Source organism: Astyanax mexicanus, chromosome 18 (assembly GCF_023375975.1).
Source record: "Astyanax mexicanus isolate ESR-SI-001 chromosome 18, AstMex3_surface, whole genome shotgun sequence".
Taxonomy (NCBI): Eukaryota; Metazoa; Chordata; class Actinopteri; order Characiformes; family Acestrorhamphidae; genus Astyanax; species Astyanax mexicanus.
The window spans coordinates 15,074,377-15,146,465 of NC_064425.1; positions in this window are offsets into that span (position 1 = coordinate 15,074,377).

Below are 72,089 nucleotides of genomic sequence, written 5' to 3' on the forward strand. Positions count from 1 at the left end.
ATACTTATTAATTCATTTCATTTTATTCATTAATAGAAAGGGCAAGAGCACAAGCCTAAGCTGAACACTGATGATCTCTGGTCCCTCAGTCAGCACTGCAATAATAACTCATTCAGCAATAGCTAATAGAAACACATGATGGAAATAATTACTTATTATTACCTTTAATAATTACCTTTACCAATCACCAGTGTTGGGCACGTTACTTTGAAAAAGTAATTAGTTATAGTTACTTGTTACTTCTCCAAAAAAGAGAGTTACTAACGGAGTTACTCCACTATAAAAGTAACTAGTTACCAGTAAAAGTAACTATCGCATTACTTTTGTTATTCGCCTGTAAAAAAAAAAAAATCAATTATGTATATACTATTATTATTAGAAAAATAACAAACAAAAATAAACCCAAAATGTTGACAAAAATATAATCTAATGAATTAAAAAAAACGAAATTCTCCACACAACCAAAGAAAATTACTAAAACTTACTCCCAACACTGCCGATCACTACTTTCGGATGAAGACTTGGACAAACATATTTAAATTAAATAATTAGTTATTTGGAAACGCTTACAAAATAATTATATGCTTAAGTTATTTTACTGGAGTCTGGAAGTAAAGTGGCCAACACAGAATTGAAAAAAAAAATAATAATTAATTGGGATAAAACAAGATAACACATGGATTTTAGTGATCTGTGGTTTTATGACATGCCAGTTTATGAAAACTAAGCTACAAAAAAGCCTATTTTGAAAATGTAAATAAGTTAATGATCATGACATAAAAAACAACAAAGCTCCACCTATTCAGCCGACCACAGTTTAGCAACTCCTGCTTACACTACGGTTCTCAGTATTGTTTCAGACGCAATCCAGGCCAACCAATCAGAGCAGAGCTCATTTATCTAATGTTCTCAAAGACAAAGTAACAGAAACCACCTGTGTAATTCTACGGAGTAAAGAGAGGCTGGAAAATGGTAATTTGAAAGTGAATTATTACCATTTTGGGAACATGAAGCCACAAAAAAATTGTAAATGGACCTCAAGGGGGAATATAAATACCGGAAAATGTAGGAACGGCTCTTTAAACTTTACATTTATCACTGTTCTAAAAAGAACATATCTGGACAAAAGTATTGGGATACATGCCTATTCATTATTGCTTTTGAAATCAAGAGAAACAGTATAGGAGTTTATCCTGCTTTTGTTGGAGTAGCTGCTTCTACAGTCTAGGGAAAGCATTTCACTGCACTTTTACATAATAGCTGTGAGAAATTGATTAGATTTAGCAACACAACAGCAAGCAAGACCCCTCAGCTTTACCTGTCCCAGCTCATCCCAAAAGTACTGGATGGAGCACCACTGCTCCATAGCTTAATGCTATTTATGTTATAATTCATGCTTATTATAGCTTTTATTATGTTACGCATGGTACTAGTTTGTTGAGGTTTATCTGGATCAGAAAGTTATTTTATGTTTGCAATGCTTCTTTGCAGATACTGGACAAGCTGTGTGTGTGTGCATGCATTTGCACATCAATATCAGCAATAGGTGTGGCCCTACAGTAGCTGAATGCAATCATTAGAAGGGGTGTCCACAAACATGTGCACATATAGTGTATATAAGTGTGTGCTTATTTGTTTAGTTTTTTTTTTGTCTTTGCACAGTTACAGTTCATATATTTATGTATGTTTATGATCTCGGGCAGTAAATGAGATTATAGGAAACAGTGTATTTTAAATAATAGTTTATTAAATAAATTTACTGTAAAATTGCAGTAGTTTTGCAGTGTATTTATACACAGTACTAGTTAAACATTTGGACACACATTCTAACCTTCTTATTTATTTTTCTACAGTATAAATGAATACTGAAGTCCTCCAGACTATTAGGAATAAAAAACATAAATAAATAAACCCATTAAGGTGACTCTTATCTGAGGTGCTGTTTACTTGTGGTTTCTGAGGCTGGTAACTCTGATGAACTTGATGATCCTGTGCTTGGTCTTCTGTTTTTGCAATGGTCCTGATGAGAGCCAGTTTCATCATGTTTTAACAGCTTTCAGCTGTTAACTGAAAGCCATGAGAAAAGACTGAGAAAATGCCAAGATGTGCAAAGCAAGAGGTGCTACTTTGAAGAATCTAAAATATAAAAAAAAATATTCTGTTTTTTTTAACACTTTATTGTTTACTTCATCATCGTTTGTATGACTTTAGTATTAATCTACAAAGCAGACCATATTTAAATAATGAAATAAAACACTTCATTTAAGGAATGTCCAAACGTTTGACTGCTACTGTATATCTAACTTCTGGGAGTGTATCAGGTAATCAGATTCCTTTTTATTTTATTTTATTTTCCACATTATTAGTATATATTTTCTATCTATCTTATCCCTTATAGATATATCCCTGCATCCATTACAATGGACATCATGTATTTTATTTATATTAAAATGTTTTGTTGCACTTAACACTATCTGAGAGCTGTTGTCCATCAGAATAGACCATGAACCAGCCAATGAGCAAGTTTATAAACAAAGAAACAGTAGGTTGGCCCCGCCCACTTCACTGGAACAACAGTACTAGAGCCATTGAGGCAAAGTAACAGCTAATTTGTACTATTTTAATGTGATTTAGAACACCTTTTAATCATGGTTTTTTTACTGTTTAGGAATGGTTCATGAAATAAAAAGGTCAATAATAAAAGTAAAATATTACACACAGGAAATGCAATGGAAATAATAAAAAAAAATAGATTTATTTGCTTATTTATATTTTATAGTGGAATATTAGAGTCTACTTTTATGTGCATTACAGACAGAAATCATTTTCTCACTTTTTTTTGCTCTCACTTCCCTTCCAGTCCCACACTCCCCGTGTGCATCTGCTCTGTACATTAGTGTGAATGAGGTGATCCACACTGTTGCACTTGAAAAGTATCGTGGTGTCTTCCGTCACTGTTTATAGTATGATGTGCTGCTGCTGTGATTGGGTAAATTCAATGGAATTAAGGCCACAGCGTTCCTCCTGTCTTTCATCAGAATTTACCAGCACTGCAGGATGAACTGTGACCTGTGTGGGTGAGTGTGTGTGTGTGTGTGTGGGAGAGAGAGTTAGAATGTGTGTGTGTGTGTGTGTGTGGTGTTGCTTGTTTGTGAGGGAGATCACATGTAGATAGGCTTATTACTTGTGGCAGAGGAAGGAGAGGAGGGTGGGGGGAAACAGTCAGTGAGTGGGCAGTCAGCTGTGTGTATATTCTTCAGGGAACTGAAAGTGGCCGTATACCCATCCTCCTCCCCTCTCTCTCTCTCTCTCTCTCTCTCTTTCTCTCTCTCTCTCTCTCTGGCAGTTCAGGGCAGTTTTCTCCCACACTCGTGGACGCTGGCCTGTGTGGCTGTGTGTTTATATTGGAGCTTGGACTTCCTAGTGGCAGCCTGCACCTATCTAAACATCCCCCCGGCCGCTGCTGTGTGTTGCCGGCCTCACACGGCCTCCCTCCCTCTTCCCTTCTCTCTTTCTCTCTCTAGTTCTCTCTCTCTCTCTCCCTCTCTCTCTAGTTCTCTCTCTCTCAATCTGTCTGTCCCTCTCTCTCCTCTCGCTTCGCTGTGTGCTGGAATGTGTTGGATTCAAAGTTTAAAGAGTGAAAAGGGTAAAAAAAATAAAAATACAGAAGAAAATTCTTTCACATGGAGATATTCCACTCACCACTCGTCCATTTCATGTTCCGTTCCTCCGTTTCTGAATGGAGAGTTCCTTTGATTCTGACTGCAGCTCAGGCAGACTGTTCTCACACACACACACACACATAGAGAGAGAGAGAGAGAGACATACAGACTCAGAACTTCTCTTTCCCTCTTTCTTTCTCTATTTCTCTCTACAGCTTGCTATTGGTTCCTGTTAGGAACCACTGCATTCATTTTGTAACGCTCAGTATCATGTAAGCGCGTTTTCACACCTGGAATACAGGAGCAGTCCGCACCAAGGTTCACGTCTGTGTTACATCGTATATTTGTATATTTATATATGTATTTAGTCTGGTTAGGTTTGGTTTCACACTGCAGTTTAGTGAGCAGATTTTTGTAAAAAAAAAAAAAAAAAAACTTTACTTCATATTAATTAGTGTATAGACTTTGCTTTGCACAAACTTGTTTTGACCGGTGAGGAAATGAAGTCTGTTCAGATGAATTCCTGGAGTATTGCTATCTCGGCAGCTGAAGACACAGGTGCGCCACTGTCTGATTTAACTCAACAGACAACAGGCTGTTAGCATCACAGCTGTCTGGCTCCAATGCTGCTGCACCTACAGGGGTTGGACAATGAAACTGAAACACCTTTTTTAGTGTGGGAGGTTTCATGGCAAAATTGAAGCAGCCTGGTGGACAATCTTCATTAATTGCACATTGCACCAGTAAGAGCAGAGTGTGAAGGGTCTATTAGCAGGGTAAGAGCACAGTTTTGCTCAAAATATTGCAATGCACACAACATTATGGATGACATACCAGAATTCAAAAGAGGACAAATTGTTGTTGCATGTCTTTGTGATGTATGAAGAACCACGTTATCCAGGGTAATGTCAGCATACCACCAAGAAGGATGAACCACATCCAACAGGATTAACTGTGGATACAAGAGGAAGGTGTCTGAAAGGGATCTTTAGGTGCTAACCCGGATTGTATCCAAAAAACATAAAACCATGGCTGCCCAAAATGTTTTTGCTGTCCTCTCCTATATAATCTTAAATGTGTCCTCTGTAACACAGCATAATATCCTGCTGAAAAATTCCTTTGCACTGACCACACAGCTGCCACAGGGCGGAGTACCTGATTGATAATAATGCTTCAGATATCCTGTGGCATTCAAACAGTTCTCCACACCTTTCATGGGGCTCAGAGTGTGCCATCAAAATACAGCCCATGCCATCATATCAGCACCAGCCTGAAGATGTGATGAACAGCATGAGGGATGTAAAGGGTCATGTGGTTTTCTCACTTAGCTTGAAACAGTGAGAACGTGCATTCATTACTCCACGCAGAGCTAGCTAATGCTTCAGCACTGAACATTCTCATCCATTAATCTTCTGCTTCCTCTGCTTCCTTGTTTTGGGTCGTGTTGGGTTTGGTTATGTGGTTGTTGTTATTTGTCCCACTTCTGTACCACACCTATGTGATTTACTGACAGACTGAGAGAAGTGGAACAACTGAGCTATAAATGATTGTATATCAACCATTCCTCCCTATTAGGAGAAATCTGTTCTTTTCTTTAGTAAGTTGTAAGTTATTTTATTTTAAGTGTCTCTGAAAGAAGAAATGTAAGTCTAAATAAAGCATTACAAAGTCATCCAAATTTAAAAATGGAAACAAAAAAAATCAAATTCAAATTCAAAAAGGGGAGATAATTGTTTCAATTCATTCATTGGCCACCTGATTTTCACAAAGATTCTGATACAGAAGTGTAACACATCATAGATATGACATAGACCTCTATAATATATATATATATATATTTTTTTTTTTTTTTTTTTTTTGATGTATATACTACATGGACAAAAGTATTGGGACACATGTTGATTCATTGTTTCTTTCTAAATTAAAGGTAAGAAAAAAGAGTGTTTCCTATTTTGCTGGAGTAACTACTTTTCAGAGAAGCTTTGGAGCAGTGCTATGAGGATTTGAGTGCATTTAGAAACAAGAGCATGAGTAAGGTCAGAATCCTAAAAGTACAGCATGGAACAACACCATTCCAGAAAAGACAGTTCCACTGTCTCATTACATTCCACTTCCATCTACCATCTACTTCCATTATCTATCTATCTTATCTATCAAAGTTTCTATGTAATTCATTTTTACACAGGCTCCACATATGGATATGGCCAAATCAGATAATGATAAAGAGAAGAAGCCCCCCCTGTTGATTTGGGCCCCTTGGCGCTGTATGTGAAACCTACAGTTTCTAACCTGGGTTTTAAGATGGACAGTGATTTTAAATTGGATCGCCAGATTGGTGCAGTAGTCAAGTCCAGCTTCTTCCACCTTAGGCAGCTGGCAAAAGTGAAGTCAGTTCTCACACATGAGCACTTTGAAACAGTAATCCATGCCTTCATTACATCCCGGCTGGATTACTGTAATGCACTATATTTTGGGGTCAATCAGTCCTCCCTTAAACGCCTTCAGTTAGTGCAAAATGCTGCTGCCCGACTTTTAACAGGTTCACGCAAGAGAGAGCACATTACTTCCATTCTGGCCTCCCTCCACTGGCTGCCTGTGCATTTTAGGGTTCATTTTAAGATTCTTTTATTTGTTTTTAAATCTTTAAATGGACTCGCTCCGCCTTACCTCACTGAGCTGCTCTGCCCCCACGCCCCCGCTCGGTACCTTAGGTCAGCTGATCAGCTGCTCCTGGAGGTGCCGAGGTCAAAACGCAAGCTTAGAGGGGATAGAGCTTTTTCAATTGCGGCTCCTAAACTGTGGAATGGCCTACCACTATATGTCAGACAAGCCCCGTCACTGTCCACGTTTAAAACCAGGCTAAAGACTCATTTTTATTCCTTGGCTTTTAACCCAACTTAAGACTTTGTTCTTGTTTTATTTATTAATTACTTAATTTTTAAAATTTTTATTTATTTTTATTTATTTTATTTCTGTTTTTATTTTGTTTTGTTTTTACTTTTACTTTAATTAGTTCTTAGATTTATCTGAAACTTTTTATTGATACCTATATTTTAATTTGTCATTGTTTCTAGTATTTTGTTTCTTATCTTATAATGTGCTATGTACAGCACTTTGTAGCAGCTGTAGTTGTTTTTAAAGTGCTCTATAAATAAAGTTGAGTTGAGTTGAGTTGAGTTGAGAAGAGACACAGTCGCTAATATTTTCCTGTCCTCTTTACAGTAAGCTTAGATTCCCAAATTTCTCAAGCACTAAGCCTGGAGCATTAGTGGCTAACCGCTAGCGGCTACACTGAGAAACCCTGGGTGTTTCGGTTAAGCTAGGGCAATTTTAGCCAGCGGTTTGTATCACATAGCTTGTTTTAACACGGAAAGTGTGCAGGCTACAGTATGATATTCATCCCCCTTAAATGATGAAAGAGCTACCCCTTAGCACACAGTTGGCAGGTAATGCTAATGCTGCTCCAGCAGTGCTAGCCGTGGGTTGCAACAGGCTACAGGCTGATAATATTCACCTCTAAACGGGAAAATAGCAGTTAGCGATTAATGCTAATGTTGCTCCAGCACCAGTGCTGGAAAACTAAGCTGAAACTACTGTATATTGCTATACTTCAGCAGAGTGACTTTACTGCTTCTTACAACCTGCCTGGTAAAATTCATACACAAGATGCACTGACTATTTTTTGGGAATATTAAAGGATTTTAAGTGCACTTTATAGTGTGAATAATATGGAACTTCATTCATGCATTTGTAATGTGTACAATCTTTGTTTTGTTGCACTCATACTTTTACTGGATTATTAGCTGATCAGCTTCAACCATATAGATTTCTTTTTACCTTTTTCATTGGTGATCTTGTCTTTGATGAAGTTTATTTTGATTTAGACCAGCTAAGTCTTTCTTTATACAGTACAGCATTAGTAATATAAGAATACGTGTTTTATCTTCCTTCTTGCTTTATTTGGGTCTCGTTCTAATCCATTCGTACAGTTCTCCTTTAACTTGTGCCCACTTCTCCATCTTCAATAAAAACGATTTATCAGATGAAATAATGTACAACCCCTAGCTTTCACCTGGATTCATCTATTTAAAGAAGGAGCTTGAGTCTACTGTTTTGTACACTCAGAAGATGCAAGTCCAGATTCAGCTTTCTGCATGTGGCATCTGGTGTTGCGGGCAGCTTGTAAAAAAAACCCACAGTCACTGGTTCCTTAAAATTATACAAATTGTTCTGTTCAGTCTTTGGCAACATACAGATGCCAGCTACGGAATTTAGGTACTAAACTGGCTTACTTTGAAGTCAGAGGCATTAAAAAGGGGTATCTCTGTAAAACATTGTCAAGAGACTGAGTTAAACAAAAGGCAGTTCAGAGAGTAGTTCTCACAGCAAATGTTGACACGCTTCACCCGTGGGCTATATGTTTGCACTTAACTGCACACTGTTATTAATGTTTCTTGGCCTACACTACCTGCAAAACCACCAGCTAGCAATTATCCTGTTAAATAAAAGCAAATAGAAAAACATTTACAGGCCTGGAGTTTTGCTGTGTTCTGGCGAAGCCTGAATTAACTGTCAAAAAGAGAACAAAAAGTAGATTTTGTTTTCCTTCTTTACGAAAGACCAGCGAAAAAATCAGCACATGCAGCTTTCTGCTCTACTAATAGCATCAGATCAGCACGACCACAGCAGGGTCTCTGATTGGGGGAAACACAATTAACCACCCAAGATGAATTTATCCACCAAAGTACAAAATATCACTATTTTGTATGTTTTACAATCACTAAAAGCTATGTGCAGGGATGTATCATAGTTTTATAAAGTACCTGGTGATACTGGTGGCTCAGTGGTTAGAGCACCAGGTTATTGATGACAGTTATTGATGGTTGTACATTTGATACCCAGTGTCAGGAATGACCCAGGCAGGGAGACGAGGAGACGGACGCAAGTGCAGGTAAGGGGAAAATTAATAAATAAATAAAGGATATAAATAACAAAGAAATAACTAGATACTGAATAATAAATTAAACCAAAACAAACGAGAGGAACTACCCAGATAGCCAGCGACTTTGGCCCGGACTCGTTTCTAAGTCGGCACTGCTGGTTTAGAGTCGCAAGCAGAAAAATACTTCTGGCCCACAGCTGGCCCAGTGTCACTTTCTGAGTGTTCTACATCAATGTCACTGAGCAGTCGTTTTGGTGCTGGTGAAGGACTGACGCACCTGACCTGTTGATTATCTGAACACAGGTGTGTACTGGCTCAAATTCGGCAGACGACCCTGTACCAGCACTGTTATAGTACACACACACACGCACACGCACACACAGCCTGTTATAGGACTGCTTCACACACACACACACACACGCACACACACACACACACACACACACACACACACACACACACACACACACACACACACACACACACACAGCCTGTTATAGTACTGCTTCACACACACACACGCACGCACGCGCACACACACACCCAGAGAGTCTAATTTTATTGGCCACATTTTTCTACAGGGACTGGATAAGCTGTGTGTGTGATCACGTTTAGAGTGATCTAGGTGATATTTACCTTGGTGCCCCTGCGCATCAGCCCAGTTCAACCCGTGCGGTTTCTCGTAGCACTTGGCGCGCGGATTCCTCAAACATTACAACTTTCCTCAACTGTCAGCTATCCTGAAACCTTTGAAGTTTGTAGGTAGGTAGCAAACCTACGTACCTAAGTATTAAGTACCTTTTTTGAAATATAATTTATTTAGATTCCATGTACTTAATAAATATTTTGACCGTCAAATATGAGTTATAACCCTATCTGTGTTGCCTCTTCAGTTAGCTAAGCTAGCTAACTTAGCAGCATATCAAGGTGATATTATCTGAGGCTAAATTATCTCAGAATGTAGCATTAAACACATTTCATGTTAATGTAAATGATAATGCAGCTATAACAGTCACTAACAGACAACCAAAAAGTATGGTTTTACTTGAAATTAAAATTGTTAACTAGTGTACAAGGCCAGAACAGAAGTACTGTTTCGGTAACGTTATTTAGGTTAGCTAAGCTAATAAATAGTTAGCTTGCTAGGATAGAAACCAGCTAGTTTGCTAGCGTTAGCTTAAATGCTTTTACAAACATACATACCGTAAAAGCATTTAGGCTTGCTAGTTAACCAATTTGGTAGTTAGCTAGCGAATTGGTCTTTACTAGCTAACCTAAATGGTTCCACAGAACTTTTGTTTAGATGTTGTACATTAGCTAGCTAGTCAGCTAGGTTAACTTAGTGGTTGTGTGTCTCTACAAGTCACTGTGTAATGTTTGTTTTAGCTAGCTTTTTAGTTAAATAAAATGGTGCTGTGTCTGTCAGTTAATACAAAAAAATCTTTATTCAGTAATAAAGATCAGTAATATGTTCCTGCACACTCTGCTACTTTGTTAAAAATGTAAGTACTTTATTAACTTAGCTAGCACAGTTTTATATAAACACACTCACTACTACCAAATAAGCTTTAGTCAACATTTCTCTTATTTGTAAAATCACACTAGAAGTTTGTGTGTGCAGTAAGTTATATTAGTATACTAGAGACAAAAGTGTTTTACTTAAAAAATGTAAAATCAAACTACATACAGTTATCTATAACTAGACACAACAGGAGAATTTAACAGCATTAAGTAAAATAGTGGAGCTTTTCAGAGCAATTAACTTATTCATGTTTTATATTATATTTATATATATCCTAAATTTCCTTCGGGATAAATAAAGTATCTATCTATCTATCTGTCTGTCTGTCTGTCTGTCTGTCTGTTGGCAGAAAATGAAATAGGAAAATCATAGATGCCTTTTATTATTGTCAGTAAATTAATATATGTTTTAATGTTGCTGCCCCTACTTTCGCTTCTGCTAGTGCCCAATTTTCCAAGTACTTATTTTAAGAATGTGATGCTGAATTTAAAATGGTCAACATTATGGGCAAAAAAAAATGGTCACAATGGGCAAACATAACAACATTATATTTGCAAATATGACTGCAACAAACATATTTAACATTAAACTATTACTGTACTTTGATTCTATTAGTTGATAGTTGTATCTATAGAAACAAGCGTACAATTAAATATGTGTAGAGAAGGTCTAACTTGCTTTTAGAGCCTACTCAGGAAATATAAATAAGCAAAACTATACTGGTGTGTAATGCTCTCAGGCTAATGTTAGGTGTTGCATTGGACGCTAATGCCAACATGTTCTCCAAACGGGAGTAAGATATAAATTTACTGAGGAGGAGACATCAATGAATTATTAAATTATCTTTATTTTAATTGTCTTATATTATTTTAATATCTATAATCAACACATTTTCCGTATAATTAATGTAGATGTATCTATTTATTTAAGTAGTACAGTATGGTGGACCAAAAATGACATATGTATAAATAAATAAATGCATACATGAATGTAGAAATAAATAAATACACGCATGAATAATTGTATAGTTAAATAAATAAAATAATACATACATTTCTTATTTATTTTTTATATATTTTTTAATTATTCATTTATATGTGCATTTATTTATTTTTTCATTTATTTATTTTAACATTTGTTTATTCATTCATTTATTTCAACATTTATTTATTGATTTATTTCCACATTTATTTATTGATTTATTTCCACATTTATTAATTTATTTATTTCTGTATTTCTGCATTTGTATGATAGTTAGGTATAGGCGTTCCTGTCCTCGCTCTAAAGCAGGATTAGTTTTTGAGCTGCAAAAGTGTTGGCTCTACTGCTCCTGTCTTGGCCTGCAGCGGCAACATTTTGAAGCTGTTGACCCTCATTTATTTTCAGCAGTTGTTACTGCAGTAGGGGTTATAGCCGTGATGTTGCTGTGCCGTCCCTTTGTTTCCTTCTCACTGATACCGGAAGTACAGGACGGTGGGGTGTGCGCCGGGACACACAGCAGCACAGCGGGGTGTGCGCCGGTACACCAGTGTGTACTGGTGTATACACCACTGTCCTGTTATGTACTGGTGTGTAAAACACTGTTCTGTAGGGTGTACTGGTGTATACACCACTGTACTGGTGTGTAAAACACTTCTTTACTGGAACCCCCATGTCTGTTTTCTTGTGAATTACTGTATAAAGACAGCCGCTGTACTTCTGTGTCCCGCAACCAATCCTGCTTTAATTGCTCTAATTACCATAGACATGCAGAAATGTGGAAATAAATAAATGAAGAAATGTGAAAATAAATGAATAAATAAATGTAGAAATGTTGAAATAAATAAATGAATAAATGTAGAAATGGTGAAATAAATACATGAATAAATAAATAAATGCACATTAACATATAAATAAATGTATAAATAAATATGAAATGTATTTATTAATTTATTTATTTACCTATGCAAATATTTATGCGTGTATTTATTTATTTATTCATTCATTTATATGTTCATTTATTTATATATTTATTTATTTATTTCAACATGTATTTATTTATTCATTTATTTATGTCTATATTTATGTATTTCTACATATGTGCATTTATTAATTTATACTTATGGCATTTTTGGTCCTCCATAGTACAGATCAAACACACACAAAAACCTATACAGTATGTGTGTATGTACATTACTGTGAAAATGTTTTAGGCCGATGCAATTTTCTTAAAACCAATTATCTCAATATTAAGAGAGTTTTACATAGCAAAGGTACCATGCATTAAAACAGTTAAAAAGTAACAAGAAGTCCATAGGTGCCAAACCTTTAACCTTAAACCTATTAAACCAATGATATTCATAGTACAGAGTAGGGCTGTGAATCTTTGGGAATCCCACAATTCGATTCAGATTTGCAAATTGTATTCTGTTTCTGTTTTCTTTTTTTTTCTTTTTTTTAATATGTAAAATTTATGAATTAAACATAAATTTAATATAAGTCTATGTTTTATGTCTTTCTTTGAGCTTTTTTTTTCTCATTAACACTAATTGAGTAAACAAAATACTTTATTTAAACCAATGGTAAGTTCCTTATTAGTGTTTCCTATAATAATATATAATATATATAATATAATATAATAATATAATAATCATATTGATGTACTGATGTACGAAGTGGTTATTTACGTAAATGTTATGTACAAATAGCTTGTAGCTTGTAGTAGTAGGAATAACATTGTAGGTTCCTGAATCTCCTAGTTCTTAGAAAACAAATTCACCAACAGTAAAAGACAAAGTACCTTCAGTTACAAGCAGTTTGCTTACTCTATTCAGCCCAATGTTGGGCACTGGACCGAGTCCGGTGACCGAATCTCAGCCAGCTTCAAGGAGTCAGAAACCGGAAAAGGCCCAGACCTGGTCCTACGTTCAAAAAGACACTGGACCGAGTCCGGTGACCGAATCTCAGCCAGCTTTGAGGAGTCAGAAACCGAGTAAGGCCCAGTCCTGGTCCTACGTTCAAAAAGACACTGGGCCGAGTCCGGTGACCGAATCTCAGCCAGCTTTGAGGAGTCAGAAACCGAGTAAGGCCCAGTCCTGGTCCTACGTTCAAAAAGACACTGGGCCGAGTCCGGTGGCCGATTCTGGGCCAGCTTTGAGGACAGTCAGAAACCAGCTAAGGCCCAATTCTGGGCCAGCACTCGGTGGCTATCTGGGTAGTGAACATAAACTAAACAAACTGGAAGTACTAAGGATATAAACAAACAGGGAGTAATTAAACAAAGAAACAAACAGAGCTGAGAACATAAAGAAACTAGAAACTACCAAGAATAACCAAGAAGATAAACAAAACTAAACAGGGCAGGGATATATATTTACAAGGGAAACAACAAGAAGCAAAACACTAAGGAATAAACAAGGAAATAGACTATATATATGGCAAAAACAGAGAAAAACACAGAGCAAGGAATAAGGAGCACAGGAAACAAACTAGGAAAAACGCTGAGAAACACAGAGAGACAAAACAACAGAGGTTAGTGCAAAGACCGACGGAGGACAAGTGGCACAGGGGACCTATTTAACAAACAGGAAACACACTAGAATTATCTTAGGTTGTTGCTCTGATGTTGCTGAATGCTTGCTACAGTTTTGGAACAAGCACTTTGGAGTTGTTAGCTTGTTGCTTAGGTGTAGTTGCTGTGGCACCTTTATGTTGATAGATTAAGTTGTGTTGCATCATTGTTGCATTTGAAAGATGACAAAATCTTTTTCATCCCATTCATTCTGTGTGTCCAATCAAAAAGCTGTATAAAGGCACACATCAAACTGAGAAAAGTGCTGATATAACAATGAATTGACTGTTTTATATTCATGTTTTATACCAACCTTTATTGAAACTCAGTACATAGAGGGTGGCCCTCATTTACAATGTAGTAAAGCCATTACATACAAAAGTTTTAAAAGGTGGGTTTTAGTCATTATAAAATAAGATAGAAAACAAACAAGAAATGTAACTAAAATATATAAGAGCAGAAATCATAAAAGTAATAAAAAATAAATAAAAAAGCAACAACAAATAAATAAAACAGTGTAACAACACATAAAACAGTAACATACATGTAAACAATATCAAAAATCTATCAAATCAATAAAATAATTGATTTATTTAAAATAATAAATAAATGATAAAAAAAAACTAAACTAACTAAAATCAACTAAAACAGTGGCAGGCAGTTCGGAAGTGATTAGTGACTAAACCCAGCGTGCTGATCTTTAGTGTTTCCTGTAGTAAATTTCAACTCTCTGGCACTTTATGGTGCACTTATTTATGTCATCCATTTTTTGAAACTGCAGTGGACTGACCCAAAGTTGAGCTTTGTGTATTTTTAACTTGCTAAACCAGTAGCACAGCAGCACAGCATGCATTGACCACAGAATCGTTGTAATTAACATCTTTCTTTTTTTCTGAACTGAAATTCTTAAACAGTGACGTGTTGCTAATTGAATCACTTGTAGATCAGGGGTGGGAAACTGAGGGTCAGAGTCGAGTGTTAATGGCTGATTTCTTTGCTGTAACATGTCGTCTAAACTCAGCCATCAATGGATAAGTTGTATCAGGTGTGCTTGAGGCAGAAAAACAGAAAAGTGCAGGAATCCATCCCTCCAGGACTGGGATTTCCCACAACTGGTGTAGATCAGCAGATACAGTTGGAAGGTTGGAGGTTTATGATATTCTCATTATGGAAATGAATGCAGTGTTAATATGGGGTTTGGATGTATTTGGACATTGTAAATGAATACTGAAGTTATTCAGACTATGAAGGAACACATAAGGAATAATGTAGTAATTTTAAAAGTGTTAAACAAAGCAAAATACACTCTTATCTTAGGTTATTATTGTGGTTTCTGAGATTGGTAAATCTGATGAGCTTATCCTGGTAACTTTTGCTCTTCCTTGCCTGGGGCAGTCCTGATGAGAGCCAGTTCCATCATAGCGTTTTTGATAGTATTTGCAATTTTATTCAAATATTCAAAACAAATATTTGGTGCACACCTTTTAATTTTGAAGGAGTCATTGGACAGCAGAATGTAAATTGAACTGAAATTTCCAACCAATCACAGAAATCACATCCACATTCAATGCAGGAGTCTATTTTCATACATAAGCCTCACTGGATTATAAGACGTATTTTAGGAGACACTATAAGGAACTTGGTGGTGGGGAGGGGGGGGGGCTAGGGTAGCTAACTAAGTTAAGTAAAGCTAGGCTAAATAAAACAAAACTGTAATAAAAAAAATATTTTAAAGTCAAACGAGTGCTGAATGTGGGTGAGTAAAGCACTTCCATTTATTTACAGTCATCTTAGATTTCCAAATTGCTCCAGCACTAAGGCTGAAGAATTAGCATTAGCGGCTAACCAATAGCGGTTAGCGTTAAACTGAGGAACCCTGAGTGTTCCGCTAAGCCAGGGCGTTATTAGCTAGTGGTTCATCCTACGTAGCTTGTTTTAACATGGTAAATGCGCAGACTACAGTCTGATATACTCACCTCTGAATGACGAAAGGGCTAGTGCAGTTAGCGGCAGTGCTAGTGGGGGTTAGCAGCAGGGTACAGGCTGATAATACTCATGGGGAAAGACAGGTTGGCAGCAAAAACCACATTCAATGCCCATATCCCACAGCTGCATTCAACCACATTCAATGCACATATCCCACAGGTCAGTGCAGCATTCTTTAGATTCTGTAGGACACAATAATTACTATCACAATCATATTAGTTCCTGTCCTATGATGTTTGGCATGTCAGTGCACATACTGATGCTGAAATATACATAAAATACACCTATTATTTGGTTAACTGGTTACTTGGTTGATTTATCCTATATTTATCTTATATTTCTTCTTATGCATTTTAGCTTGTTTGTGTTTTAGCATTTTTTTTCTATGTTTTCTGTCAAGCTTCTTATTTTAATATGTTACTTAAGTGATTTATTTTATCTATGTTTTGGTTGTATTTATTCATGTGTAGTCATTAGACTTTTTTATGTACAGCACTTTAGTCAGTGTTTAGGCTGTGTAAAAAGTACTTTATAAATAAAGCTTACTTACTTACTTACTTCACAACCATCTTCCTTCCACTGTCATGTCATGTCATGTTCTGTCTTGTTGAACACTTCGCATAATGTACCAAGTCCAAACCAGCACCAGAGGATGCTGCAACCACCACCATGCTTAGCAGTTCGTACTATGTTTTAGGAGTTGAATGCCATACTTTTACTCTAGCTACTGTATCTTACTTTTGCTTATTTTTGCTATGAAAGTTTGTATAATATAAATCAGAAAATAATGGTGTTGCTTTTCTAATGCACAGTAATTACATGAATAATATTAAGAAGCAGAAACAGAACAAAAAGCCTCTACCTTGTCTCTAAAGGGGCGTATCTGTGAACGTAGTGAGGAATTTGACAGACACTAATTAAAATATAGAACCAGACCGACATCACACCACACCACACACTCACACACACTCACACCCCCATAAAAATAAACTGTGTTTGTTGTTTGCTGTCATTGTTTGCTACATGAGTCAAGAAAAGGGCAACAGGATATCTGATGTAATGGAATAGCTTGCTGTGGTGCTACATGGGTAGTGTGTGTGTGTGTGTGTCTGTGTGTGCCATTTCCTTTGGTTTTAGGTTAAGGGTTGGTTTAGAAGTACTATTAAACTATTAAGCTACTGTATCAAATAAACGTTGTGTGTTTTTGTGTTTATGTGAAAAGGTTGCAGTGTTATTTATATTAAAATATATAAACAATATGAAGTCTAGCTAGTCTGGCCAAGAAACTGGCAAATGAAGACTTTTTGACCTTTACAAGTGATGTTGTTTGGTCTCATGCTGAGCTTTTAGAAAGAGGATGCTCTTGTATCCGGTACATTTGTAGTGATTTACCGAAATGAAAATTAAACACAATGAAATATTTGGCTGGGGGCTGAATATCTAATGTGATTTTCTCTTTTTTAATTAAAGCCACTACAAATCTTTTTTTACGAATCATTTTAAACTTCAGCAGTTCTATTATAATTGTGAATTTACTTCAGTGCTATTCTAGTTATACATTTACCTCAACAGTGCAATTCTGCTCATCAATGTACCTTAATATCTGTTTCACATCTATTTGTGAATAGATATCAAAGTGATCCTTGGATCATCCTAAGTAATACTAAACACTTTATTTTGTTTAATTTATGCAAGCAGATTCTAAAAATGAACTTAAATCTGCTGTTTGTCGGCACTCACTCATGTCTCTCGTCCTCAGTGCCAGCACTGTATATAGCAGAGCTCTATCACACAGTTCATTGTTCATCATAAAGGATAAAGGATCACAGAATTTTGTTGTGATTAATCGTTTATTTTTTTTAATCGATTGACACCACTAGTTGCAAAATCTTCAGTGCATCTCCACTTTTAACACTATTAAAGCAGGCTCTCTTTTGCTTTTGATGTGCAATGAATGGGAGCGAGCGTGAGCCGGTTATGGTGCGTTAAGTCACGTGTGCAGAGCAAGCGGCTGACGCCGGGTGTGTGTTGCGGGCCCGAGGGCCGGCTGGCCCAGTGAAAGCTGCAGTGAAAGCGTGGCCTCGCTGACAGATGAATTGCTCTAATTAGAAATCCATAACATCCTGCCACATGGCTGCCTTATCCCCAGCACATTTCCTGCTCAGGCCCAGCCTGACGACATAGAGCCCTCGCTGCTGCCAGCCAGCCAGCTATACACACGTTTTCTCACACTTATACTCGCCTGGATACACTACACACACACACACATACACACATACACATACTTAATACACACACATTCACGTCCACCCTACACCTCAGCCCTTTGTGTCTGAGTCTCCCGGGCTCTGTCTCTATCACTTCCTCTGTTTTTTCTGCCCCACTCAGTCATCCTCCTGATGTCTAGCATATCTCTCCCACTCTCTCTCACCCTCTCTCTCTCTCTCTCTTTCTGCACCCCCTTTCCTCTCTCTCTATCTGTCCTCTTGCTCGTCTTCCTCTCCAGCACATCCTCCCCTCCAGGCCCAGTCTGGTTAGCTCTGTGTTCGTTCACTATGTGCAGTCGGCACTGATATGAAGAATCAACGCTGTAAATTGCAGCTACATTATGTGCTAACACGAGATTTGGTTTTCCAGAGTAGGATAGATGTTAAGTGCCATTTATGTTGTAATAAAACGGATGTTGTTTCAAAAAAAGGTTTCAAAAAACAATTTACTAAAGATTTTGGAGTTTACAACAACTAGTTTGACAAGCATTTATTACCATTGTCTTATGGCAAAACCAACCAAATTATTGTAGCATCACCAAGTTCAGAGTAATGAGGCCAAGCCATAGTTACATTTGCAGTAGAGTAGCACTTTTTGAAAGAAATGTAACACAAGAAAGGTAAAGGGCAAATATTAACCATGTAAGCTGTTTATATTGCTTGCAATTTAGGTGAAGCAAGCATGTGTAAAGCATTTTAATGTAAAATTGCTTAATTTTGCTGAATTAAATACAAGTAACAAAGTAAACGAGTAACAAAACATATGAACACCACACAAGGGTTAACATGTTGTGTTTAATAAAACCATGCAAACATATACTTTTTTTGTGTGGTATAAGTTTAAGCAGACTGTGTTTTGTCTATTGTTGTGACTTTGATGAAGATTAGAACACATTTAATGACCAATTTATGCAGAAATCCAAGTCAACCCAAAGGGTTCACATACTTTTTCTTGCAACTGTATATAGCTCTGTCTTTCCTCTCAGCCTATCAGTCCCCTCTCCTCTTCCCCTCAAGTACATCCTTCCCTCTACTCTTTGTCCACTGAACTCAGAGAGCAAACAGAGATAAGACCTTCTAATGCTGTTCTCTCACACTTGAGCCAACTGCTCTATACGTTCAGCTATTAGAACATTATGTAATGTAAGGAATGTGCTCATTTGCTTGATATGTAATGATTGATGTGTGTATGTGTCTGTTTCTACTTGGCCAAATAGCACACATTGTAGTGCACAGCTACTCATAACATAAATAAATATTAACAACTGTGTCATCGATTTTTGTCTCAAACCCTGATTAGCATGTCTGGACTGAGGCACATCACCAATTACGCCCTTTATTAAGAACTTTATAAATTCTCAGACTAATCAAACCTTGTACTAACATTCACCAAACATAGCCTCCTCTGTAAGTATTTATCTAAAAATCTAAAAATGAAATTAATCAGTGCCCCAGATTTTTTGTAACTCCTGTGCAGAAACGGTATCGAGGTTCTGGATCTAGCTGCTGGAGATTATGTGGCACAAAAAGTGCAAGTCCTTTTCATATTTTTTGGAGAAACCTGACCGAACTGCAGAGGTTTTGTAAAGAAGAATGTTCCAAAATACCTTCAACCAGAAGCCAGACTCTCATTGGAAGCTACAGTGTAGGAAGTGTTTAGAGGCTGTTTCTGCAAAGATTTCTGCAAAAGAAGGATCTACTAAATATTGATGTATTTTTTTCTATTGGGGTGCCCAAATGTTGTGAGGTGTTATCTTGTGAGTGATGCAGAACACTGGCCAATGTGCTCATGGCAAAGCAATGTGAATTATTCTAAGTCCAATATTGGACATCATGGAAACCAACTGTCAACTGTGAAGCATGGAGGTAGAGTTTATCAATTATTAATTGGGTTTATGTTGCCACCAGTGGCATTGGCAATATTGTATGAGTGGAGGATAGGAAGTGTTGATGGGAAAGTCCCATCATTCTGGAGGTTAATGTCAAACTATCTGTTTAAAGGATGAAGCTGAAAAGAGAATTACTTTTACAACAGAATAATGATCCATGATATTTTATCAAAACCACCATAGACATTCTAAAGACTCACATGAACTAAACATCAAAGACATTTGTGAATAGACCTTTAAAAACAGTGCAATGGACGAATATCAAAGAATATAACAGAATTAGGGGCCTTCTGTAGAAATAGGGGAAAATCCAATTACAAGAACTGGAACCAAAAGTGTTTGAGAGCTGTGATTTCTTTTCGTCTGACTCTGTAAGGTTTCCAGACTTTTGCAGACATTAGCCAGGCATTTTTTTTTTTTTGCCACTGCACACACACACACACACACACACACACACACATAAAATCCTTGTCCTTGTGGTGATTTATTTAGATATAATTGTTTGTTGTTTAAACTTCAAGGTAAGAAAAAGATAGTCATCAAATATGGGGAAATCTGATTTGGCTCCTCGTCTAAATAAAGTTTCAGACTGTTTGGTCCACTTACCGTACACATTATCTCACTGATTTGTTGATCAAGTATTTTTTGTGTTCTTTTTAGTTGAAGGGAGGCATGACATATGTGCATTTCTGTAAATGTCTTAACGCAAGATGTATGAATTAAAACAGCAGTACGTTAATAAGAAACGCATTATACTGGCATTAAATTTACTTTTATTTTATTTATTAATATTCATGAATAATAATACCTTAAACCATAAGCAGCTCCACACATGTCCACATATATGTCTTCATAATGCTCATAACTACATACCATGCATGTTAGTTTCATAGGAGTTACCCAGTCATTTATTTTAGTTGCCAAATAATTCACAGAATTTACTCAGTAACTCCCAGTACTCAGTTATCAGTGTTTCCGCTACATACATGTTGCAGCTGTAGCCTGTGCTGAAACATTATTGCCATTAGTTTTATGAAATGTCATGGAACTGCAGTGACAAAACTTTCTGCTTTTTGCTTTTACATATATGGACACAGGAAACAGAGACATAAGGAAGACAAGAAAATGAGATAAGAGATCAAATAAGATAGGTTAAAATTTACTTAGTACACCAGTGACGACTTTCTTCTTCAGGACAATCCAAACGGTTGTACTGACTATGGCTAATATTTGTGCAATGGCATTGATCAATTTTCCATCTTTTCTGAGCCTCGCAATGGGTTGTTTTTCACCAATGGACATCTCTCTGGTTTTATGTTAGTTACTATTCAAACTAAAAAAGCATAGTCTTCTCAGGCAAAACCCGAATCTGAAACTGAGCTTGAGACTTGGTCCTTTTTATTGTTTTAAATAATCAATGTATCAGGACATACCTGGGCAACAAAATACACCTGAAAGTCACATGTTGCAATACTTTTGCTCACAAGAAAAAATGGTGGGTTCATACAGAAGGTGTTATGTTCTGAACTGTGTATCGAAATTTTGGACTCATATTCATATTTTAATTATAAATATAAATGATTTCAGTCTACAGCAGAATTGATGGGATTGGATTACTGTTGCAATACTTTTGGAAGGCTCTGTATATAGTAGTTACCCCGTATTTTATAGTAGCTGCTTAGTCCTGTATAAAACATGCCATATGACAAAATTAATGGTACAGAATACATGTGGCATGTCTGTTTGATTTACACTTATTAACATAAAAAGTCACTATTGTTTTCTTACAGGTCAGGACTTTGTCAATTGTCTGCCTGACTCTACACAACTAAATCTTGAGGATTTTTATTCAAGCATTACATAAAAAGGTTTTTATGTTTGCTAAGGAACATTACTGAAAAGCATAATTGTAATTGTAATAAAGAAATATAAAAATATATATTTTAGTAAATCTGCTAATGTCAAAATATAATGAATTAAATCATAAAATTATCTCTTTTATGAATTTCATTTTAAAAGCAATATTTTCCTGAATACAAATCAAACAGTTTGTGTCCTCTAAACCTTTAGTTTTGTTATGTTCGTCTAGTTTTTATGTCTTTTTTCAAACCTGCAGAATTTGTGTTGATTCCTGTTACTGACCTGGAATTATTATGTGTAATAGAGAGTGAACAGGCGGCTTCTCCAAGTATCCTGTAAGAGATTTCAAAACCCTCAAATTTTCAGAATGTAAAAAAGAATATTGTATCACCTACACCTGTAGCCTGCATAAAGGACAAGGCATTTTAAGGGTTAATCTATTCATCATGACATATTTATCTTGGTCGGCCGACATTTTCGATTTATGTTAACAAGATGACTGAGATAAAATGAGGTGTATTTCTTTTCTATGTTTCTAAAGGGCTGTGCTTTTTTCTTCTGTTCTGTTAAAGTGGTCGGTGTTGTACATGCAGGATACACACTTCGTAATGTGTAGAGGTGTTTGTCTGGCAGGACTGCGGTTGTACAGTGTGGTGATGGGCCAGATAAAGAGTTGGCACTGGAGGAGACTGTAATTGCTCTTTCTCTCTCTCTCTCTCTCTCTCTCTATGTCTCTCTCTCTCTCTCTCCGCCCCGCTCTGGGCTGTGTGTGAGGAGGGATGGCGTCGGCCTGGCCGTGTGCTTGGCCCCGTGTCTGTCTCCACTAAATTGCTATATGGACATACAGCAGGATTCATTACATGTGAACTTTGGGTTTGCCCCAGAACCCACTTTTTCTCTCTCTCTCTCTCTCTCTCTCTCTCTCTCTCGCTCTCTCACTTTCTCGCTCTCTCTCTCTCTCTTTCTGCCTCTCTCGGCCTCCCTCTGCTCCTCTGTGGTCACTCTGACTGAGTGCTTTACACGGGGCACACACTATGCTTCAGTGAAATGCGTTCTTTTAGAGGTCATGGCAACCCCGGGGGTTAAAAATGGGTCACTTGTAGCCCTCTGGGCAGTAGTAATAGAGAGTGTTAATGATATGAGGGAGAGTTGCATTGAGTGTGTGTGTGTGTGTGTGTGTGTGTGTGTGTGCGTGCTCGTCCAAGAGTGACCACAAATGCCCAGCTAAAGGGTCGTGTCTGGGTGAAAGCTTAGTCAGACTCAGTAATGGCACTCCACCCAGTCTTTATACTTTGATGTCTACCCTTGCCCACTGATGCAGTGATCAAAAACATATACCAGCTCACACACACACAGACACACGCACACACACACACACACTCCTGCAGACACACATCAAAATGACTCTCCACTTTGCCAACTGTGATTCACAGAGCCCAGTTTATTGTCCCTTTGCACCCCAGCAACATCAGCACAGCCTCCCGGGCGAGCTGTCACACACACCTCCGAAAACACACTCCGCGCTAATCTCAAGTGACATCAGCATCAGACTGAGGCGCTCGCGAGAAGCCCTCGAACATTATACGTGGTCACATACACACCGTGTCCTGTTCAGTGTGCGGTTTAGGCAGATTGTATTGGAATTATTGTTTTCCATTTTGGCTTTCCTCTGACCTCATGCGCACACACACACACACACACACAAACTCGAACACACTTCTGGCTTCATGTTGAAAGTATGCTGTTCTTTCTTTTTTCCTATTTTCTCGTCTGCTGAGAGAAAGAAGAGAGAGAAAGAGAGAGAACCAAGAGAAAAGGAAACAGAGGAGCAAGAGAACGAGAGAGAGAGAATATAAAATAATGGAGAAGGAGAAATAGTGAGAGAAAAAAACATGATAGAAAGAAATGGAAAGAAAGGTATATTGGGATGAGCAAGAGCAAGGTGAGATAAAAAAAAAGAAGGAAGTGAAAAATAGAGAGAAGGTACAGATGATATAAAGAAACTGGAATAAAAAAGACAGATGGAGAAAGTGAAAGAAAGCAGGAAGCAAAATTAAAGGAATGGAAACAGGTCAGTGCTCAAGAGAGAAAGTGAGAGCAAGGAAAGAGCAGAAAACATGGGATCAGGAGTGACAGTAAATGTACAAGAGAGATATAGAGCAAAGAGAGCAACAAGAGGGCAGGAGAGAGAAAGAGACAGATGGCAACAGTATTGAGCAAAAGAGAGAGAGAAAGAAAAAAGACCAAAAGAAAGGACATATGGTAAACAAGAAAGAGAAAGCACAGCATAAGAAGGATATGAGAAAAAGAGGAAAAGAGAGAGAGAAAAGGAAACAATGGAGCAGAAAGGAGAAAAGAGTAAGAAACAAACTTTAGAGCAAAAAAGACGACAAAAGAAGGAAACAGTGGAGAGACAGGAGAAAGACAGAACAGTGAGCAAAGGAAACGAGAGTAAATGAGAAGGAGATGAAAAGAGAAAAAAACAAGGGAGAAGAGAGAGCAAAAGTAGATAGCATGAGGGAGAAAGAAGCAGGAAAGAGAGAAAAGGAAACAAAGGAGAAGAAGAGAAAAAAAGAACAAGTGGGAAAGAGCCAAGAGACAGAAGGAAACAAGGGAGTGAGAGATGAGGAGAAAGACAGAGCAAAGAAGAAAAAGGAAACGCGGGAGAGAATAGGACACAAGTGAGCAGGAGAGAAAGAAAATGAGAAAGAGAGAAAGAAAGAGAGAAAAAGGAAACAGAATAGTAGAACACAAGAGAGAGTGAGTGAGAGAGAATGTTGAGCCACAGTACCACAAGGCCAACAGTGAAGAGACAGAGAGGAGAAAGACAGGAAATGAGAGTAAACGAAAAGGAGATGGAAAGAGAAAAGAAAACAAGGGAGAGAAAGAAAGAGAGAAAAAGTGGATAGCATCAGAGAGAAAGATGCAGGAGAAAGAGAAGGAGAGAAAAGGAAACAGAGAACGAAAGAACGACTGGGAAAGAGCCAAGGGACAGAAGGAAACAAGGGAGTGAGAGATGAGGAGAAAGACGGAACAAAGAAGAGAAAGGAAATGGGGGAGAGAATAGGAAACAAGGGAGAAGAAGAGAAAGAAGGAATGAGTGGCAAAGAAATAAAGAGAGAAAAGGAGTGAGAGATGAGGAGAAAGACAGAGCAAAGAAGAAAAAAGGAAACAGGGGAGAAAATAGGAAACAAGGGAGCAGGAGATAAAGAAAATGAGAAAGAGAGAAAAAAGGGAGAGAAAAGGAAACAGAATAGTAGCACACAAGAGAGAAAGAGAGAAGGAGAGAGTGAAAGCAAGTGAGAGAGAATGTTGGGCCACAGTAACACAAGGCCAACAGTGAAAAGACAAAGAGGAGAAAGACAGAACAGAGAGCAAAGGAAACGAGAGTAAACGAGAAGGAGAGAATAAGAAAAAAGGGAGAGGAAGAGAAAGAAGGAACGAATGGGAAAGAGCCAAGAGACAGAAGGAAACAAGGGAGTGAGAGATGAGGAGAAAGACGGAGCAAAGAAGAAAAAGGAAACAGGGAGAGAGAATAGGAAACAAGGGAGCAGGAGAGAAAGAAAATGAGAGAGAGAGAAAGAAAGAGAGAAAAGGAAACAGAATGGTAGTACACAAGAGAGAAAGAGAGAGCGAGAGCAAGCGAGAGAGAATGTTGGGCCACAGTACAGCGGCACACTCGGAGCAGCTGTGGCACTCCCAGATTTCCCCCTGATTGCTTTCAGCTGGTACTTGAACCCTGGGCCTTTTGGGTTTTTGGAGGCCGGCCCAGACCCCACAATCCCCCCAGCGCCCCATCCAGCCCCATCCAGCTGCCTGACCCCTCCCTGACCCCGCGCCGAGGATAGGAAAATACGAGCCGTGCCAAGCCAGAGAGACTCTTTTATTTTGCCTGCTGGCATGCTGCCGGTGACCAGGGCTTACATAATGGGAAACATAGCAGGACCCAGGAGAAACCAGCCCCCCCCAACCACCCCCCAACAAACCTCGCCACCCCCACCCCTACCCCCCCACCACCTCCTCTTTTTTTTTTTTTTCCTCACCAATCTATCCTCCCCTTTACCCCCCCCCCCCCCTCCTCCCCCTGTGCACTCTCTCTGCTCCCCCTCTGTCTGTGATATATCTTTTGGGCCCTCGCGCTCGGGCACATTTATTACAGACGCCCTCGACACAATCCTGAAGCACAGCCACCAGCAGCACAACACACACACACACACACACACACACACACGCATGCATGCTTGTGCGCAACAGGCGCTTTCGCTCAGAAAGGCCATCATGCACGCACTCAGTACAGATGCCTCCACTAGACACACACACACTCACACACTCACACACTCGCATACACATATAGACACATATTTTCCCTCTCTTAGCAGATGTCTTCTCAAGGTCCGAAGTTTGTTATTCTGTGTGTGTGTGTGTCTCTGTGTGTCTTTGTGTGTGTGTGTGTGTCATGGACATGGAGCACAAATGCACATCTCTAGGTATAGTGGTACCTTACACAACAAGCCACACCCACCTCACACTTTCTTTTCTTTTTTCACACACGTTCAGGTTTAACACATTCACCTGCAAGTGCTATCCATTTCACACACACACACACACACACACACACACTCATCCAGCCCCCCGTACACATGTAATACTGTAATCACCCATGTGAAAACACACCTACACACCCATACAGACCAGATGCACACTTTCAGTTTTGGAAATGTGAGTGTTTCATAGTTCTGAGTGTGTGTGAGTGTGTATATCTGTGTGTGTGGGGGGTGTGTGTGGCTAAGCAGGATCAGATGGAGGTTTTGGCTGTTCTGTGTAGATTAGTGTGGTTACTGATCCCCAGTGCCACCCTGGCCTCCTCCACTTCATCCTCTTGTGAAACCAGATGAGTCTCTCCATCCCTTCGTTTCTGTGCCTGTGAGTCATTCTGCCAGAAACCCAGGAAATGGGAGGCAAAGTGTGTGTGTGTGTATCTGTGTGTGTGTGTGAGAGTGAGAGAGAGTGTTATGGGTGTGTGTAGAGCAGCAGATATTGAGATATGACCCCTCTGTGTGTGTGTGTGTGTGTGCGTGTGTGTCTGCATCTGGCAGCAAGGCTGTGCTGTACATGTGGCAGTGCGAATGGTTGGCTAATCTCCGCTCTCGCTCGTTCTGTGTGCCAGCTCTCTCACAGAGCCAGCAGTGAGGGCCCATCAATCTCAGCCTCAAACTTCCCTTCTCTTCTTCTCCATATAATCTGCCCAACATCTCCATGCCCGTCATAAAACAATCTGCCCCACTCAGCAGCTCCGCACACACGGCCGATTCCCGACCCCCTCTTCACTGCAGTTCACTTTGTTTTGATTTGATTCAGTTCAGTTCAGTTTTTGCTCCATTCAGTTCACTTCACTTCAGTTAAGTCTAGTTATACCACAGTTTGGTCTGACCCTGCAATGCGATTGGTTGAGAGACGTTTTATGAGTGACATTATCAGCCGGTAATGCACTGTAACGGATCGAAGCTCTCCGTGTATTACTCTGCTACATACAAGTAACCTAGCACGCAAGGTTGCAGCACTTACAAGCCAAACAGAGCAACAATAGAACTATTTTAACTTGCAGAGTGTTTATAACTGTGGTATAATCGCAATGAAACACTTGGGGTTCGTGCCTTAGACCGCAGCACCGCAGTGCCAATATTACACGTTATTGCACTCCCTCTTGTGTATTATTGCTTTGTTATTTCGGAGAAAATGGAATGAAAATTAAAAAAGAAAAAAAATGTTCAGTTGAGTTTCATGTGCCCAGTTGGTATGAACACTATTAATTTAAATCATATCCAAACCCTGTATACTTTGTTGAATAGCATCTCAATGCATTAATTATTTAGTCTTTTCTGTTTTATTCAGTTTAGTTCTTTAAAACTTAATGGAATTCACTTCTGCTTAGTTTAATACTAAAAGCTATTTGATTTGACTAAAATACAGTTTGTTTAGTTAATTCTATTTGATTTGATTAAAGCACAATTCAGTACTGTTCAGTGTTTTGCATGTGTTTGAAATGAATATGATTCCATTCAGTTCGATTAAAAAATTTAGTGACAGTAAGATGGAATTAGATTTTATTATTATAAACCAAAGTCCTGTATTAACATTCCAGAAGAGCATAACAGTGCAACTCATTTCAGTTCAGTTTGTTCTATTTGTATTAATTCGGGTAAATTCAGGTCAGGTCAGGTCATTTCTGTTATTTGAAACTCAATTCCACTGGGCAACTCAATTCTAGTTAAGTCGATTCAATTTAGGATCTGAAACATACCCAGAATCACTGGCAGCAATGAATCAATCAATAGGCATGACTGAATTCAGTTAAGTTTAATATTGTGTCGTTTGGATTAGTTTAGTTTAGTGTGTCATGTTGGTTTAAATTCGGTTTATTTTAATGACAATATGATTTGATTATATTTCATTTATTCCAGTCCAAATCCTGTATAGTTTTTATATTAGAAAATCACAAAAATTTCTTAAATTTCTGCTGTTCTCACACACTGTCTGCTTCAAATGTGAACACACAATAGTGCGTTTACAGTATATATTCTATACAGTACATATATCGTGGAAGATTAGAATTACTAAAGTTAAGAAGTTGTGGAAACGTGGAAGTTTTGACTGCTGCACTCCGGCTATTGCGAGGCAAGGTCCAAATTCAATAATATTGCAACAGTCTGCAGTTTAATGACCAGCATGTGGGTGAGTAGGAGCCAGCAGTTTGACAGTCTGTTTGTGTGGATTCATAACTCCAGACATGGGCTCGGAGTCCCCCTCGTGCCGTTACTGCTCCACACCCAGCACCTGACACCTGCACTGTCGGCCCCTCGCTCGCTCCCTTGCTGTTGCCTCAGGTCAGAGGCCCTCCCCGTATCATACCCAGCGCTTTGTCAGAGCTTGTTAACAGCACACTGAAGCCTCGCAGCACTCGCCACGCTGCCGCGGACCAGTCTTGCCCAAGAGCCGAGTGTGTTCCGGAGTGGGGATGCCAATTAATACAGAGAGATGCATCCGCAGAGGCTTGTGGCTCACCTGTCGATTTCTCCAGCTGGCACTGAATCCTCCTCAGTCTAGCCAAGAAGATGAATTTTGAAAAGGTATCTTCTGTGTGCATTTTAAGCACCTAATGAAAGTATAATTTTTGCAGTAATTTACTGTGTCGTTTATATTATATTGAGTGGAGAAATCTTCTTTAGAAACGAGAAGGTTATTTACATTCTCTTCACACATCTTTTTTAAAGAATGATTCTTTATGTAAACACTGAACAGTACTGAATGGTACTAAGTTGTGCTTTAATCAAATCAAATAGAATGAACTGAACAAACTGAATTTTACTCCAATTAAATAGCTAAACTGTACTGAACTAAACAGGAGTCAATTCCATTAAGTTTCAAACAGCTGAGTTGAATAAAACAGAAACAACTGATTAATTGTAACATTAGCTGCATTGAGATGCTATTTTTTAAATTGTTTTAATTTGTAATATTGTGTGGAGTAGACCGTGCCATTTATGTGTGAAGAGGTTATGCAGGTCACTTCTGTAACTACTGTGTTTTTCTGCAACTCTCCTACCAGTGGACACATCCATGAGTCATAAAGAGGTGGATAAGGTCATAAGGAGGTCAGAAGTATTGTTAACTAACATTTTATACATAAGCTTTTTATGACAACAGATGCTTCATATGTCTGTTTTAAGCAGAACTTCTTTTGGTTCCATAAGGACCCACGTGTACACTATATTGTCGCCGTCCTATGAAAAACATTTTCCATTTTCGTCGATTTTTAGTTTGATATTAATTTGAACAGACAAACTGTCTCTTACACCCAGCCAAAATTTTTGGATCAACGGACCAATAGAAATTCTTCAAACTGACCTGAAATAAACTCTTTTTACATTGACTTCCATTGAGAGTTTACAAGGCTTTTTCTCTCTCCTGTAAAGTTGCTGTTTTGGAGATAAGCGTTTTTTCATTGGACAGCGACAATATGAACAAATGTGATGGAACAACTACTCATTTAATAAAAAAAAAAGTTCAGTTATGTTTCATGTGCTCTGTTGGTATGAACACTATTCATTTAGTTCATATCCAAATCCTGTATAGTTTGGGGAATAGCATCTCAATGCAGCTAATGTTACAATTAATCAGTCGTTTCTGTTTTATTCAGCTCAGCTCTTTGACACCTAATGGAATTGTCTTCTGCTTAGTTCAGTACAGTTTAGCTGTTTGATTGGAGTAAAATTCAGTTTGTTCAGTCCATTCTATTTGATTTGATTAAAGCAAAGCTCAGTACCATTCAGTACTTTTCATTGTTTTGCATTTGCTTGAAATCAATATGATTCAATTCAATTCAATCTAACAGTTTAGTGACTACGAGACTGATTAAATTTATTTTTTACAAACCAAGTCCTGTATCAAAAAGAATTATCCTGCTTCCAACTGGCATTATTCAGCAGGATAATGCTCACTCACACACCATATTGCAACACTTCCAAAGCCTGCCTAGCCACCAGATTTATCACCAATCGAGCATCCATGGGTAGATGGAATGCCAGCTAAAGCAGCCAGGTCTGGTTTGAAGCCAGTGCTAAGTTTAGGTCCAAACCATAGCCTTTTTTTTAGATTTCATTTTCTAATAATTGGTGCTTTCTAATGCATGCTCCTCTATGTAATTCATGCAGACGAAGCAGTGGCATCTTTACAGTATACAGTATTATTAAGAGGTAAGACAATTAAATCTAGTCTAGACTAGTCTCTTTTTCTCTCTAGGTTCTCATTTGATGACCGGTACTCTTGAATGCATGCTTCTCTATACTGTATATTAAACTATTTAATACAGTCATTTTCTTATGGCTGGTGCTTTCTAATGAAGCTTACGTCAATCTAAACAGAAAAAGCAGTGGTGAGAAAGTTGTGATCAAACTGAGCTCCATCTTGTTCATCACTGTCTTTCTGTCTTACTGTACTTGTTATTTCTGTTCTTATGCTAGGTGCTTTATTACAGGGCTTCCATCAGCCTATTCAGCTGAGACAGTGGCATGAATGTGTCATGAGAAGACAGTGGAGGCCTTCCTCTCCTTTTTTACCAGCTTTTCTCTCTTGGTTCTGCTTTTCTTATGCTTGCTGCTTTCGTAAGGATGTTCCCATCAGTTTACACCCATAGGAAGCAAGGTTTCTGTGGGTCACAAAGAGGTGAGAAAGGTCAGGTTGGACATTAGCCGTAGTTTTGTTCTCCTTCTCATCCTTCTTCTCCTTCTCCTTCTCCTCGTCTTCCTCTTTTTACTCCTTTCTCCTCTCTTGGTGTGATGGGCCTTCGTCCCTGGGAAGGTTCCGCTCAGAGAGCAGCGAGATTAAGTCATGTTGGGGTGTTGAGGGAAAACGCTGACCTCTCATCCTCCCTCTCCACTCTGCCTTTCATTCTTCAGTGTGTCTTGTTTCCTCTCTCTCTCCTCCGCCGGCCGCCTTTCTTCTTGCCCCTGCTGTCTGCCCCTGAGCCTCGTAGATTGTAATAATAGGAATAATGATAATAACGGTGACGGTGGCCGGGATGGTGATGTAAAGAAACATAATATTACAATAACAAATACACTCTGCAGCCAATGGCCAGGGACTGACCTCGGTGATAGTGTGTGTGTGTGTGTGAGCGAGCGAGCGAGCGAGGGGAGAGCGGGGTTGCTGGCATGCTGTATATATGGTCACTTCCTCTCCAGTTTAAACAGAGCAGGCTGTGCTGGCAGCCTCCACTCCCCTCTCCAAATGGTTTGCATCATGTTTAAACCCCCCTGCCACCACCCCCTCCCTCTCGCCCTCTCTCTCTCCCTCTCTTCCTCTCCCTATAAATCATCAAATATCTCAAACTTTATGTGAATCCAAAAAAAAAAAAAAAAAGCGGAGAGAGAGAGAGTCCTTTCTTCCCCCCGCGCTACGGGCATAAGAAAAAGCCATAAACTCGGATGGAGGATCTCTTTCCAGTGTGAGCCGATCTTCCCATCTCCAGCTCTCAAGGCCTCTCGTATCATTGGCACTTGCTGACATCTCTTAGCAAAGCTGGCCTGTAAAACTCAAACTCGAAAAAGAACAGTTAGCCCACGAAGGATGGGTGTCTGTCAAGCCAAGTCAAATCTTGTCAAGTCAGGGTCAATGGAGGAACTCTATACAGTACGATGCACAATGTCTATTTTGCAAAAAGAAGGCTAAAAAAAAAGAATAAGATATGCAGAGGACCTCCAGTTTCAAACACATACATGGTAAATAATGGAAATGTTTAAAAACTTTGTCCCACAAAGAAAGACTGTAAGTATTTTTGCATAATTATATATGCTACAGTAATCCAATTCAATGTATAAGGAAGAATTTCAGTGTATAAAGGATAAGAGCACAAAGCTAAGCTGAACATCCATGATCTTAAATCCTTCAGAACTGTCATTTAGCAATAGCTGAGAGAACCACATGGGCAAGGGATTACACATTTACAATTTACAGTAACCATGTCCAGAAATAACGTCAACTTTTACAGGCTCTGAGGTTTCAGAGCTAGGCCATTAAATAGTAGAAATGTCTATGGTGGTCGGTAAAGTCAGTATTCCAAAAACTGGTTTCCATAAACCAGGGTCTGTCATGGTATAAGGCTGTATCAGTACACTTCTGTGATGGTAGCATTAATGGCAAAAAACAAAAAACATAATATGATTCCTTAAAGACCTTTTTTTTTTCCCCCAATTTAGCTAGGCCAATCGTACCACCCATTCAGTTGCTACTAAGCTGTGATGCCACAACACATATAAATGTGAAGACTACGGCAGTCTCCACCGCTTTTCCAACTGATGCTGATGTAGCATTGCAGAGCAGCATCACAGCATGCTTGGAGGAAAGCACAGCGACTCAGTTTTGATACATCAGCTCACAGATGCCTTGTGCTGATCGACATCACCCTAAGAGTAATGAGGGGAAAGACTGCTATCTATCCAAGGCCAGTTGTGCTCTCTAAGGTCTCCCGCAGCTGATGGCAAGCTGTATGACCGGGATTCGAACCAGCGATTTCCCGATAATAGTGGCAGCGCTGGACCACTAGGCGCCCAACAATGCAAAACTGGCATGCCAGCAGCAACAACAATGGCCCTGTGCATTTGCACACCTATGTCAAGATTGCAGAAAAATGGAATAAAGTACATTTTATTAAACCCTTCATAGCATGGAATTCTTAGAGCTGAAGTCTTTTTTTAGTGTGCTGAGAAGGAGGGGCAGCATAATAAAATGGTAAATTGTGTAGTTTTTTTTTGTTTGTTTGTTTTTTTTTGAATGTGAAGCAGTGCAGAAATTCAGGAATTGATGCACTGTATATTAGAAATTAATTTAAAAAAACATGACATATCTTGGGTTTATAGTGTCTGCAGTGACATAAATTCAAAGTAAAAAAATAAATAATAACTTTCTGTAGTGTCTCACCTTTTTTTCGATATGTTTTTCTTAAAATGTAAAAAAATATATATTTTTATTCCAGCCATACTGCTTTACTTATTACTGGAATAGCCAGAAAAGTAGGCTTGTTTCACACTGGGACTACTCTTTGGCTTTGTCCTAAGTGTTCATATGTGCAAGAACTAACTGCACAACTTTAATTATGTTTAATTGTGTCATGTAATCTGTGCTGTACTCTCCGGTCACTCATTGGCCGAACAGTCTTTCTGATGTTGAGTTGAGCTGAGTTAAAATACTGTAACAGCTGCTGAAGCACTGTAAGCTCTTGTAGACTGTAGACTAAGCATAATAAACTGATGTTAAGTGTCCTTTCAGGTGGCCAAATGTTGCTTAAAACAGAGCGCTCTGGCATATGTGTTTCAGAGAGATAAATACTGGTGGAATTATGAGTGTGTGAGTTGTGCCTGTTGGCACTGAATGTGTCATCCGCTGTGGGTGAGCCATCCGTCTTCTGATCAGGCCCCGCCCACTGCTTAGTCATAAAGCCAGAGGAGCTTTAACACATCACCTTACTGCTGAGAGCTGCTGGCAGACAGGCTGGCAGTGTGCGAGTCTGTGCCTGTGTGGGTGCTTGGGTGCACTTACCGACTGCCCACATCAGAACTGATGATTGTGCAGTATGAAAGTTTACAATCGTGGAATCAGTGAATTAAATTTGTGTTGGAAACAAAGGGAATTTGCCACCAACATACTTCTGAATGTTATAACTTATATGGTAGGCACGCATGTCCGGAAAAATGGGCATCTCTGCAGTGCCCTGGAATCAGTAAAAGTTAAAGGAATTGCTGAAGCATCCAAAATTAGCATCTTTGGAACCTAGGGAATTAAACCATGTAAACTACTGGCCATTCCACCACTGGCTTTTAGTACAACAACCAACAACAAATATACCGTAAATATTTAACACTAAAAAAAGGCCTAAACCTTATAGAAGTGCAGTGGAACTCATTGATATCATATCTTACATTATGTGTATCATAAATGTGTTTGCTGACACCCCAATTATTGAATGCAGTAATGTTCTAAACTTATTCTGTGTAACAGAGGTAACTCTTGCTCTTCCTTTCCTGGAACAGTCCTGATGAGAGCCAGTTTCATCATTATGTTTTTGATGTTTTTTGTGACTGCAATTGTGGATGCTCTTGAGGTTTTTGACTGACTTTCATTTCTTAAAGTGTTTTTATCAGAGTATTTGTATTATTTGTTAAGTATTTCTTGCCATAAAATGGTTTAGAACATTGCTCCGTGATGAGTAATGAGACTGATGGTCTCAAACACATTTTTCTTTACTTAATTAGTAGTTAAGTAGTTCTTGCCATAATATAGATTAGAGCATTACTCAAATAGAGCTATTCAGTGTATACCTGTAACTCTAGCTCTTCACAGCTTCACAACACTGATGATCTCAAACACATTAAGAGGCAAGATATTTAAGTTATTTACTCTTGATAAGTTCAGCACAGCTGTTAACTGAAAGCTGATCATTGCAGGTGACTCTACCTCATAACGCTGACTGAGAAAATCCAGCCAAGATGTGCAAAATATCGTTTTTGTAGTTGTTTATGAAATCGTTCCATGTGCCTTTTTTCATTGTTTGGATAACTTTAGTATTAAATTAATGAAAAGCCACTGAATTTGATTTTGAAAGAAATAATGAAAGAATGTAGGTGCCTCAATATCAGTACCAGTATCTGTTTTTTATGAGCTTAAGAATAAAACTGGCCTCATTCTCTCTATTTGAATAAAACAGGATAGGATAGCCATTATTGGGAAATTAGCATTTAGCAGTGTTTTATTAACATGTATTACTTTTGTTGTCATTATACAGTAAATTTAAATTGTCTTCTTAACTTATCCCAGTTTGGAGATCAGCTGGGCTCAGAACACAGGGTCAACTTAGCGATCCTTGATATGAAACCTACATGTGATCTATAACCCAGTGCTCCAACCACAAAGCCACGCGAAACCACTGAGATGGCGTTGGTGGCACAGAGGAAGCTGATAGCATGTGATAGGGGGAGTCCAGACCAGTGAGTGAGAAATGGCAATGACTAAATTGATGACCAAATTAAAGAAGTACTGAGGAACATCTTAGTAGATCTGGTCTTAAAGTCAAATGGTACATTAGTGAACATCACAGTCAGCCTCTGAAATCAAAAATTGGAATCACTGAGAACTGGAATCGATATTCAGAATCAGAATCAATGTAATTTGAAGTTTGTCTGTAATATGATCATAATATGTTTATAAGGAACATAGATAATCAGATAATGGGAAAACTACTACTTACTACCAACAGTGCTACAACCCAGTGCTCTAACCACAAAGCCCCTACTACCACCAGCACTGCTGACAGGGCGTTGGCAGTTCAGAGGAAGCTGGTAGCGTCATCTGATGGGGGGAGTCCAAGCAAGCGGGTGAGAAATGGAAGTGACTAAATCGATGACCAAATTCTAGATCTACACTGGAACTTAATTGACACAGTTTCGATAAATATAGAAGTCACCTCGCGTCCTGTCACCTCTGTGTGACCTCATATGAAGGACTAGTAGATGACCAACTCAAACTATGCAGCAGGAGATGAGCTTGTTTCTCTGAATGTATCTTATCTACAAGGTGGAGCAGCTAGGAGTGTCTAATAGAGTGGAGGATAGCAGGTGAACACAGTAAGTGTTTAAAAACTCTAGCAGCACTGCTGTATCTGATCCATTCATATCACTCTTGTACACGTCACCACCATATCAGTGTATCAGTATGGACGATCTGATTTCCTCGGGTTGCTGTTGTTCCAGGAACAACAGCAACTCGAGGAAATCAGATCGTGCGTATCAGTATAGTCACTGCAGTGCTGAGAATGACCCACCACCCAAATAATACTTTTATTTTTTGAACAAGGAGAAGCTGGAATGAAATAGGTGTTTTTTAAATGTAAAGAGTAGTTGAAAGTACAGATAATTAAGTGAAAATATAAGGAGTATAAATGAAAAAAAGGTCTGAATAATAATTAAGTAAAGTATAGATAATCATTAATAATCAATTTCTTAATTTTTCTTTACTAAGGTAACAAAGTATTTGTACTTCATTTTTCATAACATCTCTGGATGGTCCATTTTGGTCCTGGCCACAAGGTGCAAGGCTGATGGGCAGTACTGGATATTGGTGATCTTCAGCCTGAAAACTCTGCATTATCGCGCCGACGGACGAATTTCCTATAGATTTCAGTGAATCCGTCGCTTTTCCTCTCTAACGTCCGCTCTTTGGATAACAAGCTGGACCTGCTGCGGCTGAGGATGAATGTTTCTGAGGAGATGAGGAACTGCGCTGTGATTTGTCTCACGGAAACCTGGCTGAACCAGACCATGCCGGACTCAGCCTTCCAGCTCGCCGGCCGGCAGCTCTTCTGAGCGGACCGCAGCCAGCTATCCGGGAAAGCCCGGGGGGGCGGCTTGTGCGTCTACATAAACAAAGGTTGGTGCACAAACTGCGTGTTGGTAAACAGCCACTGCTCCGAGGCGACAGAACAGCTGACTGTGAAGTGTCGTCCCCACTATCTGCCTCGTGAGTTTTCGGCGGTGTTCGTGATTGCTGTTTACATAGCACCAGATGCTAATGCTAACAACGCGCTGAAGGAGCTTTATGACAACATCAGCTCGCTTCAGAACAAGCATCCGGACGCGTTCTACGTGGTAGCGGGGTATTTTAACCACGTAGAACTGAAGAACATGCTGCCGAGGTTTTACCAACACGTGAACATTCCAACGCGAGGTAATAACACGCTGGACCGTGTTTACACCTCTGTGAAAGACGCTTACAAAGCCTTCCCCCGCCCCCACCTCGGGTTATCTGACCACATCTCCATCATGCTGGTCCCCGCATACCACCCCCCACTGCGACGCTCAAAACCCACACAGAAAACCATCACGGTGTGGCCCAGTGACGGCGCCGCTGTGCTGCAGGACTGCTTCGGCTGCACAGACTGGCAGGTCTTCAGGGAGGCTGCTGAGTGTGAGGGGGAGCTGGATCTGGAGGAATACACATCTGCTGTTCTCGGGTACATCAGCAAGTGTGTGGAGGATGTCACTACTACCAAGACTGTGACTTGATACCCGAACCAGAAGCCCTGGCTGAACGCAGAGGTGCATTCCCTGCTTAAAGCCAGGGATGCTGCCTTCTGATCTGGAGACTCGGATGAACTCAGGAGGGCTAGAAGAGAGCTGACTGCTGGAGTTAAGAGGGCAAAAGCTGCATATGCTCAGAAAATCCAGGGACACTTTTCCTCCCAGGATCCACAGAGCATGTGGAGGGGCATCAAGTGCATCACGGACTACAAATCTAACGTTGCACAAAGCTCCAAAGACCCATCCCTGCCTGAGGCTCTCAACACGTTCTACGCCCGCTTTGAGAACCCTGACACACCCCCCAGCACCAGACTCCCACACTCACCAGGAGAGGAGCCCCTCAGCGTGACACCAGCAGAAGTAAGGAGGACGCTGAGGAGGATTAACCCCCGGAAAGCTGCCGGCCCGGACAACATCCCCGGACAGGTGCTAAAAGACTGCGCAGACCAGCTCTCGGACGCCCTGGCCGACATTTTCAACGCGTCCCTCATCCAGGCAGCTGTCCCCACTTGCCTGAAGACCGCCACCATCATCCCGGTCCCCAAGAGCTCCACAGTGACAGGTCTGAATGACTACCGGCCAGTAGCCCTCACTCCGATAGTCACAAAGTGCTTTGAAAGACTGGTTCAGACCCACATCAAAGCCACCATCAACATCACTGTGGATCCACACCAGTACGCATACAGGAAGAACCGATCCACAGAGGATGCCATTTCCTCCGTGGTCCACACTGCCCTCACCCACCTGGAGCAGAAAGATTCCTACGTTCGGATGCTCTTTGTGGACTTCACATCCGCTTTCAACACCATGATTCCTCAGACACTGATAACCAAACTCTCCTCACTTGGACTGAGCTCTTCCCTGTGCAACTGGGTCCTAGACTTCCTGACCAACAGGCCGCAGTCTGTGAGGATTCACAACATCTCCTCCCCCTCCATAATCCTCAGCACTGGCTCCCCTCAGGGCTGTGTGCTGAGCCCCCTCCTGTTCACACTGCTCACATATGACTGCTCACCTCTCCATCCAGGCTGTCATATTGTGAAGTTTGCGGACGACATGGCAGTGGTTGGATGCATCACGAACAGAGATGAGTCCAGCTACAGGCAGGAGGTGGAACACCTGGAGGATTGGTGCAGAGAAAACCTCTGCATCAATGTAAAAAAGACAAAGGAGATGATTGTGGACTTCAGAAGGGGCAAGCATGCCCACCTCCCCCTGTACATTGGAGGATCTGCGGTGGAAGTGGTTGACAGCTACAGGTACTTGGGTGTGCACTTGACCAGCAACCTCACCTGGAGCAACAACACTTCCACTCTGGTCAGGAAGGCACATCAGCGGCTCTACTTCCTCAGGAGGCTGAGACGAGCTGGACTCGGGAGCGCAGTCCTCACCTCCTTCTACAGATGTGTGGTGGAGAGCGTCGTGTGCTCCAACATCAATGTGTGGCATGGAAGCTGCTCTGCTGCAGACAGGAAAGCACTGCAGAGGGTGGTGAAGGCTGCACAGAGGATTGTTGGAGTTAGCTTCCCCAGCACCACAGACATTTACACCTCCAGGTGCAGGAAAAGGGCCACCTGCATCAGGAAGGATCCCACCCACCCAGCACACGCACTTTTTGTCCCACTCCCCTCAGGCCGGAGGCTGCGGAGCATTAAGTGCAAAACAACAAGACTCAGAAACAGCTTCATTCCGGAAGCTGTAAGACTCTTAAACTCCACTTAACAAACACACTGCACTGACACCAAGGACAAATTACTGTTTACTGTTTACCAACATGGTCACTTTACTTGCACTGAGACACTTTATCTCCACTGCTCTAATTCACATTATCATGCTGCTATAGCACACTTGCACTCTGGACTTCATGTTGCTGAACCTTTCTACTCTCTATTTATTTTTTTATTCTTTGGGATATTTATCTATCTATTTTGTATATTCTATTTCTTTTATTGTATTCTTTTTTTTTATCTATATATCTATTAATAACAGCTCTTTGGGTGTAAAACAATTTCGTTCCACCTCATGTACCACATGTGATGCGATTGACAATAAAATCTCCTTGAATCCTTGAATTTAATATATTATTAATTTAGGCGTTAATACACGTTAGTTAATTAGTTAACATACAGGATAACAAACACCTTTCATCTCCATTAACCTTCACTGTTTTTCAGAAAACCTTGAAGGTAGAATTCTGTCAAAGAATTTGCTTAGGTTGTATAATTTTTAATAAAGGGATTATTGTGCTGGATATTTTACTAAATACAGGAGATTGTACATAATCTGTGTAGCTGCATATGAAAGGAGATTCACAGCTACCCAGTGAATTTAGAATATACATATAACTTACCACCACATGCTTTTGCAGGTTTATCATGGAAGTTTTAAAAGCTGACAGCTCTGTCCGGCGGGGCAGGCACATTTTGCATTGCATGAGGACGAGCATTCATGCACCAGCGCATCAGCGCCAATTTATTTTTTTATAATTCAAAAAATTGTTTTTTTTTTTCTCCGGCATTTTATTTTTTACTCAGTAACGGGGAGTTTTCCAATGTAGTGAAGTAAATTACTTGTGTCAAAATGCACTGGAGTAAAAGTAAAATTACCTATTTTAAAAACTACTTAAAAAATTACAAATTACTCATAAAATCTTCTCAATTACAGTAATGCGAGTAAATGTAATTCGTTACTTTCCACCTCTGATTGTTCCGCATCACAGCAGTGGCAATATTATGCATTATAGCACAATCCTTGAGTGTATTATTGCTTAATTATCTGTGTATTTCATGCCACAGTGTATAACTGAACCTTCCAAAACAGGCCTGAATAGATGAGCAGAGACTTTAACAGAGTGATAAAGAGAAAGAGTAAGAGAGAGTAAGAGAGAGAGAACTATGGGATGTCCCATAAATTGACAGCTCTGGGCTTTTCCTCCCAGGCCCAGATCATATCTCGATTAACCTCAAAGCAGCAGTGATGTGCACTCATTGATGATTTAAGTGTTTTTGTAAAACAAACAGGTGCGTGCACGTATCTCTTTCATATCTGATCAGTCTCTGATATGCAGCTTCATGCTCATTGGGTTGCAGATTATGCGCGTGAGCTGGCAGCCTCGCCGGGTCGGAATCTTAAAGAGCTTTGCTAGAGGCTTGGGTTTGATTTTGGAATTTTTCAGCAACTGGAACAAATTATGATCATTAATTGTGTTTTTTTTTCTGTGTTTCTGCCAGGTATGACTTATTTATGATTTTCACTTCTTTTCTCTCGCTTTTGTCTCTTACTTCCTCCAGTACCACCAAACCTCCCCACAATTTATGTGTGTGTGTGTGTGTGTGTGTGTGTATAGAGCTTGGATATACTGTACCTGTTCATTTGTATTTCAAAGCAGCCTGTTTTCCTCCAGGGTTCCATTCACTGACTGAACTTGCTGCTGTTTGGACAGGGAACAGACAAGAGCTTTTATTAGCACCCAGAGAGATACACTAACACACACACACACACCTCAGGGCCTGGCACAGGTGATCTTCTGTGTGAGAGAGAATGTGTGTGTGTGTCTTTTCATTGTGTGTGGGGAGTGACTCATACAGCTCAAGCACCTGAAACAATTTGAGACTTTCTCTCTTTCCAATTACACATTAAATAGTTCCTCGCGGATGTTTTTGCTCTCTCTTTTGTCTATCCCGTCCTGTCATTCCCTGAACGCTAAACTGAACTAAAAATGCACACATAGTAATGATATTCAGTTTAATTTAGTACAGTTTATGTTTAAAATGTGTAAAATGTGAAACACATATCAAACTCATATCATGTATCAATATTTAACCCCATTTATGACTTAATGGCAGCAATGCATTTCATAAATGTTGATACAAAGTAATAACAGGCTGGACATTACATGGTAATAATAAACAAAATAGCTGTAATATGAGAAATGTGCAGCTAAATTATATGATAAATGCAATTTGAGAGAAACATGGCACCATATTTAACATTGTATTTTATTATTTATTGCTATCTTACACCCCACAAACAGTCTATTAGGTCCAAATTCATAATATGTGTCTCTAATAACTATGTAATTACATGTTGTGATGTAACAATTTTAGAAAATGTTCAATATTCCACGATCTGGAGAAAATCCACTACACAAGGTGCAAAACTGATGGTCAGTATTGGATACTGGTGACTTTTGGGCCCTCAGGCAGCAGTGCTTTAAAAAAGTTGGCATGATTCTGTACTGGAAATCTTTGCATGGGCTCAGAAATTACAGTCTGTGAACACAGTTTACTGCATAATCCACAAATGCAAGAAAAAGCTGTATCATGCCAAAAAATAAGTTTTCCAATTTGCCGAAGTCAATACAAAATGGGTTACATATATTTTGATTTTTTAAAAGTTTTTTATAGTTCAACTTTGCTAAATTTTTGTAATGCTAGCATTGTCAGACATTGGCATGCTACTGCAAGGTGCGGGCCATATATTTTCCAAGCCATTATGTGGCGGGCCACATAAAAAAATTCTGTTTTGAAAAATGCAGTGTAATGGAATGGAGTGCTACAGACTAGTAGCTCTCCAGCCCAGAGGGTTGTTGAACCCAACTGCAGTACAGTTGATCTCAAAGCAGGTAAACCCAAGAAAAAAAGGAAAGATAAGTAAATAAACACTTCGCTCCTGATGCGTGATCAAACCCGTGTCATCAGGGTCGCCGTCCAATACATTACCCTAGTGAATTGGGTCACAGCCGGGAAAAAACTCACTTATAAGGAAAAAGGGAGCCCAAGAGCAGGTGGAAAAATGAGAACGGGTGGAAACTAAAGTCACGCTGAGCGCGACAGAGAGACAGGGAAGGCATGTAAACAAAAGCTCACCAGAGAAGCATTTTAGTTTTTTTTTTTTTCATTATATTATCATTCTTCATACAACCTCACAGGCCAGATGTTTCATGCTTGCAGATCTATCTATCTCTTTTTTGAATATATGTCTACTAATGTGTGTGACTTTTTTTCTTTCTGTACATTTTTCTGTAACAGCTGTATGTATCTTAAGTGAGAAACTGAAGCATGAGCTCATTTACACGCTGTTACCATTTACAAGACTGAGAGTCTCGCTCTAATATCACACTGATTGTCTTTCTACAGAAGTTGACCTGTTCTTTCTCTCTTACAAGAGGAAGTGATGAAGAGAACAGTGAGGTATGTGTAAATAATTCATGCCTTTTCACATCTGCCCATCATTCAACCTCACTTACATTGTCACACACGCTCTCACACACACATAAATACACACATATTTTTTTTCTGGCTGCGAGCGAGCTGGAGTGTGCCAGCGGTGAGGTTTGAGCCATCTCTCAGAGCGCTGGACGAGCTCCAGTGCCCGGACTGGTCTGTACTCTATTCTACGCTAATTGCCCGTGCCTGCTTTAGGTTATAACTTTCAGCATAGCTGCGGTTACACTCTTTCTTACTGCAATTATACCCTCGCTGAGACGGCGAAGTCGGTCCGTAGACATGCTTTAATTAGTACACTTTACTGGGTGTTTAAGGGCTCATTTAGTAAAAGAAGTAATTAAAGGCGATGGCTTTGAAACCCATGTATCATTTGTGGCTGAATAAACAGTATGTGTGAGCTCAGGGTAGGAGATGCCTCTACTGTAGGTTAGAAGGTCACGGGCAGATCAAGACAGGCACACTCCATGCTGTTACCCCAGGGCTTCCCAGTCTTAAAGTTGCAGACCCCACACTATGCACATTTGTGTGCTTTCCCTTATTTAGCATGTGCTGGGTCAGGTGTGTTAAAGTAGGGGAAACTAGATAGATAACTACACAGCTGTGTCACGTGTTACTGACAGAATTGTGCAAGAATCAATCAAATAGGCTTTTAAGAGATAAACCTGAATCTACTGGCATCATGTCATACCTACTGCCTGGTATGTGCTAGAGAGGGTATACAGTATATCCCCCCAGAATTGAGCTGTGTGAAGAACAACAGAGTTTAACCCTTGTGGGGTGTTCGGGTCTTTTCTAACTCAAACTCATTGGCATTGGCTCATTTTTTGTGAAAAACATATATCAAAACACCCCTCCAACCATTTATATTACATACAGTATGTTTGGCCAAGGGCTAATAAACATTGCTTCATTTGTAAATTTGAAACTAAACAAATTTTCTACTCATATCTTGAATTCATTTTCTTTTACATTTTATTTAAAAAAAACTAATAAAAAAGTGTAGCACTTTTTGAAAGAAATGTAACATAAGGTAAAGGGCAAATATTAACCATGTAAGCTGTTTATATTGCTTGCAATTTAGGTGAAGCAAGCATGTGTAAAGCATTTTAATGTAAAATTGCTTAATTTTGCTGAATTAAATACAAGTAACAAAGTAAACGAGTAACAAAAGGGTTAAATACACTGTCTGGTCAAAAAAAAAAGTCCTGCGTTTAACTAAGTAAATGATGTGGGGTTTCAAAGAAGTCTCAACACCGAAACACACTGCTGCTTATCATCAGATTTTTTTTTTTTACTTTTACCTTTATTAGACCTTCCTTTTTTCAAATGCATAGTCAGTTTTTCCACCGAAATTTCCACAGAAAGGTAGATTTTTCTGCTTCTCACCATTCAAGTCATTACAAATCCATTCAATAACACTGAGGACTGGATACTGAACTGGTCCTGTCTGTTCTTCTGAGAACTCCAGCAGATTCAGCTGTTTGATCAGCAAATTATCCTTTTTTTATCTGTTTTCTTTTTTTTTTTTTTGAAGTTTCATGATTTCATGAGTTTCATGATCAACTCCACATCCTTTCAGACCCATCAACATCTGCATTGAGTCGTCTTCTCACAGTGGAAAGATGGATGGAAGCACATGAGTGCGTTTTTTTTTTCAGATCTGAAGCAATAGAGGAACTTAATTTCCTCTCTCTCTTTTAAAGATGAAAGCTTTAGTAGGTGCATCAGTTTATCTGATAGGGAAAGATTGACAGTGTTGTCAGTGTCTTAGTTTCTCTTTATCGTTAAACCATTTCTGGAACTCCAGTTTGTAAAATTCATAGAATTAGTCATTTGTTATAGTAACTGCTAGATTAAATAAACCTGATTTTTTTCATAGAGCTGTACATTACATTGATATGCCATGGATATGTCATGGAATAGAAACTAGTATCAAATCCAATAACTTTGCCTACTTCCTATGAAAGCTAAGAAATGCATATGGAGCCTCCTGCACTGACAATTCTAGCCAGATTACGCTGGTCACAAATATTACCACACATTGTCTGTTTCCGGGCTCTGAGTGGTCCAGCGGGCTAAGCACTGCCAATATGATCAGGAGATCGCCTAATCAGGGTCATGTAGTTTGCCATCAGCTACCAGAGTCCTGAGAGAGAGCCCTTGCTCTCTCTAGGTGGGTAGATGGTGCTCTCTCTCCACATCATTCAAAAGGGTGATGTTGACAAGCACAAGGCATCTGTGAGCTGATGTATCAGAACCGAGTCACTGCGCTTTCCTCAGAGTACGCTGGACTTGGCAATGCTGCATCAGCGGCAGTTCTAAAAGAGGCGGTGGCTGACACCCTCCTGGTGTTGTTGGGGCATCCTAATGAGTGTCCTAATGAGTGGGTTGGGTAATTGGCTGTGTAAATTGAGGAGAAAATGGGAAAGAATTTGAAATAAAACAATAAGAATGTCAGTTTCCATCCATTTGGAACCTACTAACAATTCTAACTCAATGTTTAGCCTCACTTACAACAATATAACTCCTCACAACAGGTGAAGATGATCCCAAGCCGTCCCTTCAGGTAACTCTTCATTATCAGTTTACAGTGCATACTGAGATTCCATTACTTTTTTAAGCATTTTTTGAGCATGAACTCAATGGGTGCATCAGATTTTTCTTCACATTTTCTACACATGCACAAATTTAGCATGAGTGGGCGAGCGAGTGCGTGTGTGTGTGTGTGTGTGTGGCATATTGATGCTAGCACTAAGGTGAAGTGAGGGACTGGGACTAGCCTAACAGCAAGTGTGTCTCATGACTAATGGAAAGAGCCTGACCCTGAAACCCAATCCAACCGTGGGTTCGAGCCCTGAACTCGGCTTTAATAAAGCCCTGTTTTTACTGCGAGAGAGCAGCACCGGGTGTTACATGTGGCCTTAATATAGCACATTTGTAGACACACTCCGCGAGATGAAAGGAATCACACCCCCCATTTAAAGTAAGTGGTGTGTGATTTGTGAAATAAGTGGGGAAGGTATTTCATGTGGTCCTGTTTACTCATCCACCATCGCGAATTAGCAGCCGGAGTAATACGGTACGGAGGGAATATTTTCCCCCCTTTTTTGCCTTTTAAAATGTGAACCAAAACATGCTGGAACAGAGCAGAGCGACTAATGGGTAGATTTAGTGAGGCTGCATGCGTACGCTTGAATACCAATTCTGTCTGGAACAACTGATTATTACAGATTATTACAACACAATAAAAACCAACCCATAGCAATTACAGTCCACATTACTGCTTTAACACCAGCTCAAATCATTCGCTGCAGATGTTCATAAAGCTAAACTACACACTTAAAACGAAAGGTGCATCAAACTGTTCTTTGAGGGATACCATATTAACAAAACCACTTTTAATCATGTAAAAAAACATAGAACAAATTCACAAAGAGCAATAGATTTTAAGAAGAAACTGCTTCCTAAAAACACTTACTAAGGTTTTACAAAAATTCTGAGGTTCAGCACTTGTACCTTCTTAGGGATGTGTTCAGTTTAAAAAAAAAAAAAAAAAAGCAGAGCTGAAAACAGTTCTGCACTTTAAATCAGATTGTGAATCTGACACAAACTTTTTGTTCAGACATGTCTAAAAATCAATTTTACGAAAAAATTGCTAAATGAGGTCTAATATTTTTAATAGTTGCTCAAGTTGCTCAAGCTCATTTTAGATGTTTGACCAGTTTATGTTATATTTTACTTTGAGTTTTATGATTAAACTCACCTTCAATCATGACCAACAACCAGTGTGACCAAACTTGACCGTGCTGGTCAATCAACTTGGTCTGGCTGGTCATGTTGGCTAACCAGCTTGTTGCAGCTGATCAAGTTTGATCATACTAATGTATTTTTCAGGATAATTATATTTGTAGACCAGCCTGAGTTGGTTTGTGGCAGTGGTGGCTCAGCGGTTGGATGAAGGTTCGGGTTTGACACCTGGGTTTGGTGGCCAGCCACTGTTGGGCTCCTTGAGGAAGGTCTATAACCCTTAACCCTCAGTACCTCCTGGGCAGCACAGTAATGTCTGTTTTATTGTCACACCTTAGCCTGTGTCTGTCTGTTGTTTCTGTCTTCTGCTCTCATGTGTTTACTTCCCCATGCTGTGCTAGAGCACATGGCTTTGTTTTGTTGTTGTTATGTCTCCACCCTAGCTCCGCCCTGGCCCAGCCTTTGCCATTAGTGTTGTCACCTTGTGTCTTGTTTGTAACCCCGCCCCCTCGTTACCAGGCCTCACCCTCCTTGTGTATAAATAGTCCTTGGTATGAGTGTTTGCTTGTCGAGTCTTTTGTATCCTTGTGTTCTGTTTATCCTTGTATTGATTTTGTAGTTTGTTATCCTAGAATCTGTTTCTTCAGTTCAGGTCTGTTGTTTTGTGTTCCCTTGTTTTTCTATGTTTAAGAGTTATGTTTTGGAGTTTCTTGTTTCCTTAGTTTTTCTTAGTCTTCGTTTAAGTAAATAATATATTCAAGTCTTGTTTTTTCTGAGTTTTTGCATTACTCGTATTGTTTTCAGTTTTTGGCTTTATTTATCATGTTTGTTTAATAAATATATATTGTATCTGCACTTACATCCACCCTCCTCATCTGTAACATTTATTCTGTAAACTTCTGATAACATTTATTTGCAGCAAATGAGAAATGGTCAGAATAGTTTAATAGACACTGTGCTTTCAGACCTCAAATAATGCAAAAAACAAGATCATATTTATTTAGAAAAGTTTTAAAAATTCAGAAATCAATATTTGGTGAAATAACCCTGACCAAGAGGACGATGGATTGTCACAAGCCATCAAACAAAGCTGAACTGCTTGAATTTTTGAGCCATTAGTGGCAAGAGGTCACCTAAAAGCAGTGTGAAAGACTGGTGGAGAGCATGCCGAGACTGTGATTACAAATCTGGGTTATTCCACCAAATATTGATTTCTGAACTCTTCCTGAGTTAAAACATTAGTATCCTATGAACTAGTTTTCTCTGCATTATTTGAGGTCTGAAAGCACTGCAACCTTTTCTCTATTTTGACCATTTCTTATTTTCTGTAAATAAATGTTATAAAAGACAATATTTGTATTGAGTAAGGAATCCTGTCTGTAGTTTATAGAATATATTATAGGATGATTATAGTATATATAATCATTTTTAAATAGTATTTTCCGGCACTGTATTTAGTGTAAATAGTATACAGTACATCCCCAAGCTGGCAGAGAAGCATTACCACAGAGACCAAGCCTGTCAAACAGCATGAACAGCAAAACCAAGCTGATTAACGAACATGACCAGCATTACCAAGCATGATATGGTGAAATATTTGAACTTTAAATTGGTTTAAATTGTTCTTTACACTCTATAATAGTTATCTCTATTACAACCATGCTTCTTCATATATCCAAATTGGTTCTTCTTAGGCATCACTCAAAACAGTTATTAGCTCCTTCACATTATTAAGAATGTAACACAGGCTAGATGCTAAAAGATGTTATTAGTTATTACACTGTTACTACACCAGCCTCTGCTGGAGAGCTTAGTTTGATATGATAGCGATGGTTATCAAGCCCTGACTTCCTTGCTTGCTGGTGTTGTTATCTCTTTAGGTACAGGGAGCTTGCTAAAGTGCACTTTTTCTATCTAGTAGGCGGCGATGGTGATAAGAGCTGAGTGGAAGGTCACAGTGTGTGTGTGTGTGTGTGTGTGTGTGTGTGTGTGTGTGTGTGTTTTCCCCCTAGGTTTAGCTTTATGAAGGTGTCACTCTGGCTCTTACTCTGATTAACAGTACAGCTCTGCCAGCCCTCAAATACCAAAACCACCAGCCACAGGTCAGGTAAACCCCCTCCACACACACCAGCTTTCTTGGCATGAATATACTGTACTGTAAGTAAATGCCAAGCATTTCAGACTGTTTATTTGTCATGGATCAGTAAACTCACACATGTTGGCTAAGTACAGCATAATTAAGGTAATCAGTTTCTGATATGTCTCAGGTTAAATTTTGAGTTAATTGTAGAACTCTATTATTTTCCTATACAACTCTCTATTTTCTTCTCTACCTATTTCTTATTCATTTTTCTCATGGGTGTAGAAGCTGTTTCCAATCTTAAAAAAAAACATTGTTTTGAGATTTAGATATCAATGCAAAATCATCTCAAATGACTAATAATCTATCTTAAAATAATGAGGAACCATTCTTAAAATATAAAAGAGTATCTCAAAATAATGAAATCATTATCTCAGAACAATGGGAAATAATCAAAATGCGAAACAGTAAAAAAGGCCATTCAGCATAATAGGGAATTGTTTCTCAGAGTAATAGGAAATAATTTTAAATGAATGAAGTATTGTCTTATTATTATTATTATTATTATTATTATTATTGTCTTGTTGAGAAAGTATAAAATATGATTAATCTCAAAATATGTAAAAAAAAAAATATATATATATATATATATATATATATATATATATATATATATATATATTCTCAAGTTAATCATCTCAAGTTAATGAAAACCATCTTAAATTATCAATATAATTTCAAAATATTGAGAAATAATCTTAAAATAATGAGGAAGTGTCTCAAAGTAATGGTAAAGAATATAAAATATTGAGAAATCATTTCAAAGGAATGAAATATATTAAGAAAGCATACTTTTTATGTGTCTCTCAAAAGAATGATGCAATAACATAAATCATTCAAATCAATCAAGTTTATTTGCCACATACATATGTTTACACAACACCAGCTGTGAAATGCTTTATAACTGCCAAGAAGGAAAATTATTATATATGTAGTATATACATGTAAAATTATGTGAAATATAAAAAATATACACAGAAGGAAAAGTTTCCAATGCAGAGATGAGCGCTGATGAGTTTAAAATGAGCAAAAGTGAATATGAAACATTTTAGTGAGAAATAAAGAGATTTAGAATCGAATCTCATGCATCTCAAAATAATGACTTTGCGCTTTATTTTATGATGAAAAATAAATAATTAGATGCTGTTTTTAATATTGTGAATGTTGTGAATTGTTTTTAATGATGAGAATGAGCTTCCATGTTAAATCTGGGTGACAGTGATGCAGGAAATGTTGCTAACCCGAATGGCAGTGAAGTTCCACACTGTGTGTGTGTGTGTGTGTGTGTGTGTGTGTGTGTGTGTGTGTGTGTGTGTGTGTGCTGGGGGGATCGTGGGAGAGGCTCACAGACAGACTCCTGCAGCACCAGTCTGGCCTCTGTGTGGCTACAGGTGCTTCACATTACCGCTCGTAAAACCCACAGAGAGGGAGAAATTACAGCCACAATTTGTTTGGTGGGGAGGAGGGCGAGTGGTGGGGGGTGGGGGGTGGTGGTGGAGGGGGGTGTAGTGGTGGGGCTGCATTGTATATGGACAGACTATTGACATTTTAATTCATGGCCTCTCTCTGTCTGTTGAATGCTTCAGCGATGCATTCCTGAGCAGGGCCAGAAAAGAACATATTGTTTTTGAATCGGATTTAAGTGTCATTTTGAGAGAAGGGAGAATGTATTTTGTTGTGCACATGTGTGTGTGTGAATGGGCCAGGGTTTTTTTTTTCCACATGTGTCTGTCCGTGTGTGTGTGTGTGTGTGTTTGTGCGTACCCTGCTGAGTGCATTCAGTTTACTAGGTGCACTGGCTATGGTGCAGGTGTGGAGGAAGCTCTGTCCATCCAGAAATTAAAAGACACAATTTTAAACGTTTTTGTTTGTTTGTTCGTTCCAAAAATTTAAGATCCGGTCCTGTTTCTGACCCAAATATTCTGCTTACATCCAGCCTGAATACAACCAAGAGCCTGAATCGCTTGTGCCAACACCCCGGTTGCCGAGTATAATACAGCAAACAGCCTGGGCCACTTGTGCCAACTCTCCAGTTACCGAGTATAATACAACCAAAAGCCTGTATCGCTTGTGCCAAAACCCTGGTTGCAGAGTATAATACAGGAAAAAGACGTAGGCCGCTTGTGCCAACAGCCAGTAGCCGAGTATAATATGGTAAACAGCCTGCACCACTTGTGCCAACTTTCCAGTTGCCAAATATAATGCAACCAAAAGCCTGCATTACTTGTGCCAACACCCCGGTTGCAGAGTATAATACAAAAAAAACGTAGGCCACTTGTGCCAACACCCAGTTGCGAAGTATGGCAAACAGCCTTCACCACTTGTGCGAACTCTTTAGTTACAGAGTATAATACAACCAAAAGCCTGCATCGCTTGTGCCAACACCCCGGTTGCAGAGTGTTATGCAACAAAAAAAAACGTAGGCCACTTGTGCCAACACCCAGTTGCGAAGTATAATATGGCAAACAGCCTTCACCACTTGTGCGAACTCTTTAGTTACAGAGTATAATACAACCAAAAGCCTGCATCGCTTGTGCCAACACCCCGGTTGCAGAGTGTTATACAACAAAAAAAAACATAGGCCACTTGCCAACACCCAATTGTGGAGCATAATATGGCAAACAGCCTGCACCACTTGTGCCAACTCTCCAGTTACAGAGTATAATACAACCAAAAGCCTGTATTGTTTGTCCCGGTTGCAGAGTATAATACAGCAAACAGCATAGGCTACTTGGACCAACACCCAGTTGCAAAGTATAATATGGCAAAAAGTCTGCACTACTTGTGCCAACTCTCCAGTTGCCGAGTATAATACAACCAAAAGCCTGTATCGTTTGTGCCAACACCCCGGTTGCAGAGTATAATACAGGAAAAAGACGTAGGCCACTTGTGCCAGCACCTGGTTGCCGAGTATAATATGGCAAACAGTCTGCACCACTTGTGCCAACTCTCCAATTGCCAAATATAATGCAACCAAAAGCCTGCATCGCTTGTGCCAACACCCCGGTTGCCAAGTATAATACAGCAAACAGCCTGGGCCACTTGTGCCAACACCCAGTTGCGAAGTATAATATGGCAAACAGCCTGCACCACTTGTGCCAACTCTCCAGTTACAGAGTATAATACAACCAAAAGCCTGTATTGTTTGTCCCGGTTGCAGAGTATAATACAGCAAACAGCATAGGCTACTTGGACCAACACCCAGTTGCAAAGTATAATATGGCAAAAAGTCTGCACTACTTGTGCCAACTCTCCAGTTGCCGAGTATAATACAACCAAAAGCCTGTATCGTTTGTGCCAACACCCCGGTTGCAGAGTATAATACAGGAAAAAGACGTAGGCCACTTGTGCCAGCACCTGGTTGCCGAGTATAATATGGCAAACAGTCTGCACCACTTGTGCCAACTCTCCAATTGCCAAATATAATGCAACCAAAAGCCTGCATCGCTTGTGCCAACACCCCGGTTGCCAAGTATAATACAGCAAACAGCCTGGGCCACTTGTGCCAACACCCAGTTGCGAAGTATAATATGGCAAACAGTCTGCACCACTTGTGCCAACTCTCCAGTTACTGAGTATAATACAACCAAAATCCTGTATCGTTTGTGCCAACACCCCAGTTGCAGAGTACAATGCAGGAAAAAAACATAGGTCGCTTGTGCCAACACCCAGTTGTGGAGTATAATATGGCAAACAGCCTGCATCGCTTGTGCCAACACCCCAGTTGCAGAGTATAATACAGCTAACAGCATAGGTTACTTGGACCAACACCCGGTTGTCGAGTATAATATGGCAAATAGCCTGCACCACTTGTGCCAACTCTCCAGTTGCCGAGTATAATACACATCTGCCCAATTTTCTTGCTTTAAATTAGCTGATCCCCAGTCAAGATAAAAACCTAATTAATGTACACTGCATTAAAACTTTTCCCAAACAAAACAGTTATCTAACGACTCTGCATGGCTTTTCATGACTAAACAAAGAAAATATGTCCCAATTTTTATGTCACGCTTTTTACGTCCCCTGTTATCACTGTAAGCATTGTCCCAGGTGACCAATTTTAGCTATTTCAGTTGATAATGATGCATTAGGCACATCCAAACACCACTAAAACATGGAAACAGATAGACGTTGGATTGTATTGCGTGTAAGACTGATTAAATATGGCAAAATTAGATAGAAGTGATAATAACTATGTAGTGCAGTGCAATCATCTTGGATTTTAAACTTGGGGTTGGTGAAACTCTCCTTAATTTTTTAAACAGGAATTTCAACTTGTGCCATCGTTTCAGTTAAAGTTTCCTAGTTGTAACTCAGAATTTCCGCTCTCCCAGTTCAAATAAAATGCAGTCTAATTCCACCCACTATCTAAGCCAACCCACATCAAGCAGTGTCACTAAGCTGAAAGGGTGAAGGATAGCACATCACTGGACAGCTCAACATGCTCGGAGAAGAAAGCTAACCGCTAATTCTGTTATGTCAGCTTACAGATGCCCTTGTTGGCTATCATAGCACTGAGTGTAGTGGGGTCATTAAACTATGTTCTCTAGGATTCCTAGAGCATGGGTGGCTGTGGAAGTCCTTTCCCACTCCTTTAAAAAATAATAATAAATAATTTCAAATCATAAAGCGATTTAAAATAATTTGAAATCGAAAAAGTATTTAAAAATGATTTAATAATGTAATAGTGCTAATGCTGTCATATCAATTTACAGATGCTCTAGTTGGATAGCATTGCATTACGTTCTCTGGGACTCTTGTCGACAGGTGGCTGTGTCATGACTGAGGATCACCTAAACAGTTAAAGCCACCCAGCAACCCACAATACATTATTTAATGATTTTTACTGTTTGTTTTAATAAGAAGAAATTAATTAATGTAATTGTTTTCTTGTATAAAATACATATGATGTTAGTTAAAATGTGTGAAAAGTAGATTTCTTCTAAATAATAACTCAAATAAAAAAGGTAATTTTGCACATTTGAATAATGTATTCAGATTGAAATTACATTATTCCAAATATATGCAGCTCTGTAAAAAAAATAAAAGACCCCTTCAAAATGATGAGTTTCTTTGATTTTACCAAATTGAAAACCTCTGGAATATAATCAAGAGGAAGATGGATGATCACAAGCCATTAAACCAAGATGAGCTGCTTGATTTTTTTGCACCAGGAGTAAAGGCATAAAGTTATCCAAAAGGAGTGTGTAAGACTGGTGGAGGAGAACATGCCAAGATGCATGAAAACTGTGATTAAAACCAGAATTATTCCACCAAATATTGATTTCTGAACTCCTAAAACTTTATGAATATGAACTTGTTTTCTTTGCATTATTTGAGGTCTAAAAGCTCTGCATCTTTTTTTTATTTCAGCCATTTCTCATTTTCTGCAAATAAATTCTCTACGTGATAATATTTTTATTTGGAATTTGGGAGAAAACTTGTCTGTAGTTTTTAGAATAGAACATGTTCAATTTACTCAAACGTATACCTATAGCAAAATTAGATTTAAAAACAGAAGTGGTCTCTTAATTAAAGAGTTGTATTTTATGAATTTTGTATATTAGTACTGAAAAATAATAGAGCTTTAGAATTATATAAAGACAATGGACTTTTCAATGATTGTTGTATGTATAAGGATTCAACAGTACGTAGTACTGTATAAATGTTCCAAAATTCTATATAGTAAAATTCAAATGTTCCACAGTTCTCAGTAAGAGTTGCTACTAAAAACAGTCTGGCAGTGAGTGTGTGTGCATTATCTCTGCCAGGCCTCTCTGCTGGATCAATGCCATGTTCAGAGCGCAGGCCATTAGGTCAGAGGGTCGTGGGGAGGTGAGAGTGGAGGGAGAGGAAGCAGGCTTATTGCGAGCGAGGCTGGTAGTTTCCTGTCTGCAGGCAGCAGGGCACAGAGAGCTTTCTGTCTTCAGCGCAAGCCTGCCGCTGTCTCATCGCCCGCTCTAATTCAATCACATCTCCGCCAGCCCCTGACCTCAGTGCGTCACGCTGAATTCAGCCTGCCTCTTTGACTCACACCTTCCCTGGAACCGCTCCTAGGGCCGGGACCCGTGCACGAGTAATATGCTGTCATAATAGGAGTTAAGACAGTTTTTAATAAAGTTGCAGAGCTTGGCATGACTCCTCCTATTACACATACAGTGTGACAGAACATCTGTGTGATTAACGTGAGAAAAAAGGAGGGCTTTACTTCGTTCTGCTCCTAGGAAGTGTGTATACATTTAAATAGCTTGGGTTCATTGTTCCGTGAAAGCTAAAAATATTCTGAAAGCCCTTGCTGTTTGTTATATTTCGTCATGTTAACCTTTCTGACACATTTTTACTGACATACTCCTGTCACATGGATTGTGAATATTACATACCTGTCAAGTCTCCCGTTTTGGCCGGGAAACTACCGTATTTTACTCCTCTTTCCCGCCGTCCTCCCGTATTAGTATTTTCCCGTAAATTTCCCGTATTATATTAAGATTAAAAAATATATATTATTGAGGAGACAGGGCACTGACCGCGCTGTGTCTCTTAACCAATCATGGAGCCGGTTCAAGGAGAAAGTCCCGCCTTTCAGGAGAAACAGCCAATCAGCTTGCAAAGGAGGGTCAGTGTGGGGAAGCCCCCCGTTGCTGTGAGTTCAGGCAGCTAGTCGGAGCTGCTGATGTTAAAACAGATCTGGATATACAGCGATTTTTCTAAAAGAAAGGGAACGGTAGGCTAATCATGTAAACTGTGATGAGATTTTTCTGATAGCTGCTTAAAAATACTCGTCTCCGAAACAAAACACACAGATTAAACCTTTTAAAATAAAAAATTACAGCTTGTGACTCAGTTTAACTAGAAAATGTGGAGAGGACCGAAATTAACTGAACTGATCAGGCGTTGAGTGATCAAAAGAAAGAAGTATTAATTAAAAATGATTAATTGTGTAGGCCCCTTAGGACTAATTTTTACTGATGGAATATATCTGGTCCATGTCCTTTTAGTAAAAGCTCATAATACTATTTTTAGGTCACCTACAATCATTTTGCAGAATTTGTGCACCCTTTGTAAAATTTTAAATCTATTAAATAAATAAAAAATATATATAATATAAAAGAGTGCATTTATGGCAAAAAAGACATGAAATCTTAACTTTTTTTAATATCTAGAAAAGTATTTTTAATTTGGCTGTATTAAAAGAATGACATATGTAGGAATGTCCACAACATTTCAGATTCTGATAATCTAATTGTGTGTAAGTGGTTCACATGTGGTTATTTTAATTTTTTTGTAAACCTGTCTTAAAATGTAAGGGGTACTGAACCTTCGTTGGGCTGGTGGGACAGCTTTAAGCGGACAGAGGAAAATATCCCTTATTTTTAAATCTAAAACTTGACAGGTATGATATTATAGTATAGGGCTGTGGGAATAAGCATGTGCTATTGAGTAACGTGATATTAGCCTGTAGGTTTAATAAAGCTTAGAGGTAGATGTATTAACTTGGAAAAGTTTGTTACAATTTGCATTAAATGTTTTAATTACCAATGTTTTAATGAGTTAATATGACTTAATAAAAACATGTTAACTGAACACAGCACATTTACATTTTTAAGTTCAGTTAACTCAAGTAACTGTAACAATATTTAGTGTTGGTTTCCCAGACAGGGATTAAGACTAGCCCTAGACTACATATCTCTTTTAACCACTGGCAGCAGAAGGCAAGAAACCCCTGCCCCTCCCCTAGTGCCCCCAAGCCCTAAAATGCCCTACATAGTGGCAAAAAAAGACAGAGGTACCTATAGTGACCTTTCTTTTGGGGAAAAAAAGGGATTGAGTGTCTGGTAATGGTAATCTGCTCTCTGGATCAAGAAATTACAATAATAAATCCTAAAGTGTGACTATCTATAAGTGTCCTTCTGTTCTTCAAGTAATAAACAGTGACTCCACATAGTGAAGTGTTGCTGTATATGGTTCTTCTAAAAGATTAAATGTAGAATGATGCACCCTATAGGTCTCCTCACAATGGGATTAACTGTATTTAATGGTACAATACAAAGTAAAGTGTTTTTAATGATGACACAGTTTAAAACCTATTGCATCATTGTTTAATGGAAGATGATGGTCTGCCTTGACTTCTTGTAATTGGTCTGAAAGGTCAGAAGGTCTAAACCAAACAGTGTAGATGTGAAAGCACACTTAATCCAAGAACCTCCCGTATGCATGTGTGTCACACAGCAGTAAATGTACAGCAGATTATGTTTGCAATTCCTGTATGTACTGTAACTGTAGATTAACCTCTTGTCTGACAGAAATAAAATCTGAGAGTAATCACTTGCGCTCATACTGCTGTGTGGATCACATATACTCGAAGGGAGTTCAAATTTTTTAGGTGTTTTGGCACAACACCTTAACCCTTGTGTGGTGTTCAGGTCTGTGGGACCCCTTTTTTATTTTTCATCAAATGATACTAAAAAAATATTTTTTCTAACTCAAACTCATTGGCATTGGCTCATTTTTTGTGAAAAACATATATCAAAACACATTTTCGATAAACACACACTGTACACCCCCCCCCCAACCATTTATAATAATAAACATGCTTCATTTGTAAATTTGAAACTAAACAAATTTTCTACTCATATCTTGAGTTTAATTCATTTTCATTTACATTTTACAAAAAAACTAATAACAAAAGAGTAGCACTTTTTAAGAGAAATGTAACATAAGAAAGGTAAAGGGAATATATTAACCATGTAAGCTGTTTATATTGCTTGCAATTTAGGTGAAGCAAGCATGTGTAAAGATTTTAATGTAAAATTGCTTAATTTTGCTGAATACAAGTAACAAAGTAAACGAGGAACACAAATATATACACCACATAAGGGTTAAAAGACCACTTAGTAAACTGAAAACATGCCAGTTTTCAAAGCATATCCTTAAAAAAAAACAATCAATGTCAAGTACTGTATTTGAAGAATTATATATATAATTTAGGTGATGAGAACATGTTGCTGCAAAGTTGTTCAGTCCGGCTCAATACACTGCGAAAACGAAAACAAGCAAAAACACACACAATCACATGCCACATGCTATAACTTCCTAAAATTACAGACTGTAAAAAGTAATATATATATATATAGAATCTACTCAATTCACATGTAGTAAGTATTTGTTCCCACCTTGTTTGGCCATGAGTTATGAGTTCACCCCATATTTTGAGTGAATGAAACTTAAATTGTTCAGCTTAGACAAACAAAAAACATTTTTTAGTATGTTACACAAACGTTACATCTTACATCTTTCCTACTGGCCCCTGACATCCTTTATTTGCATAATGGAAGTGACCCCCCCCACCCCTAACTCACTATTAGTGTAACTCATCATCAGTGTATCAGTAACTCTTGCATACCATGGCTACCTTTGCTTGGGTGTGCAGTTATATTATATATAAAGGTACATAACGGACTGCCTGGCCACAGTGTTGTAGGCCATAAGAGCCAGTTACCAATTTTTTCTTTATTTTTTTTCTTAAGTGTGACTTCATGCTGGCTCAGAACGTTAATGGTGTAACATTAGAAAATCTCTGCCGCCAGTGTTTTACTGCTCATTTACAGTGAAATTCTTTGCAGTCTATGGCTAGCTATTATTTTACAGTAATTTATTGTTAAAAAAAAGACCCCAATCATTTCACTTACATATGGTTATTATAAAAGAATAATTATAAAAGTAATATTATGAATTTATTCATGGCAAAAAGTAAGTGATATGTCTACAGAAAATTACAATTCCTATTTTACAGTAATAATAATGCTGTAATATGTCCGGAAACTTTTTACAGTGTACATTTTTCACTTCCATATCTACATAACTTGAAAATTAGTTCCATAGTATTGTTAATAAAGAATGAGGTTCAATAGCTAAATGCTAAACCATTTAAGGCGTTCGCAGATCTTCTCATTCTCAAAGACTTTCCTCCAAATTATATCAAAGTAAATAAAGTAAATGCTTATTATAACACTCAGAGTGGCTGCGTTGTCCGCTGGAGATATGGATCTGGAGCCGGACAAATCACAGACGCTTAAAATAAAGAGTTGATTAAGGATGATTTGCTTTGCTTGTGATATCACACAAATCATGTAAGCTTCTACTTTAGTCCTGTAAACAAACCTCCAGCCTTGTTTCCTGCCGCTGAACACTGAGGCCTTCATCCAGTCCGATCAGCTTTTCCAGAACCAGTACAGGGGCCGCGAACCTCCCCATGGCTAATAACACATCCCTCCGTGGCTTTTTATTCGGCCACCACAGCTGCTTTTGAGCTCTAGCGGTGTGCCGTACAACTTTCAACTCTCTGCAAGTGATTACTGAGCCGCCGTAGGAGCCTCCAAATGTGGAGATCAGTGCGGCACTGCCATTATGCAATATGTGCGGATTACCATTACACTCAGATCATATAAAATCCAGTGGGCCGACGATCAGTCAGTCGCCTTTTAGGTTCACCTCGGTGTCTACATGTGACCTCAGAGCGGTGTGTGGCAATCCGCTGGCAGTATAGTGCAACAGAGGGAACTTACAGTACAGTATCCTGTAAATACAAAGCCTCGTAGCCTTGCACAGTTCTTAATAAACATGGGCCGATAGGTTAACCCAAAACCAGTAAACTCAATAAAAGAATGCCTACTTTAGTGAAATAATGACTGTAGTAGAAATGAAAGTAGCTGCCTATAAAACAACTGGAGCAGGAGTATAAAAATGTCAGGTCAGAAAACCTCCTGTAGTATTGAGTTCCCTTTAGCGGCTCAGTGTAACTTTAGTCCAAATGAACTGAAGCATGTCTGAAGGTGATATTCTTCTCTATTTGGCATCCTTCTGTTCAAAAATAAAATAATAATCAGAGCTTGAAAACAGGAGTAACAGTGAAGGAAATGGAGTAATGAAGAAAACTCCATTTAAAAAAATATATATTTAAACTTGGCAATTGCTTTTATCTACATTGACCGAACCCCAGTTCATGAATGACAGTGTTCTGGCAAGTTTTTCTATGTAAAAAAATAAAAATAAAAAAACATGGTTGGTAGATTGGGGATGTTTAAACATCACTTGTATATGTGTCTCTGACCTGGACAGTTTTGAGTCATGAGATGAGTGAAACTAATATCTACAGGCATTGCTTCTTACAAAACCTACAGTCTACTAAAAGCTTGTCAGCCTGTCAATGGGTTCAAACAAAAAAGGGCATCAAATAATGAGCATTTTTGAGTTTAAGTATATTTTCATCTGAAAGACAAAACTGAAACACCACACACACATTTTTCCGAGGTTCAGATGTGGCAATGTGGTAGAGTGAAGGTACAGCAGGGGTGGCAGTGGCAGCTGTAGTGGAGGTGGCAGTGGTGGCTGTGGTGGCTGTAGTGGAGGTTGCAGTGGTGACTGTGGCAGCTGTAGTGGAGATGGAAGTGTTATAAAGTGTAGGTAGAGCAGTGGTGGCTGTGGCAGCTGTAGTGAGGGTGGCAGTGCAATAAAGTAGCAATCCAACATTGCTTGTGAAGTGCTTGTGAAGGTTGCAGTGCGGTAGAGTGAAGGTAGAGCAGTGCTGGCTGTGGCAGCTGTAGTGAAGCTGTAGCAGTGTGGTACAGTGAAGGTAGAGCTGTTGTGGCTGTGGCAGCTCTGGTGGAGGTGGCAGTGGTGGCTGTGGCAGCTGTAGTGAAGCTGCAGCAGTGTGGTAGAGTGAAGGTAGAGCTGTGGTGGCTGTGGCAGCTCTGGTGGAGGTGGCAGTGGTGGCTGTGGCAGCTGTAGTGAAGCTTTATCAGTGTGGTAGAGTGAAGGTAAAGCAGTGGAGGCTGTGGCAGCTGTAGTGAAGCTGTAGCAGTGTAGCAGAGTACAGGTAGAGCTGTGGTGGCTGTGGCAGCTGTAGTGCAGCTGTAGCAGTGTGGTAGAGTGAAGGTAGAGCAGTGGTGGCTGTGGCAGCTCTGGTGGAGGTGGCAGTGGAGTGGAGGGCTTCCTGCGGTCCTGTGTGGACAGGAGGAGCCTCGGCTGGCCTTCAGTGCTGGAAAGTATGTGCGCCGTGGCTACAGGCCCACCTCCCAGCCTGGGAACGGAAGCCGGGAGTCGCCAGGGAAAACAAGTAGACAATCAGGTAGGAGAGAGAGAAAGAGAGGGAGAGAGGGAGGGAGAGAGAGAGGGAAAGAGAGAATAGTGAGGGAGGGCTATAGACAGGGAAAGTGAAGTGGCTGTTCGAGTGTTGGTTGTGGTTTTGAAGCCGTTTTCATGGGATATTTTGGTCTTACTTTGTAGTCATCATCAGTGTGTGTATGTGTTTGTGTGTATTTGGCGTGTGTGTGTGTGTGGGTGTCTTCAGCTATTGAAACTCGAATCCTGCGTCATTGTGTGTGTTTGTACGGTGTGTGTGTGTGTGTGAGAAAGTGTCTCTGAGGGTGTGTTTGGGTAAGGACAGTGGCCAGCAGGGGACAGGGTGGGTTCAGGGCAGGGGAAGAGGGGATGCCTGTGGGGAGGCAGATCAGGGTGTTCATTTTCCAGCAAGGGGGGTCCGTCCTGTTGTCCTGCACGTACAGTGTGTGTGTGGGTGGGGGGCACTGTCTCTTGCTCTCTTACTCTCTCTCCCTTTCTCCCTCCCTCTCACTTTCTCTCCCTCTCCCTTTCTTTCTTTCTCTCTCTTTTGCCCACTCTCTCTCTCTCTCTCTCTCTCTCTCTCTCTGCGAGCTGAAGGATGAATGGTGCTGGACTGAATGGAAACGGTGAATGAATGGTGGAGTAAGAGATTGCAGTGAATGAATGGCTTGTGGGAACGAAACGCAAAGGGCTGAATGAAATGAAAGCCTGGAAATAATAAATGATTTTAAAGGCAAAACGGGACTGTGTGTGCAAAACTAAGGGACAGCTGTTTCAAACAACTCAGTGCTTCTGACTCAGTCCAGCGCGAAACTGCTGAAAACAGAGCTCGGCCTCTGAAACGTGCTGTTTCTGTTAGAGTCAGGATTAACACATACACTGATAATGAGAATGTATTAGTTAAATACATACATGTGACCCAAAAACCCTGAAGAACTGCTTATTGCCTTTGTATGAAGCGTTGCCTTTCTATCCCCCCTTTCTCTGTGTTCTTTATATGTCTGTCTGTTTTTACTACTCATATTGGTCCCACTTAATTATTAATAATAATAATAAATTAGTGATAACTATGACAAAAATATTAATTGATGACCTATTTTTGAAGAAAATAGAAAACGAGATGATAACAAGATGCAAACAAGACGAGAACTAAATAAAAGTTAATACCTGTAAACTAAAACCATGACAAAAACAACTAATACAAACTAAACAAAAATGTAAAAGATGGACAAATTGGAACATTTTTATCAGACTAAAATTTAGTCAACAAAAACTTGGCTAAAATGTTGTTTGTTTTCACGGACTAAAACTAAACTAAAGCTAATAATAATTAAAAGACAAACTATAATACAATTTAGGCACCCACTGCAGCTCTGGGAAAAAAATAACAGACCACTTCAGTTTCTGAATCAGTTTTTTCGATTTTGCTATTTATAGGTTTATGTTTGAGTAAAATTAACATTGTTGTTTTATTCTATAAACTAAAGACAACATTTCTCCAAAATTCCAAATAAAAATATTGTCATTTAAAGCATTTATTTGCAGAAAATGAGAAATGCTGAAATAACAAAAGTGATGCAGAGCTTTCAGACCTCTTAAATAATGCAAAGAAAACAAGTTCATATTCATAAAGTTTTAAAGGTTCAGAAATCAATATTTGGTGCAATAACCCTGGTTTTTAATGACAGTTTTCATGCATCTTGGCATGTTCTCCTCCACCAGTCTTACACACTGCTTTTGGATACATTTAGGCCACTCCTCTTGCAGAAATTCAAGCAGTGAGTGATCAAGTGATCATCCATCTTCCTCTTGATTATATTCCAGAGGTTTTCAATTTGGTAAAATCAAAGAAACTCATCATTTTAAAGTGGTCTAGTGCATCCCATGTTTTTCATAATTCATTATGGCTTTTAGAAAAATTAGTTTTGGGGAGGGGCAGTAGTGCACTATAGGTTCATTTTGTGTGGCCTAAGCTTTTGTGCTTGATTGCATTTGTACTTGGACCTAGAAGAAGCAGAAAAATGATGTATAGATGGATGGATGGATGGATGGATGGATGGGTGCATTGTAACATATTAACTTTGTCAGCTATAATAATTAAATATATTCAGTTGTGAAACTTTAATCAAATATTTAGTGAAACAGCAATATTAACAAAACTTATATGTTCAAGTTCTTCTAAGTAAGAGCCAATAGAGCTGGTTGGTGACGTCTGAAGCTCACTCTGATAGTCGAGTGCACCTACACCCGGACGACTGCCTAAAGAGTGAATGAAGAGTGCAATGAGCTTGTGGAAGTGCGGGTGGGTGAGTCACAGTGGCTGTTCTGGCAGATGGAGTGTGTGTGCAGTGGTGGTTTGGCTAGGCAGCGGAGCGGAGAAAACGAGAAAATGAGGGAGCGAGGGCTGATGGGAGAGAGATATCTATCTTTATTGTACCAGTATAGACACACCACCACAACACTGCTCATCCCACCACAGGTTAAAAGCCTGTTCATGGTTCAATGGGTAGAAATGGAAAGTGGTGCTCCGAAACTCTTTTTAAACATCGAGTTATGAAGGCTTTGCCAAACAGACCTCCTACATTATACATTATGAAAATGAAGGAAGCTGCATTTCTGAGCAGCTCGTTCCATCCTGCTCTACATCTACACTGGCTTCCCACCACTGGGTCCAGGTGTGCTTCATGTCTGTCTGTAAGAACCCCATAAATAATGCATCAACAAATCAGCTGTGTATAACTGTGTGTAACTGTGTGTATTCTCTGTGGTGGTGGTCGTGATTTGGTTGGGAAGGTTTGGGAGGGGGGGGGGGGGTTATGTTAATGCATAGAAAAAGAGAAGCAGACTTGGGGGTAAAGAAAGAGAGAGAGAAAGAAAGAGAGAGAGAGAGAGAGAGAGAGAGAGAGAGAGTAGCTACAGAACTGTCCCATGCAGCTGTGTGGAATTCCTTGCCACTCAGCCTTAATGAGCACAGCAAATGTGTGTCAGCTCTAATAAAGCTGGAGTGAAAGTGAAAGAGAACGAGGGAGATGTAATTATGTGTAAATTGGCGACCTTATATTTCATTAGTCGACTTCAGTCCCGAGGGTTTCCCGGTGCCCAGAGCTTTTTCAGTCACAAGAATGTCACAATTACAGGACTAAAACTCTTCCCAGTCTCTTAAATATGCCATAAAATGCAGTGATTCAGTTTGTTGCAGTTGCACTTTGTATTGATTTATATTATTGTATCTCGTTCTGCTGTTTTTAAGGTTTTAGCACTCTTCCAACTCCAGATTGTTAAGTCTAAGTATGTGATGTGTGCTTTTATACAGTTTGTTGATTGGACACAAGTTGTCTCTATTGGTACCACTTTAAAATAAGACTACCTTTATAAAGGGTTTATTAATGGTTTACAATTAGTTTATTATTGGTTACTTATTAGGTTGTAAATGCCTTAAAAATCATTAATAATCAGTTATAACGCATACGTAGAAAGGGCAACAATGACCTGTTGTTTGCCAAATAGTGAACCCACAGCCATCTATATTGTGGCCCTTTCTACGTATGTGTTATAACTGATTATTAATGATTTAATTTTAAGGCACTTACAACCTAATAAGTAACGATTAATAAACTAATTGTAAACCATTAATAAACCCTTTATAAAGGAAGTCTTATTTTAAAGTGGTACCTCTCTATTGACATAGACTGTGGTAGATAAATCTTCCCATAGGAATTAATAGAAATGTTTGGGCATGAATCAGGCATGAATGTTTGGGCATGAATCAGATTGCAGTCACAATTATACAGTGGTATGGAAAAAGTTTGGGCAGCCCTGACAATTTTCATTTATATTTTCCTTTATAAATCATTGGTTGTTCAGATCAGCAATTTCAGTTAAATATATCATACGGTGGACGAACACAGTGATATTAAAGTAAAGTGAAATGAAGTTTGTAGGATTTACAGAAAGTGTGCAATAATTCTTTCAACAACATTAGGCAGGTGCATAAGTTTGTGAACCCTTGTCGTTTTATTGATTTGAATACTTTTAGCACTAATTATTGGAATACTTTCAAAAAAATTCACACAGGTGAATCCAATTAAAAGAGAAAGGGTTAAGGTGGCAAGTTTTTCTAATCTTTGCATCTTCTCTGAAGAGTGACAACATGGTAGCCACAAAAATCTCAGAATGTCAGTCGTCAGTTTCCACTGTGAGGAACATAGTGAGGAAATGGAAGACCACGGGTTTTATTTATCTATTATCTACAGTTCAATTTTTTTAAATTATTTTCTGCAAAAGAAGGATCTACTAAATATTGATATAACGATTCTGTTGGGGTCCCTAATGTTTGATGCACCTGCCTAATTTAGTTTAAAGAGTTCTTTCTGTAAATCCTGTAAATTTCATTTCACTCCTCAAATATCACAAAGGAAAATCATAAAAATGATCATACCACTGTAAATATACACCCAAACATCAACACGGGGTGCCTTCAACAATCAAATGGCAGCACCTGAGCAACCACTTGGTAACACTCTAAGCACCCACTAAGCAATACCATGGAGACTGCCACACTGTAGCACCCTCCTAGCATAGCACTTAGCACCACCACATCAGCCACCTTGGACACCACAACAGCCAGTTAGTCACCACTTAGCATAGCAACCACTTAGCATAAGCATGGCAATCACCTAGCAAAACAGACAACAGAACGGCTATGGGAGTGCGTGATTGTAGCCATGTTTTTAGCCATGTGTTTCGTCAACACCTCAACAGAACAAGCTAAAATTGTTAGTGCTAATATTATTAGACTACCTATTTATGCTGTTTAATGTTAAAAATAAATAAATAAATAAATAAATAAAAGAAGTCAGCATTTTTTTCTCACAGGCTTCCAGGTGCTACATGGATGGACGGAGCCTCTAACATTTGCCTATACTGCCAGTTCTACTCTCTAAATTGCTTTATCTCTACGCATTTTATTCTCATTTTCAACAGTTGGATGCTAAATATGGTAGAGAGGTCTCTTTTTTCCCTGGTCCTTGTACACTCAGTGCATGGGTACAGACATCAGTGCAGCTTGGTATTGGTAGATCAAGCTAAACCACCCCCTGTGGTTTAAGTGAATGGTTGAAAAGAAGGGAGAGTTTGGGTTAATGTGGGTGCGATGGTGTTCATCATGAAGGTGGAGTGTGAGTAAAGGAGATATATATATATATATATATATATATATATATATATATATAGGGCTGAGGAGGAGGAGTTGAGGTTTGGTCTGCCTTCCAAAATAAAGATATGTCACAACTCCACGTTGTAAAGTGAGAGAACCTCATCCCAAAGGTGTTTAAAAAGGTGTCTACATGGTCCTTGCTAGGGACACTGAGGCGCAGTCATGCTGGAATAGAAAAGGGCCTTCCTCAAACTATTTCTACAAATTTATAAGCAGGCAGTTGTCCTTAATGCTATTTTATCACTGGAACTAAAGAACCTATAGGCTAAGCCATTAAAAACAAAAAGAACAGAAATGATCTAAAAGCTTTATCTCTCCTTTGCCTCTCCTTTGTAAAATGAATAAATGAATGCTGCAAACATGTTCTTTAAATCTGTTAAATCTTGTTTTTGTTTTTAAAATGTCTATACTATTAGAACCGAGGGGCTGTTCCATACAGTAATGCAGGGTCTATAAGTTAGAGGCCCGCAGAGACACACAAAGTGACAGCATAGTGTTTTAAGGCCAAATGCACTCTGTTTAATAAACCAGGGAACGAAGCAAAATCTGATTTATGTCACAGTATATGTTAGCAATAGATAGCTGCAGCTGTGGGGAATGATTTATTTTGACCACACTCACTTAGAACAAGAATATTATTGCAATTTTTTGCCGGGATATTGTTACATAAGGGGACAGTACATGTGTGTGTGAGGAGCATGAGCATATTAGAATATTTGTGTTTGTGTGTTTAAGGGTGGGTGCATGAGTGTGCACCCACCCAGCTTACTTTGTACATCTAAGCGAATGCGTGTGTGTGTGTGTGTGTGTGTGTGTGTGTGTGTGTGTGTGTGTGTGTGTGTGTGTGTGTTTGTGGTACGTGCCTCAGTGACTGTCTGGTGTCTCTGAGGAATTGAAGAAGTGATTGAAGCAGGGATGAGAGAGAGAGAGAGAGAGAGTGAGAGAGAGAGAGAGAGAGAGAGTTGGGGGGTTGGAGGTGGGGTCGCACTGGGGGCCGGCCGAGTGGACGTGACATCCCCAGCTGGCCTGTGACATCATCATTGCTCCGAGGACAGGAAGTGAGGGAGTTATTGGGTTCCAAAAAATTGCTTTTGTGTGTGTGTGTGTGTGTGTGTGTGTAGAGGAGGGGGTGACATCAGTACTGTCTGGGTCTCACAATCTTCTTCCAGCTGGGTAAACCAGTGAGAGAAGACCCCCTTGCAGCTTCTTATAGCCTCCAGTGTGTGTGTGTGTGTGTGTGTGTGTGTGTGTGTGTTTGTGTGTGTGTGTGTGTGTGTGTGTGTATGAGACGCTATTAGAGATAGACTCACCTCTGCTCTCTGTGCCATGTGTTTCCTCATCCCGTCTCCTGTCAGAACGCTCATGGCTCAGCCTCTCCGTCTGCCTCCCCTTGGGTCTCACACACAAACATACACAAACACACACACACACACACACACACACACACATTCACAAAAAGCATTTTTCCTTATGGGGATCAGCGAAGCATCTGAGACATGTTAGATGTTTCATGCTTTCTAATTACAGACAAGAAGATTTTGGTTAGCATGAAGCATATATGTACATTTTCTGAGTGTCTTGGGGGTTATAACTCACACAATATATAACAGCTACAAATACAGCAAAGCCAAATAACCATATAACCATTTTTCGAATTATTCTTTGGACATACAAATTGAGAAAAATGCATTGAAAGTACACTGTAAAAAAAAAGATAATTTCCTAGCCAGTATTAAATAAATGTTAGCTAAACTTAAATTATTAAATCATCTCAACATAGTTATTTTATCATTATATAATATTTTAAGTTGGCTGAACTTATTATTATAGAATTACAAAATGTATGCTAGACTTGCCATCTAAAAAATGTGTTGAAAAGTAGTTGCTAAAACATTTTTTTGTTAAGTTAACAAACTCAGAAGTGTTTGTTGTACATGTCAACAGAAAAACACTACTAATCTGAATAATTCTAATTTAAAACTGCTGAAATATAGACTGACCAATATAACATTTTATTAGAGTATTTTATTTTCATTTCAGAGTAAAATCACTTTTCTGCACTTTTGCAGTTCACACAGGGCACCACACAGGTACCCTATGTAAAACACAAGTAAATTAAATATGTGTAACGGTACATCTGCACAGTGATCTGAGATCTGAAAAAATCTTTCCTTGAGGAAGGCTGTATTTAAACACTTGAATTATTTTCTCTGCTCATTTTTGCTCATCACAGACTCTTTGCACATTCACCTTTACCATTTGTGAATGTTGGTTTTGTATCAATCATGATTATAAGCACCTGTTGACATTCTCTATTTGAACTTTTTTTAATCATAACTTATTAGCCCTAAATTGCCTCATCCCTTTTTTAGAATTAGTGTTGCAAGCCTAAATGCAGGAGTGGATGTTAATTAATAAATTAAGTCTGAAGTCTGAGGCTGATCAGACAAAAACATTTTGCATTTTTTATTCTGTCCCAGTCAACTCAAAGTCAAAATTTGGACACACCCTCTAATTCAATGTTTATTTTTTCCTACATTGTAAATGAATACTAAAGTCATCCAGACTATAAAGGAACACATAAAGAATCACTTAGTTAATTTAAAACTGTTAAACAAACCAACATACTCTGTGAAGCTTTAGGTCGCTCTTATCTGGTTGGTAACTCTGATGAACTTATCCTGTACAACAGAGGAAACTCTTGCTCTTCCTTTTCTGGGGTGGTCCTGATGAGAGCCAGTTTCATCATAAAATTTTTGATGGTCTTTATGACTGACCTTTATTTCTTAAAGTATTTTTCCTTTATTTAGTTGAGTATTTTTTGCCATAAAAAGGATTAGAACATTACTCAAATAGAGCTATTCACTGTACTGCTTTACAACTTTACAACACTGATGATGTTAAACACATTAAGAGGCAAGAAATTTAGTTTATTAACTCTAAAAAAGTTCAGCACAGCTGTTAACTGAAAGCTTATCATTCCAGGTGACTCTACCGTATAATAAAGCTGACTGAGAAAAACCAGCCAAGATGTGCAAAGCTATGACAGCTTTAAGCAAGAGGTGCCACTTCTAATATTTTATCATCTAAAACATAAAACATATTCTGGTTTGTATAGTAAATAATTTAATATGTTTGGATGACTAGATGATGATAAAAAATGTAAAATAATAATAAAAAAAACATTGAACTTAAGGTGTGTAAAAACCTTTGACTGGTACTGTATATGTTTTAATACAATAAATATTAATACATCCAAATGTTGGAATGCAGGATTAAAAATGTTTGCTGGCATTTTACATCAAACACATTATAAACAGCTATAAAAGTGTTTAATATGCAGTATTAAGATAAGATAGGATAATATAAGATAAGAAAATAAATAATACTAAAAAAAGGAAAATAACATTTAGTATGCATAGTCTTTTAGTATGCAATTATCTTATTCTTACTGGTTGCACTGGCATCATGGCCACATGCCACTGGACCTCCACAGAGAGATCTGGTTATCCCCTCTAATAATTAACTTTGACTCAGTTTAACTCTTACACCCATACATGCATGATGACATCATTACCACAAAAATCCAGAGAAACTCACTCTCACGCTCGCCGCATTGTTCACTATCATCTGAAACACCTGCCGCGGTTGTGAATCTACATCTGTTTCCTCACGTTTGCTAGAAGTCACCTGAGAGGTTAAATTACATACATAAATATGAGTTTAGTATCAGCTAGAGCGGCTAAAGCAGCTCATGTGAGAACTGAGTGAACGTGATTCACGGAAGTGTTGATACTCAATACTGTAGATTTGATTACTCTGCGACAGTCCGATCTTGTACAGTGTGTACCAACACACAGTCAGATCCCATCTGCACCGGGTCACGTACAGCTCACCACTTCATAAATCCTCGATCTGTCTGTTTCATATCGCTTGTTTGTGCCAAGCGACGGAGCTCTGTGGGGAAAGCCAGACTGGACAGTATTTTCCGGGGACAGATAATTTAAGATCACCACATCCCCACAGAGAGACCATCATTTAAGAAGGCAGGAGAAGAGCTGAGTGCATGGAGAGAGTCCTCTGAGTGTGTGTATGTGTGTGTGTGTGGACGGAGGTCCACAGCCATGGTGAGCCCAGGGGTACAGTGAGTTAAGGGGTGGCTGGAGCTTTCCACATGGGCTGTTTGAATGTGAAACACATGTTAATGTGTGGGTGGGAGAGAGGGAAGAGAATGTGAGAGGGTATCCATGTCTCACTGTGTGAGAACGCCCTGCTCTCCCATCTGCAGGAGCCGTTAATAGTGCATGCGTGTGTGTGTGTGTGTGTGTGTGTGTGTGTGTGTGTGTGTGTGTGCACTCCGTCATACAGACCTTTTCTCCATCCTTGACTTTCCACCACACCATCTCCTCTCACACTCGTCCCACTTTGATCCCCATCCGGCTACTCGCAATGCAAATCATATTCAGCACCTCATCTGCAGCAGCTCTGCCACATGTGGCCCCAGAGCTGATGGGTTAGTGCGTTTGGCACTTGAGCCGTGTCCTGTGTGTGTGTGCGTGTGTGTGTGTGTGTGGAAGGTGTGAAGCAAGAGCTTCATTGTGTGCCCAAATTTAGGTGAGGTTTGGTGAAGTGTGTGTGAGTTAAGTGGGGTTGTGTCCACAGTATACTGATATTTTATTACCTTATTTTGTGTTCCTAAAGATAAAGTGGCTGCAAATAGTTATTTAAGGCATGACATAGAAAAACTTTATGGAAGCAATTTGGTTCAGTAAAAAATGTAAAGAAAAAAAATATCTCTATAACAAATATGCTTCTTCAAGGAAACTTAAAGTGGATCTTCTAAGGGATCCCTCAAAGAAAAAATTAAAGCGTCTTTGTCTGCTATACAGATATTCTACTATTAATACTTTCTAAACTAGAATCAATGTTTTCTATAAAATAAAATAAAATAAAATAGTACTATTTCATTGCACATAAATGTAGAAATTTATATTGATATCCTTCATCTTTCCATTATTCAAATAAAAAAACAGAGGGAAAAAAATTTGATTGGGCACAAAAGCTGGAAAACATCCTAAATGAGGTTATAATTGTGTTAATATAATAAATACATACATAAAATACGTAAAAAAAAAAACCTAAACAACTAAACATATAGTAATAAACTAAATATACAGTCAAAACACAATTTCTTTAAAAAAGTAGGCATTTTGTAAAAGCTAAACATTCAATAAAACATATCATAATAATATAAACATACTGTTAAAAATATAAATGTGATTTTTATTTTTAACACTTTAACAATCCATGTATTAACAGTGTAACTACTGGTGAAGTATGCATTGTTAAAGTTTAATCGTACAGGTTATTAGACATGAGCATAAAGGTCAGTTCATCTTCCCATACTAAAACTTAACTAATGATTTTTGGTATTCAAAATCAATCACATCAATCACATCCTTAATTACATACCTCACAAAAGCTGTTGGAGAAATATACACTTATTCTACACACATGATTACATGTACAATTCACACACATTATGACCTATTAAACATGTCAAAATGTATGCAGACATGCACATTTACATAACCTGTACATAAACTGTAATAAATGTGAAACAATGTGTACTTTATACGTTATTAAATGTATTGTTATGCTTAACTACATAGTAGACATGAAGAGACACGAATTATAGAGTGGAACCTTATCTTTTTGAACAGTACTGTATATAAATGTAATTAAACACTTAAATTATTTTTTTTGTTTAGTTTAAGTAAGTTTGCTGCACCGATATATAGTGGAATAGATTATTTAGTAAAATTAAATTTTGAGTGAAAGTGCTTGATATCAGTAACACTTGAGCCATATATACAGAGCTTCTTAAATTATACATACATGCAGTAACAAAGTGCAGTTTCTCAAGCATTTCCACTAATGATCATTAACTAATATGTAGCAAAAATCATTAATATAAAAAGAGATTCCAAACTTTTTAACAAGGATGTGTGTCCTTGCTAAGGGTGTGTAGTTGCATTCGATTGTGCCTTTTTGTGTTACCCATGTAAATGATCTGGGGGGTCTCTATTGTGTGTGTGTGTGTGTGTGAGAGAGAGAGAGAGAGAGAGAGAGAGAGAGGGAGCTGTCTGGCAGTGAGCAGTACTGCTGCAGATGGCAGAGGGTGGGAGGTGTGTGGTTGCATTAATACAGCCTGCTCTTCTCGTTAGCACTAATCAGGGGCTTCCTGTGCCGAGAGGAGCCAGGGTTCACCTTCCCCAGCTCTACACACACACACACACACACACTCGCCTGCTCACTCCTGCTCTCTCTCTCCTCTC